At 40.8% G+C, this 72,089-nt stretch overlaps 2 protein-coding genes across 2 annotated transcripts in view; both read left to right on the forward strand.

Moving 5' to 3' along the window:
* Nucleotides 1-35,937: 35,937 nt before the first annotated feature.
* On the forward strand, nucleotides 35,938-55,016 carry FETUB (fetuin B). Its single transcript, XM_036851502.1, has 7 exons — nucleotides 35,938-36,277; nucleotides 36,611-36,721; nucleotides 38,043-38,130; nucleotides 40,213-40,382; nucleotides 41,098-41,196; nucleotides 53,410-53,493; nucleotides 54,521-55,016. Exons 1-7 carry the CDS (start codon nucleotides 36,050-36,052, stop codon nucleotides 54,893-54,895), a joined length of 1,155 nt encoding a protein of 384 aa, XP_036707397.1. The 5' UTR covers nucleotides 35,938-36,049; the 3' UTR covers nucleotides 54,896-55,016.
* Nucleotides 55,017-65,127: 10,111 nt separating this feature from the next.
* The window catches only part of HRG (histidine rich glycoprotein), a 9,539-nt gene continuing 2,577 nt past the window's right edge, over nucleotides 65,128-72,089 (forward strand). The window contains 6 exon segments of the mRNA XM_036850714.1: nucleotides 65,128-65,316; nucleotides 67,183-67,298; nucleotides 68,062-68,153; nucleotides 69,317-69,420; nucleotides 69,422-69,484; nucleotides 70,483-70,563. Coding sequence (XP_036706609.1) covers nucleotides 65,128-65,316; nucleotides 67,183-67,298; nucleotides 68,062-68,153; nucleotides 69,317-69,420; nucleotides 69,422-69,484; nucleotides 70,483-70,563 — 645 coding nt within the window.

Below are 72,089 nucleotides of genomic sequence, written 5' to 3' on the forward strand. Positions count from 1 at the left end.
GTGGTTAAGAATCCGCCTGCCAATGCAGGAGACGCCGGTTCGAGCCCTGGTCTGGGAAGATCCCACATGCTGCAGAGCAACTAAGCCCGTGTGCCACAACTACTGAGCCTGCGCTCTAGAGCCTGCAAGCCACAACTACTGAGCCCAAGTGCCACAGCTACTGAAGCCCACGTGCCTAGAGCCTGCGCACTGCAAGGAAGAGTAGCCTCTGCTCACCGCAGCTAGAGAAAGCCCACGCGCAGCAACGAAGACCCAACACAGCCAAAAATAAATTAAATTAAATTAAAAAAAGGATGGAGCTTGTATGTTTAAAACAAGAAAAAAAAGCTAGGGTCAAATATAAGATTGTATTTTATTTTTGAAATGTATTTTATTGAAGTATAGTTGATTTACAGTGTTCTGTTAATTTCTGCTGTACAGCAAAGTGATTCAGTTATATATATATATATATATATATATATATATATACACACATTATTTTTCATATTCTTTTCCATTATGGTTTGTGACAGGATATTGAATAGAGTTCCCTGTGCTATACAGTAGGACCTTGTTGTTTATCAATTCTATATATAATAGTTTGCATCTGCTAATCCCAAACTCCCAATCCACTCCCCCTTGGCAACCACAAGTCTGTTTTCTATGTCTGTGAGTCTGCTTCTGTTTCGTAGATAAGTTCATTTGTGTCATATTTTAGATTCCACTTATAAGTGATATAAGATTGTATTTTAATTTACTGTACTACTTGAAATCATGAAACCATAATCAACTATGAGTCTGATGCCTGTTGAAATTAAGATTAAAAAGATGCTTATAAAAATGTCATTTAATTTTCATTTCTCTCACTAATCATTGCCTAACATATTTTTAAAGATGGAGGAAGGTATTTGATCTCATGAAGTAACTAAAAATTAAGTCTGTTCTTAAATAAGACACCATGGCAATATATTTGGATAAGGGCGATTCTATAAATAAGATCATTAAAATACCTTTTGTTAATAGTAATCTTCTTTAGCATTTGCAAAATATGCTTCCTTCAAGAGGCTTGAAGTGCTTTTTTAATATCTTTGTACTGCTTCACAGTAACTTGAAAACTGCAACAGATCTACTCTCTAAAAATATCATTGCAAAAAGAATTTTCTCAATGGAAATGAAGGACTTAACATTGAATAAATAGCCCCCCAAAATCTATTGCTTCCTTTGTCTCAAAGTGTACAGTGAGATCAATGTCCCATTGAACTTTGCACTGGTGTGAAATCATCTGATGCATTTGGTCAATTTGGGGTGTAACATTTTAAAAATAAGTAGTCAGTCATGTCTAATTTATCAGTTCATGTATCCCCAGTACTTCTTATACGTTCACAATATATAATAGTTGTTCAATAAATATTTAATACCCGAATTTTTTAAAATGTACTTGCTTTAAAAATACTCAGTCTTGGGCTTCCCTGGTGGCGCAGTGGTTGAGAGTCTGCCTGCTGATGCAGGGGACACGAGTTCGAGCCCTGGTCTGGGAGGATCCCACATGCCGCGGAGCGGCTGGGCCCGTGATCCATGATTGCTGAGCCTGCGCGTCTGGAGCCTGTGCTCCGCAACAAGAGAGGCCGCGATGGTGAGAGGCCCGCGCACCGCGATGAGGAGTGGCCCCCACTTGCCACAGCTAGAGAAAGCCCTCGCGCAGAAACGAAGACCCAACACAGCCATAAATAAATAAATAAATAAAATAAATAAACCCAAAGTTTAAAAAAAAAAAAAAAAACTCAGTCTTTGGCTAATTTTTAAAAGTTTGGGAAATTGTTTCAAATTTTGTTTTCAAAATTTTTAAAAAATTGTTTCAAGTTTTGTGTATAAAGTGAGACTTGATTGCAGTTTTAATATCTCGCTATTTAACATTTGCATGATTCAAAATCATATTGTTGAACTGGGCCCCGCTGCTCGCCGCTTACAAAATCAAATTCACAGATGTTGATAGAAAGGAAAGTTGTCTTTAATCACAGTGCCAGCAATCTGGGGAGATGATAGACTCAGTGTCCCCCAAAAAACTACCTCCAAAGATTCTGCTTGGCCATGAAAGCTTTAAAGGGAAGGAGGGAAGTAATCTCAGTTAATCATTGAGATAGGGGGTCAGAGTCATCGCCATCACCCCAGTGCATGCAGACTTGTTGACTTCTGTGATCTTCCTCTAAACGTTATCTTGTTCACACAGTTTGGTCACACAGTTTGAGAGATTACTGAAGGGGACGCTAGGGAAGAGATCTGGTCATCTGTTAATTATTCTTCATTTCTGTTTATTTGATCTACGGAAAGAACCGGCAAGTTAGGCAAGGTATTGCCTGATTAAACGATTTGAAAGGTGTGCTTGGGCTGGACATGAGTAGAGCACGGGGGTGCCTGGTTTAAAAGTTAGTTACAGGAGATTAACCAAGATGGCGGAGTAGAAGGACGTGCTCTCACTCCCTCTTGCGAGAGCACCAGAATCACAACTGGCTGCTGGACAATCATTGACAGGAAGACCCTGGACTTCACCAAGGAGGATCCCCACGTCCAAGGACAGAGGAGAAGCCACAGTGAGACGGTAGGAGGGGCGCAATCAGAGTAAAATCAAATCCCATAACTGCTGGGTGGGTGACTCACAGACTGGAGAACACTTATACCACAGAAGTCCACCCACTGGAGTGAAGGTTCTGAGCCCCACGTCAGGCTTCCCAACCTGGGGGTCCTGCAACGGGAGGAGGAATTCCTAGAGAATCAGACTTTGAAGCCTAGTGGGAATTGATTGCAGGACTTTTACAGGACTGGGGGAAACAGAGACCCCACTCTTGGAGGGCACACACAAAGTAGTGTGCGCATCGGGACCCAGGGGAAGGAGCAGTGACCCTGGGGGAGACTGAACCAGACCTACCTGCTGGTGTTGGGGGGTCTCCTGCAGAGGCGGGGGGTGGCTCTGTTTCACCGTGGGGACAAGGACACTGGCAGCGGAGGTTCTGGGAAGTGCTCCTTGGCTTGAGCCCTCCCAGAGTCTGCCATTAACCCCACCAAAGAGCCCAGGTAGGCTCCAGTGTTGGGTTGCCTCAGGCAAAACAACCAACAGGGAGGGAACCCAGCCCCACCCATCAACAGTCAAGTGGATTAAAGTTTTACTGAGCTCTGACCACCACAGCAACAGTCAGCTCTACCCACCACCAGAGCCTCCCATCAAGCCTCTTAGATAGCCTCAACCACCAGAGGGCAGACAGCAGAAGCAAGAAAAACTACAATCCTGCAGCCTGTGGAACAAAAACCACAGTTACAGAAAGATAGACAAGATGAAAAGGCAGAGGGCTATGTACCAGATGAAGGAACAAGAAAAAACCCCAGAAAAACAACTAAATGAAGTGGAGATAGGCAACCTTCCAGAAAAAGAATTCAGAATAATGATAGTGAAGATGATCCAGGACCTCGGAATAAGAATGGAGGCAAAGATTGAGAAGATGCAAGAAATGATTAACAAAGACCTAGAAGAATTAAAGAACAAACAAACAGAGATGACCAATACAATAACTGAAATGAAAACTACACTAGAAGGAATCAATAGCAGAATAACTGAGGCAGAAGAACGGATAAGTGACCTGGAAGACAGAAAGGTGGAATTCACTGCTGCGGAACAGAATAAAGAAAAAAGAATGAAAAGAAATGAAGACAGCCTAAGAGACCTCTGGGACAACATTAAACGCAACAACATTCGCATTATAGGGGTCCCAGAAGGAGAAGAGAGAGAGAAAGGACCAGAGAAAATATTTGAAGAGATTATAGTCGAAAACTTCCCTAACATGGGAAAGGAAAGAGCCACCCAAGTCCAGGAAGCGCAGAGAGTCCCATACAGGATAAACCCAAGGAGAAACACGCCGAGACACATAGTAATCAAAGTGGCAAAAATTAAAGACAAAGAAAAATTATTGAAAGCAGCAAGGGAAAAACGACAAATAACATACAAGGGAACTCCCATAAGGTTAACAGCTGATTTCTCAGCAGAAACTCTACAAGCCAGAAGGGAGTGGCATGATATACTTAAAGTGATGAAAGGGAAGAACCTACAACCAAGATTACTCTACCCGGCAAGGATCTCATTTAGATTTGATGGAGAAATCAAAAGCTTTACAGACAAGCAAAAGCTAAGAGAATTCAGCACCACCAAACCAGCTCTACAACAAATGCTAAAGGAACTTCTCTAAGTGGGAAACACAAGAGAAGAAAAGGACCTACAAAAACAAACCCAAAACAATTAAGAAAATGGTCATAGGAACATACATATCGATAATTACCTTAAACGTGAATGGATTAAATGCCCCAACCAAAAGACATAGACTGGCTGAATGGATACAAAAACAAGACCCATATAGATGCTGTCTACAAGAGACCCACTTTAGACCTAGGGACACATACAGACTGAACGTGAGGGGATGGAAAAAGATATTCCATGCAAATGGAAATCAAAAGAAAGCTGGAGTAGCTATACTCATATCAGATAAAATAGACTTTAAAATAAAGAATGTGGGCTTCCCTGGTGGCGCAGTGGTTGAGAGTCTGCCTGCTAATGCAGGGGACACGGGTTCGAGCCCTGGTCTGGGAGGATCCCACATGCCGCGGAGCGACTAGGCCCGTGAGCCACAGCTACTGAGCCTGCGCGTCTGGAGCCTGTGCCCCGCAGCGGGAGGGGCGGCGATGGTGAAAGGCCCGCGCACCGCGATGAAGAGCGGTCCCTGCACCGCGATGAAGAGTGGCCCCCACTTGCCGCAACTAGAGAAAGCCCTCGCACGAACCAAAGACCCAACACAGTCAAAAAAAATAAAATAAATAAATAAATAAAGTAGCTATAAAATAAAGAATGTTACAAGAGACAAGGAAGGACACTACATAATGATCAAGGGATCACTCCAAGAAGAAGATAAAACAATTATAAATATATATGCACCCAACATAGGAGCACCTCAATACATAAGGCAACTGCTAACAGCTATAAAAGAGGAAATCGACAGTAACACAATAATAGTGGGGGACTTTAACACCTCACTTACACCAATGGACAGATCATCCAAAATGAAAATAAATAAGGAAACAGAAGCTTTAAATGACACAATAGACCAGTTAGATTTAATTGATATATATAGGACATTCCATCCAAAAACAGCAGATTACACGTTCTTCTCAAGTGCGCACGGAACATTCTCCAGGATAGATCACATCGTGGGTCACAAATCAAGCCTCAGTAAATTTAAGAAAATTGAAATCATACCAAGCATCTTTTCGGACCACAACGCTATGAGGTTAGAAATGAATTACAGGGAAAAAACGTAAAAAAGACAAACACATGGAGGCTAAACAATACGTTACTAAATAACCAAGAGATCACTGAAGAAATCAGAGAGGAAATCAAAAAATACCTGGAGACAAATGACAATGAAAACACGACGACCCAAAACCTATGGGATGCAGCAAAAGCAGTTCTAAGAGGGAAGTTTATAGCTATACAAGCCTATCTCAAGAAACAAGAGAAATCTCAAGTAAACAATCTAACCTTACACCTAAAGAAACTAGAGAAAGAAGAACAAACAAAACCCAAAGTTAGCAGAAGGAAAGAAATCATAAAGATCAGAGCAGAAATAAATGAAATAGAAACAAAGAAAACAATTGCAAAGATCAATAACACTAAAAGTTTGTTCTTTGAGAAGATAAACAAAATTGATAAGCCATTAGCCAGACTCATCAAGAAAAAGAGGGAGAGGACTCAAATCAATAAAATCAGAAATGAAAAAGGAGAAGTTACAACAGACACCGCAGAAATACAAAGCATCCTAAGAGACTACTACAAGCAACTTTATGCCAATAAAATGGACAACCTGGAAGAAATGGACAAATTTTTAGAAAGGTATAACCTTCCAAGACTGAACCAGGAAGAAACAGAAAATATGAACAGACCAATCACAAGTAATGAAATTGAAACTGTGATTAAAAATCTTCCAACAAACAAAAGTCCAGGACCAGATGGCTTCACAGGTGAATTCTATCAAACATTTAGAGAAGAGCTAACACCCATCCTTCTCAAACTCTTCCAAAAAATTGCAGAGGAAGGAACACTCCCAAACTCATTCTATGAGGCCACCATCACCCTGATACCAAAACCAGACAAAGACACTACAAAAAAGGAAAATTACAGACCAATATCACTGATGAATATAGATGCAAAAATCCTCAACAAAATACTAGCAAACAGAATCCAACAACACATTAAAAGGATCATACACCACGATCAAGTGGGATTTATCCTAGGGATGCAAGGATTCTTCAATATACGCAAATCAAGCAATGTGATACACCATATTAACAAATTGAAGAAAAAAAAACCATATGATCATCTCAATAGATGCAGAAAAAGCTTTTGACAAAATTCAACACCCATTTATGATAAAAACTCTCCAGAAAGTGGGCATAGAGGGAACCTACCTCAACATAATAAAGGCCATATATGACAAACCCACAGCAAACATCATTCTCAATGGTGAAAAACTGAAAGCATTTCCTCTAAGATCAGGAACGAGACAAGGATGTCCACTCTCACCACTATTATTCAACATAGTTCTGGAAGTCCTAGCCACGGCAATCAGAGAAGAAAAAGAAATAAAAGGAATACAAATTGGAAAAGAAGAAGTAAAACTGTCACCGTTTGCGGATGACATGATACTATACATAGAGAATCCTAAAACTGCCACCAGAAAACTGCTAGAGCTAATTAATGAATATGGTAAAGTTGCAGGATACAAAATGAATGCACAGAAATCTCTTGCTTTCCTATACACTAATGATGAAAAATCTGAAAGAGGAATTATGGAAACACTCCCATTTACCATTGCAACAAAAAGAATAAAATACTTAGGAATAAACCTACCTAGGGAGACAAAAGACCTGTATGCAGAAAACTATAAGACACTGATGAAAGAAATTAAAGATGATACCAACAGATGAAGAGATATACCATGTTCTTGGATTGGAAGAATCAACATTGTGAAAATGAGTATACTACCCAAAGCAATCTACAGATTCAATGCAATCCCTATCAAATTACCAATGGCATTTTTTACGGAGCTAGAACAAATCATCTTAAAATTTGTATGGAGTCACAAAAGACCCCGAATAGCCAAAGCAGTCTTGAGGCAAAAAAATGGAGCTGGAGGAATCAGACTCCCTGACTTCAGACTATATTACAAAGCTACAGTAATCAAGACAATATGGTACTGGCACAAAAACAGAAACATAGATCAATGGAACAAGATAGAAAGCCCAGAGATTAACCCACGCACCTATGGTCAACTAATCTATGACAAAGGAGGCAAAGATATACAATGGAGAAAAGACAGTCTCTTCAATAAGTGGTGCTGGGAAAACTGGACAGCTACATGGAAAAGAATGAAATTAGAATACTCCCTAACACCATACACAAAAATAAACTCAAAATGGATTAGAGACCTAAATATAAGACTGGACACTATAAAATTCTTAGAGGAAAACATAGGAAGAACACTCTTTGACATAAATCACAGCAGGATCTTTTTTGATCCACCTCCTAAAGTAATGGAAATAAAAACAAAAATAAACAAATGGGACCTAATGAAACTTCAAAGCTTTTGCACAGCAAAGGAAACCATAAACAAGACGAAAAGACAACCCTCAGAATGGGAGAAAATATTTGCAAACGAATCAGTGGACAAAGGATTAATCTCCAAAATATATAAACAGCTCATTCAGCTCAATATTAAAGAAACAAACACCCCAATCCAAAAATGGGCAGAAGACCTAAATAAACATTTCTCCAAAGAAGACATACAGACAGCCACGAAGCACATGAAAAGCTGCTCAACATCACTAATTATTAGAGAAATGCAAATTAAAACTACAATGAGGTATCACCTCACTCCTGTTAGAATGGGCATCATCAGAAAATCTACAAACAACAAATGCTGGAGAGGGTGTGGAGAAAAGGGAACCCTCTTGCACTGTTGGTGGGAATGTAAATTGATACAACCACTATGGAGAACAATATGGAGGTTCCTTAAAAAACTAAAAATAGAATTACCATATGACCCAGCAATCCCACTACTGGGCATATACCCAGAGAAAACCGTAATTCAAAAAGACACATGCACCCGAATGTTCATTGCAGCACTATTTACAATAGCCAGGTCATGGAAGCAACCTAAATGCCCATCAACAGAGGAATGGATAAAGAAGGTGTGGTACATATATACAATGGAATATTACTCAGCCATAAAAAGGAACGAAATTGAGTCATTTGTTGAGAAGTGGATGGATCTAGAGACTGTCATACAGAGTGAAGTAAGTCAGAAAGAGAAAAACAAATATCGTATATTAACGCATGTATGTGGAACCTAGAAAAATGGTACAGATGAGCCGGTTTGCAGGGCAGAAGTTGAGACACAGATGTAGAGAATGGACATATGGACACCAAGGGGGGAAAACTGCGGTGGGGTGGGGATGGTGGTGTGCTGAATTGGGCGATTGGGATTGACATGTATACACTGATGTGTATAAAATTGATGCCTAATAAGAACCTGCAGTATAAAAAAACAAACTAACAAAACAACTAATACTAAACTTTCATTGGGTTATTTGTGTGGAAATATGTTAATATAAATGTTTCAGACATTACGTGAAATTTCTAAAAATCTTATATTTGTATTTGTATGGAAATATGTATGGAAATATGTTAATATAAATGTTTCAGACATTACATGAAATTTCTAAAAATCTTATATGTTCTGGTATAATGTTATAAGTAATAATCCTAGTTATTACTTTAAAATGTATATCTCAGAAATAACTAATTTTCTTGTCAACTGCATTATTATGAACTTTCATCAAATTTTTAACTGTGGTCATTTTTAAGTCTTTTGTCATTTACAGACAGTTCTGGGTGTACTCTGATGCTTTTGCAAATATGTTCCTATAAAAGGGTTTCATCTTCAAGAAATTCATGGAAAAGACTCTGACAAGTACAGGTTTCTGGTAACTGACTGTACTGCTGAACTGAATGAATAAGCATTTTCAGAACTCTAATGAAAAACTGATGAACTCAAAAAAGTGCTAACAAAAGATCAAGATGAAAAAAAAAATTTAATTACATGGGACTGAGTGAACTGATGAGGATGAGTATAATTTTTGTGACTTTCTGTCTGAATTAAAAAAAAAAAATCCCACAAAATTGGGAGGGGGTTTCCAAGTGTTCATTGCTATTATATAAAAATATGCTTGGGTTTTTTTGTATATTGACTTTGTATTCTGTGACCATGCTAAAGTAACTAATTAGTTCTAGAAAATTTTTATACATTCCTTGAGATTTTTCTGTATAGACAATCATGTCATCTGAAAATAGTACCAATCCTCTTTCTTCTTTTCCAGTCTATATGCATTTTATTTCTTTTTCTTGCCTTGTTGCACTGGCTAAAAATTCCAGTACCATATTGCAGAAGGAGGACTGGTGAGAGTGAATATCACTGCCTTGTTCTTGATCTTAGTGGGAAACCCTTCAGTCTTCCATCATTAATTATGATGTTAGCTCTAGTTTTTTGGGGGTTTTTGTTTATGTTTTTTTGTAAACACTCCTTTTTGGGTGAAAGATGTTCCCTTCTATCACCAGTTTGCTGAAAGGTTTTATCATGAAGGAATGTTGAAGTTTGTGAAATGCTTCTTCTGCATCTGTTGATATGATCTGCAGTTTTTCCTATTTAGTCTGTTTGTATTATGCATTACTTTGTTTTTCTAATGTTAAACCAGCCTTGCATTCCCTGAATAAACCCCACCTGTTTATGATGTAAAAAAAAAAAAAAAAAGAAAGTTAGTTACAATATAGCTTTGCTAAAGTGACAAGGAAAGGGGCTTCCTGCTGAGGGCGGTTTCCTGCAAAGAGCCGCTTACAATCCTGCAATGTAACTATCATAAAATATAACTATCTTGGGACTTCCCTGGTGGTCCAATGGTTAAGACTCTGCACTCCCAATGCAGGGGGCTCGGGTTCGATCCCTGGTTGGTGAACTAGATCCCGCATGCCGCAACAAAGATCCTGAGTGCCACAACTAAGACCCGGTGCAGCCAAATAAATAAATAAATAAATATCAAAAAATAAATAAATAAAACGTAACTATCTTGTATGTTCAACTGGTGCATTTCTCTTCCAAATTGACTCTCATCCTTGCATCTTTCCAATTTTGGTTCATAACACCCAGCCAGTCACCCAGCAATTAGAATTTCATTCATCACAAGGTAAATCCAATTTTTTTAAGTCTTTAAGATTTAAAGCAAGAATGTATAACCTACACGATAAGTACTCTTAACATTAGTTTCCCAAATAATCATTTTCATAAAATATTACTGGTGCTCGCATATATTACTCATTCCAACTCTAGCCCTTCCCCACCTCTCCACCCAAACCCCAAAACAACCAAGGACCATTAGGAATATATGAAGTACAATGCTGACTTACTAGCATTTATATATGTGTGTGTATATATACATATGTATATAACAATATAAGTATATGTACTATCCATTCAGTAGGTGGTGACTCCAACCCTTTTCTCATTATAGCCAGTAAAGAGTTAAAAATGTTCATAATTCATTATTTGAAAGAGCAAAAGTTATAAACAATGCAAATTTTCTATAATGACGCCTGGCTAACTAAATTATGTTATATTCATTCCGTGGGCTACTATACAGAAAGTAAATATTCTAAATTAAGTCTCACTTCTGAGTCACATGGCTTCTGTCTTGGCAGCTTTACCTTTAGAAGCTGGCTCGAGACAGGAGCCCTGAGACTTTAGGCAAAAGGAAGATGGGGGGAATGTAATATATGGGTCTCGTCACCTCTAACCATCCGTGTAGGGTTTTTTCTTTCCTTGATGGCAGTAGAAAGACCTCACTTCCATAACATACTACTCTTGATACTTTCTTTAAAGCTACTTTTCATTAAAGAGTCTCTCATGAGGTATTTATCTGGGAGTTGGGAGGCTAAGGCGCTCAGGTCCTGGCTCTTCAGTGAATTTAACTGTGTGACCTTGGGCAAGTCACTTAACTTCTCTGTGCTTCAGTCTCCCTATCTTGTAAAATGGGAGTAATACCTACCTCACAGGGTTGTTGTGGGGATTAATTAGATATAATGTCTGTAAAGCATCTAAGGTTCTTGAAGAAGGTGCTATATAAATACAAAATAGTATCTATTAAAGTTGGTTTATTTGTGAAAAAATAAAATAAAATCATATTACAAGAAAGTAGCAATTCATATAGGAAAATATTCAAAATATATTTTGAAATCAAAAGGCAGGTTTTAAAATGATATGGTCCTAAATTTGTATAAATAATTTATATATATAGGTATATTCATTCATATGTACATTCACACAGACATGAAAACTGCAAAATAATAGGAAGGAAAACACCAAAAGATTATTGATAATAGTGATTTTATCTGAGTTACAGAATACTGGGAGCTGTTTTTCTTTTTCTTTCTTTTTTTGACCAGCGATCGAGCCTGTGCCCCCTGCATTGGGAGTGCGGAATCTTAACCACTGGACTGCCAGGGAAGTCCCTGGGAGTTGTTTTCCTTTATTGTATCAATACTTTTCTATATTTCCTGAATGTTCTGATAATGCTCATGTATTACTTTTGTAGAAAAAGACTTTTTATTTTATTTTGTTTGCTTAGAACAGAGGTCCGCAAACTTCTATAAAGAGCCAGAGAACAAATACTTTTGGCTTTGTGGGCCTTATGGTCTCTGTCTCAACTACTCAACTCTGCTGTTGTAACAAGAATCAACCATATAGACAATACATAATTGCATGGGCATGGCTGTGTCCCAATTAAATTTTATTTACAGAATTAACAGTGAGCTGCATCTGGCCCTCAGGAGGTCGTTTGCCAAAGCGCCCTAGAACAGCAGAAGTAAGGAGAAATAGAATTGGGAGAAAACATGGTGGTCAAAGAGTGGGGCAGTTCCGCGTGGAGTTAGGTGCTGGTCTCTGGAGTCAGAGTGGTCAAACAAGAAGGAAGCTAGAGTGTTGTCCCTGGGGATGACGAATTTGTCTGGATAATAGCAGGGTGAGGGTGGAGGGCAGGAATGTAAACCAGGAGCTAAGACTTTCCAGCTCAGAGGGAGTGACGGGTCAGAAGATGGCAGGGACAGGAGAGGGAGGCTGATGCAGCTGTGTGACATGACCCTCAAAGAAGCAAGTTTTTATGCAAGCACAGAGGACTGAGGCCCTGGAAATCGCACTGGGAAATGGGGAGGGTGCCAATGTTACTAAACGTTAAGTATCCACTTCAAAGTTCTTATGGAGAAGTTGTGTCTTGGAGAAAAGCCAGGCTTGAGTTGAGTCAAGGAAATGCCTAGGTTAATAAGATAAGTGGGTAAGCTTATTTACTAAGGAATGGGAATTTCAGAAGACACAATGGAAAGAAAGATTTGGGTGTAAGAGGGATCCTTGATGGTTTGAGGGAGAAGAGGCAGAGAGTGCGAAGAGGACGATACTGCCAGGAGAGGACAGACATGTTTGGGGCATGTTGGGTTTACAGGGATTAGTGTCCGGAATGAGCAGGCAGTAGCTTGCATTAATTATAGTTTGCTGAGTCAAGAGTAGGCAACGGGATTAATTAATTCCCAGGCCCTCAGTACAGTAAAAAATAGCAGGCTCTGGAGGATGGGAGGTCTTTTCCTAACCAGGTAGCTGCTATCCCCTGTTTCTCCCATAACATCTCACCCAAGGCCCATACTTGGCTAAGTTACCTTAGGTCCCCACTGAGACAAGCCATGGATATGACTTGATTGGGCAATAATGTTTTTATCATCTTTATTGCATTCTCCACTGCATTCCTTTTTATTCACTTCACCTCTTGGTGCATTGCCTGAAGGAAAAACTCAAGACGTAAGGAAGGAAAGAATGACCTCCTAACCAATCTTGCCAGCTCCAGCCCTTCCTTCTTCCAACTGTCCCATACTGGGCTGCCAGATGTACGTACACAAAGTCCAGATTGTGGCACTCTCCAAATCAAGAAAGATTCATATGATCACAGATCTCCAAAGTAGGGGGTGCAAACCCCAGGGAATGCACAAGATAAATCACTGGCTTATGGGGGAAAAGTATTGGAAATCTATTTTTCTAGTTTTTAATATTTTACTATATTTATTAGCTGCATATATTTTGATCACATGATAATGATTTTTCCTTTTAAAAGACTATTTTTTGAAGTTGCAGCAAAATTAAACAGAAAGGACAGAGATTTCTCATATACCCCTGTGCCCACACACGCACAGCCTCCCCCATTATCAGCATCCCCCACCAGAGGGGTACGTTTATCGGTGAACCTACATTGACGCATTATTATCACCCAAAGTCCATAGTTCATATTAGAGTTCATTCGTGGTGTTTTACATTCTAGGGCTTGGACAGATGTATAATAACATGTATCTACCATTATAGTATCATACAGAATAGTTTCACTGCCTTAAAAATCCTCTGTTCTCCATCTATTCATTCCTCTCTCCCCATCCCATTCCTTGGCAACCATTAATCTTTTTACTGTCTCCACAGTTTTGCTTTTTCCAAAATGTCATATAGTTGGAATCATACAATATGCTGCCTTTTCAGATTGACTTCTTTCACTTAGTAATATGTATTTAAGTTTACTCCATGTCTTTTTATGGCTTGATAGCTCATTTGTTTTTAGAGCTGCATAATATTGCATAGCCTGGATGTACCACGGTTTATTTATCCGTTTACTTACCAAAGGACATCTTGGTTGCTTCCAAGTTTGGACAGTTATGACTAAAGCTGCTATAAACATCCAAGTGCAGGAGTTTTTCATGTGCAGGTTTTTGTGTGGACATAAATTTTCAGTTCATTTGGGTACATACCAAGGAGCATGACTGCTGGATCATGTGGTTAAGACTATGTTTAGTTTTGTAAGAAACTGCCAAACCATCTTGCAAAGCGGCTGTAGCATTTTGCATTCCCACCAGCAGTGGATGAGCATTCCTGTTGCTCCACATCCTCGCCAGGATTTCATGCATCAGTATTTTGGATTTTGGCCATTCCAAAAGGTGTGTGGTGGTATCCCATTGTTGTTTTAATTTGCATTTCCCTGATGACATATTATGTGAAACATCTTTTTATATGCTTATTTGCTATCTGTATATCTTCTTCGGTGAGATTCAGGTCTTTTGCCCATTTTTTAACTGGGTTGTTCATTTCCTTATTGTTGAGTTTTAAGAGTTCATTAACTATTTTGGATTAAAGTCCTTCATCAGATATGTCTTTTGCAAATAATTTTTCCCAGTCTGTGACTTGCCTTCTCATTCTCTGAAAGGGCTCTATTTTTATTTTTACCTGCAAAGAAAGAAATTAGGCTTTGCTAATATTTAGCATATCAGTTATTGATATAAACATATATAATAACTAGTCATACATATATTGGGGATGCATATTCAAATATTTTGTTACTAGCAGGGTGCATGATCAAAAAATTTAGAAACCCCTAATGCAGGGAATAAAGTCTAGATTCCTTATCTTGGCGTTTAAGTCCTTACAAAACCTGCTACACCCCTTCTCTATCTATATTCATACGTCAGATTGTCTGATCCATTTTAATCTATCCCTTTGTTTTTCAGCCTACGCAGGACATCGCCTTATGCTTAGAAAGCCTCAAATAAAGTCTCTGTTGAGATGAGACATGGTACAATGACACTACGTCCTTCTGTGCCCTCTCCAGTGGAAGTGTGGAATGCAGTCGAGGGCTCCCTGTCTCTAAGGGCCAGCAGTCGGTGTTGCCATATTCCTGTCTCTGCATTGGCTTTTAGGGTATTTTACCACTCTCCCTGAAATGTTCATTCTCCTCTGCCATTGGGCTGCCCGTTCCCATCTTTGTCATTATTACTCTGCCACCCTCCGGGACTCCCCCACATTCACGAGTGGCTTTAGTGTCTCTCCTTTCCTGCCCTATCTGACTTCAACACCCCTGCTGATGGGCCCACCACCCGACATCCGAATCTCTCCCCATCTTGCCTCCTCTACCGCTCCTCTGTTTCTGTCACCCTCCTGTTCCTACAGTCACACCCTCGTGGAGCAGTTGTCTTCATCCCAGACGGCAAACCTTGCTCTGCCCTTAGCTGCCTTTTCTTCCACCTCTCACACACCCTTGGTTAGGTTAAACTGGCTTTTCAGCTTCGCTGAGAGCTTCAGTCCCTCTGTCTCTATTAGCCCAATCTACCGGACTCCTCCTGGTTTCACTACCTTGTCTGTGAGCCCCAATCCCGCAGTCAGTCATTTCAGTGATACCCACACAGTACCCTCTGCAAGTCTTGACCTTCTTCCTCTGGACCATATGTCTTTCCAGGACCCAACTCCAGCTGGACTTGCCCGTTCCTGTTCACAGCCTGCTGAGTCCAGCTGAAGGGCCTCCCATCGCTTGGCTCTTGGTGCCCTGACAAGTGTTCCTCTCCATCCTCGGGTGGGACCACAAGGCGCCCCAGACTCATGCTCCTCATTTTTCCTTTATTTCCCACTCCACCCAATGGTGAATCCAAATATTTGCCTCCTCAAGTCCCTGATCACGCTCCCATATCTCAACCCTCAACAGATTGAAACTCCCAGTTTCCAAATAAAAGAAATGATCCCAGGTCAAAATTCCCTCCACTTCCCTCCAGTTCATTTCCAAAGTCGCCCATTCTTACCTCCTTCTCTCTTGTTCAGAGTAGGTGTCCTTCTCTTCTCTCAGCTATCCTCCCACCTCATCCCACTCCCTCACTTTCCCTAATTACATTGCCCGCCCCCAGCAGCCGTTCTACCCTAAATCAGCCTCACTCTCTCCACTGACCGTAAACACATTCAGATAAGCCCCATCCTAAAAATTCACTCTTCCCTTGATCCTGCATCCCTCTCAAGCCACTTTCTATCCCTCCCCTTCCCCTTACCATCAAACCTCCTTTTAAAAAATGTTTACTTAAATTTTTTTTCAATGTTAACATTCTCACTAAAGAAAATTTGGAAAATACTGAGAAACTGAAAGAATTAAAAACAAGTGCCTCCTTTAATCCTATATCTCAGATACAAACACTCTTAACATTTTTTTCTGTATTGTATTCATCTTCCTCTGCTCCATAGAGGTGCTTTGTAAAACAGAGTTAAATTACCCTGTAGTTTCAGTGGTCTATCCGGCTCTTAAGCTTGTAACTTAACATTGTAACATAAACAGTTTCTGTTACTACACAGGCCTCACAAACATAATTTGTAATGACTGGTCAGTATTCCAGCAAATGGTCACACCATAGTTTACTTAACCTCTTCTATTATTGGATATTTAGCTGGTTCCTGCCTTCTCATAGTTGTAGGTGGCATGACAATTGTTAAAAACAAGACAACAGGCCCCAAATGGAGTTGCTACCCCACATCACCAAACCAAGACTTGACTTAAATACAGTTTTGGCTCTCCCAGAAACAGAATCTTAAACCAGTCAACCAGGAACTGTCTGGTCAGCACTAGTTAGGTAACCTGCCACCATCCCCTAAAAGAAAGTAGCTTTGCAATAACCAACCCACTTTTTTGCCTAGTATAACTTCCTTGTTCCCACCCCTTTCTACCTGTAAGTCTTTCATTTTGTACAGCTCCTTGGAGCTCCTTTCTATCTGCTCGATTGGATGCTGCAATTTGAATCAGTTTTTGCTCAAACATACTAAAAATTTTTAGTATATGCCTCAGTTTATCTTTTTACACAATATTATTATACATAACATTTTCCAATATTTATGAATACTTTCTAAGGGTAGAGTCTCAGAAATAGAACTAATATTCCAAAGTAATAGGAATATGTAAAGATTTTTGGCATTTATTGTCAAATTGCTCTCCAAACAAATTTTACTAATCTACACCGCCAAAATACGAGACTACCCATTTTACTGAACTTTTGCCATCACTCCACATTATCATTATTTCCCCCCCAAAGTGTTAACTTATAACTGCTTTAGTAATTAAGAGATAATTTAGTATACCCCTATCACATCTCAATCCATTATACTTTGACTCATATTCACACCAATATAAGGAAATTACTCTGGAGAAAGGTCACCATTGACTTCCTCATCTACCTAAGCCATTGATCCACTGATTAGTTTTTTCTTCTATTAACTATTTAATCCCTCTGCAGTGTTGTTGTTTACCCCCTTTTCAAGCTCTTTGTCTCCATCTCCTCCAGCCACCTCTAAAATGTTAAGAGTCCCTGGGATTTTCATCTGGACTCTTCTCACTTTATATGCTCTGCCTGGCAATCTTATCCATTGCACAACTTGAATTTATTGAGTGGTCTTATTCCATAAAATTTCCTCCTTCTGGTGTATTTTAACCCCTCCCCCTGCATAATGGCCCTACACCCTCAGCATAGAAATGTACTCAAATCTCTTCCATTTGTTTTAAAGGCCCTTCCTCAATGCTGTATTCCTCTTTATCATGTGTTGCTTTCTTCTATTTACAACCAAGCTTTTGAGAACAGTGGTCTCAACTTCCTGAACTCCCATCTCTTTTTTTAATGTTTTTGCTGGTTTTTTTTTTTTTCTTATATTGTTCACAGCTAGGATTACGGAGGTTGGGATGAGGTTAGCAACAAACTACATCAATGGGCTTAAAACAAATTTTTTTGTAATGGAATGGGCTCATTGGCAGCCCTAATCATGTTCATAAATGAGGACAGAAAATGCTAGTAGGCTTATTTCATACTAGGATTTCATACCAGGATTCAGTACATCATGTCATCTCGTGAAGCATTATGTCTGTTTCCCTGTCATTTCATAGTTATGAAATTTGCACTCTTTCAACCTGGGCTTAACAGAAACTCATATTTTTACTGCAGTTTGGCTCCCCCACACAACCCCACCATTCCACTGAAACTGCTCTCAAGAAAGATCACCAGAAACCTCCTGGTGCTGATCCAGTGGATATCTGTTTAGCTCTTTTTTTGTTCAAACTCTCAGTGGCATCTGACCCTCTGACAACCTATTTCCTTTCTGAATTCAATCCCTTGTCTGTGGAGCCTGGCTTTCTCCTTTGCAGACTTTTTTTTTTTTTTAGCTCATCTTCCTCCGCTTGTCCCTTAAATATTAGTTTTCCCAGAGTTCCACCCCGATTCTCATCTTATGACCTTACCTCCTCCTCCCTCCATCCTTACCTGGATGAGAGGGAGCTCATCTACTCCCACAGTTTTGCCTCCTGTGGAACTGACGATGATCCTACTCATCCTCTCTCAGCTTCGGGTCCCTGTATCAAACATCGATTATAAATCTCGACTTAGAGCGCTTCCCTGGTGGCACAGTGGTTGAGAATCTGCCTGCCGATGCAGGGGACACGGGTTCGAGCCCTGGTCTGGGAAGATCCCACATGCCGTGGAGCAACTAGGCCCGTGAGCCACAACTACTGAGCCTGCGCATCTGGAGCCTGTGCTCCGCAGCAAGAGAGGCCGCGATAGTGAGAGGCCCGCGCACCGCGATGAAGAGTGGCCCCCGCTTGCAGCAACTGGAGAAAGCCCTCGCACAGAAACGAAGACCCAACACAGCCAAAAATAAAAATAAATTAATTTTAAAAACCTGCTTAAAAAGAAGAAAAAAAAAAATCTCCACTTAGAGATCCATCAGGCTCTTCAGATTGAATAGTCCCAACTCAGTTCTCCATCTCCTTCTCTCCCAAACCTGCTCCACTTCCCTGATGGCTGTACAACTCCTCAGCCCAGTCACCCGACCTGAAACCTCTGGCGTCATCCTTGACCCCTCCCCACTCCTCACTGCCATATTTGATGGGTCATCAGGTCTTGATTTTCTACATCCTTAGTATATCTCAGACTCATCCCGTTCTCTCTGTTTGCACTGTCACTTCTGTCTCTGCAGCAGCATCACCTCTGACTGGTCTCCCTGGTTCATGACTGTATCAGTCAGGGTTCAACCAGAGGATCAGAACCCTTGGGACTTATTACAAGGAACTGGCTTATGCAGTTGTGCACCCCTCCCTGTTGTGGAGGCTGAATAAACAGTCCCTCTAAGGCTCTGTATCTGATGCTAGAGCCTGAAGTCCACAGGGCAGGTGTTCTGGAAGAAAAGATTGATGTGAAGCGGAGGGATGGAGAGCAGGCTGGAACCCACAAGCATGAGTTGAACCCCATGTCCATTCTTTTGCCTCTGACCTCATTGAGGAGGGTGTCCTGCAGAAGCTGGGTCTTTTATCATTGTTACCTGGAATGATCTTTATGAGAACCAAGCCTTTAAAACCCTACCATGACTCCAATGCTTTGAGAAGGCTGTGCAAATCATACGGCACAGGAGGCCCTCAGGTCCCTGCCTGCCTACCTCTCTGGCTTGGTAGCTTGTGCTTCCCCAGTCATCCCACTTCTCCCCTCCTACCCTTCCCCTTTTAATTCACACACTCACACATGCACATGCACACGCACACACGTGTGCATGCGCACACATGTGCATGTGCACATACTCAAGTCATATAAAACTGCAGCAGAAAAGAAATTACCCATAATCTTTGGGGCCCAGTTTGTTCAAAATTAATGGTATTTTTGAAGTTTAGCTATCTTAACTCCAAAAAAAAAAGGTGAATACTTGAAAAACTATGTTGTTACCTGTTAAAACACAGAAGAGGCTGGGAACTGTCACAAACTATGCATCACAAGCCAGGTATCCTCCATCACATGGGGATTTCATTATAAAGAACATGACCTAATCCACAAACAATAAATGCTGGAGAGGTATGGAGAAGAGGGAACCCTTCTACACTGTTGGTGGGAACGTAAATTGGTACAGCCACTGTGGAGAACAGTACGGAGGTTCCTTAAAAAACTAAAAATAGAACTACCATATGATCCAGCAATCCCACTCCTGGGCATATATCTGGAGAAAACCATGATTCAAAAAGATACATGCACCCCAATGTTCATTGCAGCACTATTTACAATAACCAAGACATGTAAGCAACTTAATGCTCATCAACAGAGGAATGGATAAAGACGATGTGGTACATGTATACAATGGAATATTACTCAGCCATAAAAAAGAATGAAATAATGCCATTTGCAGCAACATGGATGGACCTAGAGATTGTCAGACTGAGTGAAGTAAGTCAGACAGAGAAAGACAAATATCATATGATACTGCTTATATGTGGAATCTAAAAACAGGGTATAAATGAATTTATCTACAAAACAGAAATAGAGTTACAGATGTAGAAAACAAACTTATGGTTACCAGGGGGTAAGGGGGGGCAGGGATAAATTGGGAGATTGGGATTGACATAAACACACTACTATATATAAGATAGATAAGGACCTACTGTATAGTACAGGGAACTCTACTCTCAATAGTCTGTAATGGCCTATATGGGAAAAGAATCTAAAAAAGAGTGGGTATATGTATATGTATAACTGATTCACTTTGCTATGCACCTGAAACTAACACAACATTGTAAATCAACTATACTCCAATAAAAATTTTTTAAAAATTAATGAACCAAAAAGAAAAAGAGCATGACCCTGTACTCCTAAGTTAGGCCGTCCTCCCTGTCATCACTGACTGTCATTTGCAGCCCCGTGATGCCTGTTATCTGCCACATGCCACTGGAGCAAATGATTTTCAAGTTACAATGGAATGGATCAAAAAATAGGTACCTATTTAAAAAGCCTTTTTAGAACATTTCTGGATTTGGATTTGTTGGTGCTTAGACTCCCCTGAATCTGCTCCTACTTCGAGGTCTTGATCATGTGATCCCTCTGCCCTTCCTTCCCCTTCATCATGGAACTAACTCTTGTTTACTTCAAAGCTTGTGTAGGATGTCACGTCCTCCAGGAAATCTTTGCTAGTTCCCTTTGGCCCCTCCATCTGCCCAGGACTGGGTTAGGGGCTAATCCCTAGGCTTAACCTTTGTGGTTAGACTTACCACGCGGTATTTCATCTGCTTCTCAGGCAGGGAATATGCTGTTTTTAGAGGATTTAGTTCCTAATCCCCAGCATGTAGCATAGTGCCTACCACAGCTTCATTCACTGGAGAAGAATTTAGGACATTATACTTGAATGAAGGAACTTGCTTCTTACCTGCACCGCCGTCCTGCCACAATCCTGATGCATCTGTCTGTCCACTGACGAGCCCAAAAACGCAAGCTTGGGACATTCAAATGAAGATCATTTCCCAGTGTTTTATACAATGCTGGTGTGAATACTATTTTTTATAATTTTGTGGAGGGCAATGTGATAAATTATATCAAAAACTTTAGCATTAGGAATTGCCTTTAACTCTGTAATTCCATTTCTAGGCATTTGTACTAAGAAAATAATTAAGGGTGTGAACAAAGGTTTACCCACAATAATGTTAATTGTAGCATTGTTTATAACAGCAGAGAACTGAAAATAATCTATGCATCTAAAAAGAGAATTAATTTGAATAATCGAATAAATTGTCAATGAACTACTATACAGTAATTGAAAATTAAATTCTACATGTAGGTTTATTTATATGTTAAGATGTACATGATCTATTGTTGGATTTTAAAAGCAACTTATAATACAGTAAGCACAGTATTTTATTATTTTTATATAAAAATATGTGTAACATATGCATAGAAGAAAGTATAGTGGAATATTCTTATCTTTTTTATTGTCTGTTTCTTAAATTTTTCTAAAATGCATATAAATTGCTTCTAAAATATTATTTTAGCAAGAAAAACATTTAAGTTACTTGTAGTGAGTTCTCCAATCCCTCTACCTAAGCTCTATTAATAGGCATAAATGCTTTGGGACCGAAAGAAAAAAGAAAAAAATTACCAAACAAACATTAAGACTTGGGACTGGCTGGGCATACATCACATACATGATTGCATTTGGTCCTGTAAAATACATATGTTGTCTCCATTTATATTGATGAGAACACTGAGTGCCAGAGAAAATAATTGCTCTTGTGCCTGAAATCACACAGCTAGTGACAGATTCCATCCAACAGGTTCACCCAACCGTAAGCTCCAGCCTTTCCTCCACACCACACAGCAGCGGCCCCACTGGGGAACACCCACCCCTGAGGCCAGTGCCGGCACTGTGAAGGGTGAAAACAAATTCATTCCCAAGGTCGGTGTCCTCTAATGTAAGCCCGCCAGGGTTCAGTGACCCTTGCATTAGCAGAGGGTGGATCGAAGCTGTGGGGTTGTCTATTGGTTTTGCCCTGTAGTTAATGATAGTCTATCTATCTGAGCATTGACCCAACAAGTTCCACAATGAAGGAGAACAGCAAACACCACGCACTCGCCCGGAAGAGAGCCAGGTTGGGGTGTCTTGCATTCAACCCCTGCTGGATGTGTGGTTTCAGGAGGATCATCTAATTTCTCCGAACTTCGATTATCCCATTTACAGAATGTGAGGGTTGGCAGCCCAAACTCCAAGGACACTTCCATCTCTGATGCTCTACCATCCTGTGATAAAACACATATCACACATGCAGGAAGGGCATCTTCACAGGAAAGGGAGCAGGAACAAACATTTCCAGTGTCTCAAAGACCCCATTTTTCACCAACCCTCAGAGAGAGGTTTACCTATTCTTGTTTTCAAGATGAGGAAACTGGTTCTTAGAAAATTTACAGGGGCGATTTCTCAAACTTCTGAGCAGCTTACTATGTGGAACTTCACACTCTTTCCCCCTCTCCTCACCCCTTTCTTATTCTTTTTAAGAATCTGTGATTAGGATAACTTCCAAGTTTTCTAGAAAACTAGTGAAGGACAAGTTAATGCTTTCTCTAACAGAGTGGCAAAAGGCTGGCACATCTGTTTTCCTCTGATAGAAACACACATATCGTTGCCCAGCTCAGCTGCAAGTCCTTTAGCTTGGCTCAGGGGATGCAAGACCAATCTTTCTTAAAGGGACATTCCTCGAAGCTTACTTATTCTTCATTTATTTCCCAGAAATATGATACACTCTGAGTGCTGTAGAACACACGGCCTCCATGTTCTTTGTGTGCTTTGAGGACCTGGATCCTGAGCATTTGCACTCAGTACTGTCGAAGACACTGCTTCGAGTACCCCAGGACTCAACTGTGTTTTGAAAGTGAAGGAAATTTAATAAATTTTTTGAACACTGAAAAGCAAGGTAATGGCAAGGTAATGCTTGTAATTTAGAAACAAAGAAGACAACTTCAGAAATGTTGTTCTCTGTTCATTTCCTACTAACTGGAAGATACTGGTGCAATGCGGAAGGGACAGAAAATGGAAAAAGTTCACCCACTCCCTCCAGATTCAGGGCAGGAGTTTTCAGTCTTCCCTCCTTCTCTGCTACCCACCCTTGTATCATTATCCCTCTTCTTCTCTTCTCCCCTCTCTCTCGCCGTCCATCGTTCCCCTTAGAGCTTAAACAGGAGCTGCTCAGTTCAGCTGGCAATTAGGTGGTAATTATTAGCAAAGGGCATAATTGAGATGTTACCTCCTGGAGGACATAATCTTCATCCTTGCCTCCAGTGAAATGCGGACAGGGCTAGTTCCCTCCCCTCTGTGCTCCTATAGCATCCAGAAGTGTGCGTGTGTGTGTGTGTGTGTGTGTGTGTGAGTGTTAGTTAATCTTCATTATTTGCAGATTCTGTATTTGCAAGTTCACCTACTTGCTGCAACTTACTTGTAATCCCAGAATCCCTGTCCACACTCCTATTACTTTGGCACATATGCACAGAGTGGTGGGAAAGTTGAGTCCCCGGATGGAGTAGTTTGAGTTTTGAGCTGAAGTCAAATGCGTTGGTGCCCTGCTTCTTGTTTCCACTCTGATGCTATAAACAAGTGTAATTTTTGCAGTCTATTTAGTGCCACATTTTTCACAATTTTGTGCTTTTTGTTGATGACTTCATTGTTTAAAATATCCCCCAAGCATAGAGCGAAAGTGAACAAGAAGACTGAAAATGCACGTGTGTGGTAAGCTTCATTCAGGTATGAGTTACAGTGCCTGGTAAATTCAATGTTAATGAACTAACAGTAAGTACTAAATAAGATGTCTTTGAACAGAAACACATATAAAACAGGGTTATGTATTAGTATTGATCAATTGATGAAAATGTTGTGACCAGAGGATCAGTGGACACACACACACACACACACACACACACACACACACACCATATTGTATTTTCTCCTTACAAATATCCCTTCTCCTCTAGGCTATGTTCCTTATGTTCCTTATGAGTTGGAACTCTGTCTAATTCATATCTCAATCTCCCCCTCTATTTAGTGCCTGGTACATAAAGGTGCCCACCAGGAGTCTGCTGAATGAAGAATGAACGACCATCTTCTAAAGTTGTTTGAACTACACTGTAAAACCCCCAGTCCATTGGACACCCCCTGCACAGGCCTGAATCCCCAAATGGGTTGTTTCCTTGGTTTCCCCAAAGTGATCAGTGTGGAGGTGTCAAGATAAAGTCATTTGTATTAGTACGTGTTTGAATAAAGCAAATGCCAGCTTCATAGCTATAATTTTATTCCCTGTACACTGCCATAATACATATTAATTATAACATGAGAAAGCCTTGGATCTCTTGGGCTCCCTGGCCCCAAGAGTAAACATTGAGTAAACTTATGTAAAAAAAGGTGAGATGGGGGCTTCCCTGGTGTCGCAGTGGTTGAGAATCTGCCTGCCAATGCAGGGGACACGGGTTCGAGCCCTGGTCTGGGAAGATCCCACATGCCGTGGAGCAACTGGGCCCGTGAGCCACAACTACTGAGCCTGAGCGTCTGGAGCCTCTGCTCCGTAGCAAGAGAGGCCGCGATAGTGAGAGGCCCACGCACCGCGATGAAGAGTGGCCCCCACTCGCCGCAACTGGAGAAAGCCCTCACACAGAAACGAAGACCCAACACAGCCAAAAATAAAAATAATAAATAAATAATAAATAAAAAATTTTTTAAAAAAAAAGGTGAGATGGCATTTTATAAAGGACGGGGTCCATCTTTTGAAGAAAAGAGTCTTTCTCTTTAGAAAATTTACAGAACTATAGTAGAACTCTGACAGTCAGTCTCTAAAATTCCAATAGAGTTAGTATATAAATTCTGTCCTTGACTCTTTCCCTAAGCTCAGCCCTGGTGGCCTTATCAATCCTTGGGGCTTCTACTATCAAGGCCAAGAGGCTGTCTTCCAGCCCTAGCCTCTCTCACTTGATTGGCAAACAATTATTGAGCAGGTACTGTCTGGTAAACATCACATGGATATCCTGCAGGTATGTTGAATCCAGTACTTATTCCAAAATTTAGCTCCTCATCTCTTTCCTATCTTTCCCTCAAACCTACTCCTCTTCCTGGCATATCTCTTTCATGATACTCCTCCCTAACATTCTCCCCAAATCACATCTCTGCAGCCATTTCTGGCCCTTCTTCACCCATGTCCCCCATCAGCTGCTTGCCAAGGCCCTTGCATGTTGAGTGAATGAACAAACTAAGCAGATCAATCAGTGATTCTGTCCTGGCTTCAAACTGTTGAAGCATTTCCTCCTCAAAGGTATCAGGATCTAGAGAGTATGAGGTAGAAATTATCAAAAGTAATGGAAAGGAGGAAAGCTCAGGGATGAAGCCTGGGCCAGCACAAGCACAGCATCAGGCCTCATTGACTCAGGGTTCCAGAAGTGGTACAGGGATCATCCGTGTGGTCAGTCATTTCATAGAAAAATGAACATATGCACTCAGTCTAGTGGGAGTGTGATGTGGTACTTCTGAAATCCATGTATAATGCTGTTGTTGGGAATGTCTCAAACTATAAGCATTTGGCCCCAAAACTTAAATCTTCTCACTGGGAGATCACTTTACATTTAGGGTTTCCTGTTATATGGAGCATAGTCAGCTTGGACTGCTATAACGAATACCATAGACTGAGTGGCTTAAACAACAGAAATTTATTTCTCATAATTCTGGAAGCCAGACGTCCTTGGCTAGAAGTTCAAGATCAGGGTGCCATCCTGGTTGGGTTCTTGATGAGGACTCTTCTGGCTTGTAGACAGCCGCCTTCTTGCTGTATCCTTACATGATGGAGAGGAAGAGCTCTGGTCTTTTCCCTCTCATAAGGGCACCAATTCCATCACAAAGGGTCCACCCCATGATGTCATCTAAACCCAATTACCTCCCAAAGACCTTACCTCCAATACAATACCATCACACTGTGGATGGGGTCTTCAACATACAGATTTTGGGGGGACACATTCAGTGTGTCCACTGAATGAATTCCATAGCATTTGGGCATTTATGGTAAATAATGCCACTAATAATTTCCTGCTTCTTAATCATTATCTGGTATTTATATAACTAGCAACTTTATAGTATTTCTAACTTTTTATTTTGATTATCTTCAAAATTACAGAATTGTAGTAGTTCAAAGATCTCTCAGATACTCTGCCCTTATGAACCAATTGTTGATATTTTGTCAGATTCTCTGTCTCTGTCTCTTTCTCTCTCTCTCTACACACACACACACACACACACACACACACACACACACAGATTAACGTTATTTTTTTTGTAACCATTTGAGAATAAGTTACAGATATCATCACTTTTCTCTTTATTCCTAAATACTTCAGGTCTATTTTCTAAGAACAAGCACATTTTCTTACTTGATCACAGTATCGTTATCAAATTCAGAAAATTTAACATGCATATACAATTATATAATTCACATTCCATTTGCAAAATTTGTTAACTGTTCCAAGGTATTTTTTAAAGCAATCTTTCCTCCTTATCTCAAGATTCAATCCAGGATCAAACTGGAATCACATATTGCCTTTAGTTACAAAGTCTTTTTAATCTCCTTTAATCTAGAATAGTTCTTAGGCTTTTCTTTGTCTTTCATGAGTTGCCATTTTGGAAGAGTACAAACTCGTTGTTCTGTAGAACACCCTTCAATTTGGTGTGTCTAATCTTTCCTCGTGATTCGATTTAGGTTATGCTTTCCCCCTCCCCACAGGAATACCGTGGAAGTGCTGCTGTGTCCTCAGTGCATCACATCAGGAAACACGTGGTATGTTTGTTCCATTATTGGTGATGTTAATTTTGATCGTTTGGTTAAGGTGGTGTTGTCTACGTTTCTCTGCTAGTGTAATTATAATTTCTTATTTTATAATTAATAAGTAATTAATAATTAATAAGTAGTTTATAGGGAGATACTTTGAGACTATATAGATAACCTATTCCATATAAAATTTTCACTCAATCGTTTTAATATACATTGATGATTCTTGCCTTAATTAATTATTACAATGATGGTTACCATGTTGATTTTCTAACTCTGTCATTTCGTCTATATTTAGTAATTGGCATTTTATTGTAAGCAAAAGTTTTTCCTTCTTTCTTATTTAGTTACTACCAGTACAGACTCATGGATCACTATTTTATTCAATAAGTTTAATTCACGACTATCATTATTTGTTTCGATGCTCAGGCTGTCCTAGATTTGGCAATTGATTTCCTTCAAGTGGTTCTTTTTACGTGAACTAATCATTCTTTCAGTACTTGCTTACTTTCTGGCACAAGGCCATCTTGTACCTTTTCTTTTCCTGGAATTAGTCACTTCTTCAAGGAGCTTTGCTTGCTTTTCATGGGGACCAGTGCGTAGAAACCAAGATCTGAGCACTCGATGGGCTCACTGCTACTGAGTGCCTTTGCTTCTAGGTCTGCACAGTGGACAAAACTGGAAAGAATAGTAATTTCATATGGTTCAACAGTCACTCGTGCTACCTATGTAAAATTATGAGTTTATACTGCCTTCTCTAGTACCTATTCAAACACAGTGTTTTCCTTGTCTTCCCCCTTTCTCACTCTCTTCCCCAGTGAGAACCAAACAGTAGAACAATGTTATTTGCTCAGTATTACAACACAGAAAATAGTTGCAGGAATTGCTACATTTATTCCACTATGGAAGAACAAACCTACTAAGGAGAGTTCAAGATTTGTTTGCATTTCTTTTTTCTTAAGATTGATAATATACAATCAAAGAATTGTATTCAAAAGTTACTTGGATTAATTCTTTTTTTTCCCTTTCACTGTTTGGTATGCATCTGAAATACAGGCTCATTTGTTTCTGTTTGCATTCAATTTTACCTCCCCTCCCCCAGTTTTATTGACTTAATTTTATTGTTTTGACTCTGTATAATAAAACATTAGCATGATTCCAAAAGTCAAAACTGTACGAAAATGATACTCCAAAAATAGTACTAGCAATTTTGAGTAATATATTTTTGTCTCATTTATATTTAGAATTCTCTTTTAATCAGTTAGATATGCCTCCTTCCAATGGGATTTGGTGAGATCTCCCATTGAATACACCTCCTCCTTGCCCCACTCAACTTTGGCTGTCCCGTATCCCTTTTTTCTTTCCAGCTTTACTGTGATGTAATTAATATCGAACATTGTATAAATTTTAAGGTATACAACATGATGATTTGATATATGTATATATTGCAAAATAATTACCATAATACAGTTAGTTAACACATCCATCACCTAATGTACCTGCCATTTTTCTCTTTTTTGTGTGTGGTGAGAACATTTAAGATCTACTCTCTTAGCAACTTTCAAGTATACAACACAGCATTGTTAACTAGTCTAGCTAATGTCACCATGCTGTACGTTATATCCTCAGAACTTACTCATATTATAACTGGAAGTTTGTACCCTTTGACCGCCATCACCCATTTCCCCCACCTTCTAACCTATATCCTTTTACTTCAGCAGAATCTCCTTAACCCCCAACATGCAGACCAAATCCAGAAAAGAAGCTACTGAATCATAGCAGAGCTTCCACTGAAAGAAAATGTGTCACAGCTGCAGCCCCTCCATGACAATGTGTCCTGAAACCAAGTTCTGGTTCTGTTAATTTGGCAGATCTTACACGTGGGGTATTAGAAAGGACATATGTTTTGGGGTGACACAGTCATCAAATGGGCATGAAGATAACTTCCAACAAGGCTTTATGAGGGTTGAAGGAGCAGCTCCTCAGAGAGAGTCTGTCCCTAATTAAATCTTAGCCTCTGTCTGGACCATGCCTCTAATTCAGGAACCAGGGTGTATGCCTGGCACTGGATGCCAGCTATTGAAGGCCAACTGTATTGTTGCCTGGCATTCTGAAGTGACAAGGCAGTCTATTTGCAGGATATAAAAGGGTGATCAGAGAGGAAGAACTTGGTGGTGTTTGTCCAGCCTGCTGGGGAGATACCAGAGAGACATCCATCTCCAGTGTAAATTAACCATCAGGCGTCTGGTTTATGCATCAGTTGCTTGTGCATAGGGTTAGTGTGAGTTGGCCCCCAGGCCTGAGTGACCCTGGGTACCCTGCAAAGCTGAGACATCCTTGATATCTCTTCAGAAACCAGCACTGCTGCCTCCAACCTCCTTCATTAAAGTGAGTGTGAGATGTGGTTTGGAGATCCTACCCGCCTTCCCTTAGGGTCCCTTGTTATCTTTTAGAATCTCTTTGGTGACATGCTGAGGGCCAGCTGTGTCCCAAGCACTTTATTTGTGTGCAGGACCCCGCCTGACCCTCACATCCTTCCTATGGGTTAAATGTGGCCTCAATCTATGTATTAACGCTCACAGGGCTGACGAGTGGTAGAGCTGGGATCACACCCAGACTTCTTTGAGCCCAGAGTCTGTGCTCTTGGCCGCAACACCATAGGGATTCTTGGAGAAAATCCCACTTTTGATACTGCAAAGCAGATTTGCCCCAAGAATATTTTGATACTGAAAGATGAGCTCTAAACCTTCTGAATTTTTTCATACATTGCCTACATATGATTGATAAAAGAGAGAGAGAGGTTCCAGAGTCCAGGAACTTTAGGAGACAGACTGTCAATGGGTGGCCTGAGGCTACTGGGTGGGTTGGGAGCAACAAATACCTTTCAGTTTATAGAGGAGGCAGCTGGAAGGGTTGGAAGGGCATAGAAGGTAAACTACATAATTCACATGTTTTGTTTTTACTGCTGCTCCAGCTCCCGCTTCCTTGGACACCCTCCCTGCCTTGCCCATCAGGCATACTCCTATTCCTCCTTCAAGCCCCAGCCAGAATGTCACTTCCTCTGGGAAGCCTTTCTTGACTTCTCCAGCAGAGCTAGTTCCTCCCCCGTTGCTTTCCTAGAATCCACTCACTGAGGACAAGCACTCTGCCTTCTTCTCTGAAGCCATATGGACTAGATGTACACCCTGCTGTGAGACCTTGGGCAAGCTGCTTAACCTCTCTGTTCCTCAGTTTTCCTCATTTGAACAATGGGAATTATAGTGGTACCTACAGTGCTGGGTTGGTTGAGGACCTTAAATGAGAGGAGGAACACAGAATGTTTAGCACAGGGCTGGCACACACTGAGAACTCAGCAGCGGTACTTATTACGTGTAATGCTGAGCCTGGGCAGCATATGGAATAAATGTTCATTCAGTATTTATGGAAGGAAGAGAAGATACAAGGAGGAAAGGAGAAGAGAGAGAGAAACACAGCAACCAGCTGCAGAGATCGTCTTTAACGAGGGCAGTGCCAGCCTGACATTCTGGAGCTGTGGCTGCTGAACATTCTTCCTGAGTACACAACCCACCCTCTCAGGTCAAGACTTGATACCATTTTTTTCTACCTCCCCAGGGACCTAATCCCATGGGCTGCGCCTCTCCCAGCTGCAGCAAACAATGCCTCACCTGGCCGACCTCACCCTGTTGTAAAATCAACAATCCTCTCTCTCTGCCCTGAATCACACCATTGTCAGGAGGCTGGAGGGCGGAGGAGCCCAGGTACCCCGCCCCTTCCTGGCTCAAGGATAATCAGCCCGGTTTCTCCTAACCTGGCTCCCTTAGCTGTGACTCCGTTCGGGTGGGCTGGGAAAAGTCGCCAGCAGAGTCGCCTGGGGTCTGTGCTATGTTAGACAAGGTGAGGACCACAAGGACAGTCGCGGCTGTGACAGCAGATGTTGTCCCACGTGTCCTATGCACCAGGGCTGTACCATGCACCTTGCACTTACCTCCCCTGTGGCCGGTCCTCACTGAGGCCTCAGAACGTGGCGGTTCCCGTACCTTCCTTGGACCGGGGGAGCCTGTGCCATCGACTCAGTGGCCACACCTGATTGTTAGCGTCTTAAATGAGGCCACCTGTGCCGTAGTGTAAAACGAGTGGAAACGATCTCATTCATAAATCTTTCTATTAATGACACATTGAAATGATGATAGTTTGAATCTATTGGATTAAGTCAAATGTTAAAATTAATTTCACCTGCTTTTTTCTTTCTTTACTTTTTAAATGTGGCTACTAGGAAATTTTAAAATAAAACATGTGACTTGCGGTGTGTGTTTATGGAAACACTGGATTAGATGATCACCCTAAGCCAGAGCCAAGATTTAAACCCGGGGTTGGTGGCTCCACAGCCTTGCTCTCACGTTCCTATGCCCGAACTAAACTTCTCTGCTGATACTAAAAATCCTCCACATACGTGATGGGGACAAAACAGAAGTGTACCTGGGGTGGGGCTCCTGGGGAAAGACCAAATGTGTTCCCCTCTTTCTACCACTAGGTGCAGGTATGTGTGTGTGTAAGCCTGTGCGTGCTGGTGTTTTATGGGCAAGGAAGCTGAATGTTAGGGCACCCACAGTGTCTCAGGCCGTCTACAAAGCAAATGGCAGAGGCAGAATTTAAACCCAGGTCTATCTGACTCCAAAGACCGGCCTCCTCCCCCGGCTGCCTGTCACAGGGCTCCACACTCCACAACCTAGCAGGAGGCTGGGCCCAGGTTGTGTGAAACTGGCTTGAAACGCAGATTCCCTGGGCCCTGGTGAACAAGTTCCATCTTACCAGATCCTAGGAGGGATCTCTCCTGGAAAATGGAACCATGTCAGGTAAAGAGAAGGGCAGGCATGCCTTCAAGGCAGGGCTGAGGGCTCTCAGCGGTCGCCTGATCTACACCCGATTCACAGTTGAGGAAACTGATGTCCCTCACCCTTGGTCACACAGCTAAGGGCTGAACCAGGACATCCGAGTCAAAGTCCAGTTTCCTCTCTGGTCAGTCAGAGTTTAATCCCCCTTTAATCTATTTGCCTTTCTTCTTAGTTGCGGTGAAGGCCTTTACCCCTGCATGTCCGGTGCATTTCCTCAGGCCCCAAACTCTCTCCTCCTCTTTTGGCTTCTCTCCAGTCCTGTCTCCTCCATCCTTCCCAACCTCTTTCTGTACATCATCTGAGCCCTGTGAATGTTTGTTCCCTCGCTGGCTGTAAATCTTTGTCATACTCCAATAATTGAACGTCTGACGTCATAACCCATTTCGGTTTCATACCCATTTTCCTAGTGCTGCTCCTGGTTGAAAACAATGCCTCATGCCCATCTCTAAGGAGCTGGGATCATTAGATTTGAGTTTACAAATCAAGCCTTGAAAACTGATTGTTTGCTTGCAGAAATTAGTTAGGGGCTATATCATATTAAGCTAATTAGTCTTATTAACCCTTGATTCCAGAGAGCCTAACACAGTCCCTGTACCAAGCTTGTGGTACAAGCTTGTGGGGTTTCAAGTAGTGCTTGTGGGGTTTCAAGTAACTAACCCTCAGTCAGTGCTTGTGGGGTTTCAAGTAACTAACCCTCAGTCAGTGCTTGTGGGGTTTCAAGTAACTACCATGATTATACCTATAGCACTAGCTATCCTGGGTACCAAGTGTGGGTCTAGCCCTCCTCGTATAGAATCTCCTATGAGGCAGGCTCTGTGATTAGCCCATTTTACAGATCTGGCTATTGAGGTTTATGGTGGTTACCTGACTTTCCATGTTCATTCAGTTGGTAATTAAAAGAGTTACAATTAGGCTATTGCTGTAATATTTGCTCTGATGAAAAAGATTCTAAACTAGAAGTTTTCTATAACTGGTTCTGCCACTAATTCATTTATGATTTTTGTTAGGCACCTCCCTTCCTAAACCTCAGTTTTCTCACCTCAGAATCTGCTGGTTAGAGTCATTAAATTACCATTAAGCGTACAGTACTTTTCTGTGAGTCTGTATGCTACCACCAAGTGATCTTACAGTGACCCCCAAGAACATGGTGATTGATGAAGAAAAAACTATTTTCCCACTCAACCTTTTAATAAAAAATTTAAATTTTATCACAGTAGCTAATTACAGTAATCCTTATTAGCAACACAAATCATTATATTTAAGTTTAGTGTGAAATTAAAGTTTTAAAATAAACAGATAATATTAAATGACTTGCTTAGGTTTAGTTCACTGTTATCAGCCGTGACAACCAGACTGCGCCTTCAGTTCATGGCGGGACATTTCTTTCAAACCACTTCGGAATATCTCCACTTTCAGTAAAAAATCTTCAGACCTCGGAGCAGTTTCCTATCAAAAAACCTCACAGAGAGCTATCCTTATTTACCAGTACAGCAATTCCAAAACTGGATTTTGCAGGTTAATAATAAGTATCACAAAAATCTCTCTTATAGTCAAGTTAGTATAAGAAATTGTGATATAAATAGATTTCTTCACCTCAAAGCTTCAGAGAGCCTTTAACATGCTCACGTGTGTTCAGATTCTATGACTGTGCATCTATGGATGCAGCAGTTCCTAAACTTCTTTGAGCACAGAACACTGAGGGCGGGGGGTGGGAAGGGTGGAGAGATGGGTGAGTAATGTGCATATCTCACGGAATAGGGTTCTATAGAATACCTTCTATGGTAGCCTAGTCTAGAAGCTTCCCTTCTCTTGTGACAAGCTATTTCTGATGTGTGTATGTGTTTTCAACAGAAAGTTTTAAAAGATGTTTGTGCTTTGTACAGTTCCAGTCAGTAGTAACTTCCCAAGTGGAACCCCGAGCAGAAGCTAAAGAGAAAAGCCAGGGTCCGAACCAGTGTATTCCTGTATTTCAGCCCACCCTCCAATCATTATCTATCTCCTAACAATAGTATTAGGTTTTAGGCCTCTGAACAAGTTTGCTTCCACACAGATCCATAGAAAAAAGTGTAGAATTGGAGTATGATGCGAGAACTATTGACATGTCATTCACTTTTCTTTTTAAATTAATTAATTAATTTATTTTTGGCTGCACTGGGTCTTTGTTGCCGCTCACTGGCTTTCTCTAGTTGCGTAGAGTGGAGGCTACTCTTCGCTGCAGTGCGTGGGCTTCTCATCGAGGTGGCTTCTCTTGTTGCGGGGCACGGGCGGGCTTCAGTAGTTGCGGCACACGGGCTCAGTAGCTGTGGCTCGCGGGTTCTAGAGCACAGGCTCAGTAGTTGTGGTGCACGGGCTTAGTTGCTCCACGGCATGTGGGATCTCCCCGGACCAGGGATAGAACCCGCGTCCCCTGCATTGGCAGGCGGACTCTTAACCTCTGCTCCACCAGGGAAGTCCCTCACTCTTTTTTAATGTAAATGAAGTCCTTGTTTTAAAAAAACTAAATGAGGCTAAATAGAACACTTTTTTCAAAAGTTTTAAAAATTTATTTTTTATTGAAGTATAGTTGATTTAAAACTATATTAGTTGTGTTGGTTTCTGGATGTACAGCCAAGTGATTCAGTTATACATATGTATGCATATTCTTTTCATATCTTTTCCATTATGGTTATTACAGGATACTGAATATAGTTCCCTGTGCTCTACAGTAGGACCTTGTTGTTTTATCTATTTTATATATAGTAGTTTGTATCTGCTAATCCAAACTCCTAATTTATCCCTCCCCTCACTCCTTTCCCCTTTGGTAACCATAAGCTTGTTCTCTACGGTCGTGAGGTCTGTTTCTGTTTTTGTAAATAAGTCATTTGTGTCATATTTTAGATTTCACATATAAGCAATATCATATGATATTTGCCTTTGTCCTACTTCACTTAGTATGATAATCTCTAGGTCCATCCATGTTGCCGCAAATGGCATTATTTCATTCTTTTTTATGGCTGAGTAACATTCTATGAGATATATATATATATGTATCTCACATCTTCTTTATCCATTCATCTGTCAATGGACACTTAGATTTCTTCCATGACTTGGCTACTGTAAATAGTGCTGTTATGAACATTGGGGTACATGTATCTTTTTGAATTAAGAGTTTCCTCTGGATATATGCCCAGGAGTGAGATTGCTGGATCATATGACAACTCTATTTTTAGTTTTTTAAGGAACCTCCATACTGTTCTCCATAGTGGCTGCCCCAATTTACATTCCCACCAACAGTGTAGGAGGGTTCCCTTTTCTCCACACCCTCTCCAGCATTTATTGTTTGTAAACTTTTTAATGATGGCCATTCTGACTGGCGTGAGGTGGTATCTCATTGTGGTTTTGATTTGTATTTCTCTAATAATTAGCAACGTTGAGCATTTTTTCATGTGCCTATCAGCCATCTGTATGTATGCTAAACAAAACTGTTTCTAGCCAGATCCCAAAGTGCTTTAGGAATCTCACCCGGCCTTTATGTAGATGATAGGGGGTTAAAGCCCTTTTTCAGATATAACAAGAATGGTGATCCTGGGAGGTGGAGCATGAAGTCACTGAGCACCATTAGCACCGTGATTCTGGGCTCCAAGCTGGAGATGGAGTAAGTGTGGCCAGGACATCAGCTAGAGGCAAGGTGCTAGGGGCGATGAGAGAACGTGATAGTCTGCATATTCTGACTCAGCTGGAGCCCTGGACACAAACCAGAACTCAATCATGACCTCCGGGGAGCCTTGACCCAAGGGTTTATTTTGATTTCATGGGAAAAGGTTAGGAAACTTAAATCTGTTTACATGTACACATGAATGTGAGATTACTCAGGGATCTAAGGTTACAGATAGTGGCAAATCCCATCCAAAGTACTGACTCAGGGAAATCCACATTTAGAATTCAAGGAGATAAAATAGGACATTGTGTTTCAAACCCTGACCACTGGTTTAGATTGCAATCACAAAGCTGATCAAGTTGGCCTCAGAGCCCTATAAACAGCCCGGTCCCTGCAGCTCCGCGCATACTGACCCCTCCTGGGCCTTGCTCCCCACAGGATGAGTTTGCTCCTACCCCTGGCACTCTGCACCCTGGCCGTGTGCTGCGGGGCTGCACCTCCACCCCAGCCAGCCCCCAGCCCCTCGCCTCTCCTCTCCCTTGCCTGCAACAGCTCATATGTGCTGGATATCGCGAACCTCGTCCTGCAGGACATCAACGGGGACCGAGAGGACGGCTACGTGCTGAGCCTCAACCGAGTGAGCGATGCCCGTGAACACGAACAAGAGGTAAGTGGCAGTCCCCTCTGGGGCAGGTGTTTGCACAATCTGGGGAGGCTGGCCAGGGGACGGGAACCCAGAGACACCTGTTGGCAGGTGCTTTCCAAATCAGAAACCCTGCTGAGTACACGTTGCTCCCCTCTGCCAGGGTGCTACAGGCTCTTATTGTTATTAGAAACAAGTGCTAACGGTATCTGCTTAGAAACGTGTGTCCCGCTGTTTATAAGAAATCTTCACAAACGTCATAGCCTTTGGCTTTGCCATAAAACAGGGACCTTTTTTGCTGGTCTTTAGGGGTTTCTGCTTCATGTGGGTTGTGCATTTCTCCTCCCCTTCCCACAGGCTGGTCTGGGGTCTCTATTCTATTTCACACTGGATGTGTTAGAGACTGGCTGCCATGTGCTCAGCAGGAGGTCGTGGAAGAATTGTGGGGTGAGGCCCTTGCATAAATCGGTAAGTACTTGTGTCCAGGAGCTCGAAGGGGAAAACTAGGCGTCCTCTGTCTACAGGATGAAGATTGTTCAATGTGTGCCATCTTTAAATGTCCCTCTTTAAAATCTCTTTGGCGGGGTGCCTATGTGGTTATTCCAGTTCTACAGACAAAATAGAGTTTAATCAGAGGGGTGTCTGAGGCTCCCACTGGGGTCATGACACCAGAATTGAAAAGTTGCCCCCAAATTATTTCCTACCTCCAAGACCTTTCTGTAGGCTCTGAGCTAGTGTTTAAATTGAGAAAAAAAGATCTGAGGTGTAGTGCTCTGGAAGTGTGTCGAAGGAAAACTGTAGAGGTAATGGAGGGGGAACTTTTTAATTTGTTTTATTTTGCTTTAGTTTGTTTCACTGAACACTGATATGAGATTTGAGTCTGGGGACAAGGAGGGCTATGGTATGGGAGCTCTCAGAGGTGCCATGGAAGGATTTCCTGGAATCATAGAACCTTTAGGGAGTCAGAATTGATCCTATTAAAGATGACCATAGAAGAGGCTTGAAAATAACATAGTCAGTTTTCATTTGATTCTCAATTATCCTGAGATTATTTTCATTAATTTATATGAAATTTTATGAGTACAGGAGTGTGATATAAGTGTTTAGAAGTGAACTATTTGACCAAGATATCTTTTTCTAATCATTTAACCAAATTCGTCAAACTGCACCTACCTGGTTTTGAAAAGCAAATAGTCTATTTACCATACTGTGAATTACATTTGTTAAGGTGACACTAGCTGCTATAACACATACACTAAAAAGTGTATACTGATTGCAAAATGATAGAAGTTGATTCCCATTCACATAAAGTTCAAAATAGAAATTCTTGATCAGGAAGGGGCTTTCCTCCAGGAGTGATTTGGAGACCCAGGTACCTTCCATGTTGTGGCCCTAGACTCTGCTGCCTTCAGCTCATGGCTTCTGTGGTCACCATGCTCATCTGCATCAAGCTATGGAAAGGGAAAGAGCACGGAGGACAGATAGCACATGGGAGAGCTTTATGGGCTAGACCTGGAAGTGGTTACACATCACTTCTGCTCACCTCGCTGTGGTTAGAACTCAGTTACACACAGTCTCACCTAAGCAGGAAGGAGGCTGGGAAGAAGTCAAGCTGTGTCTCAGGAGGTTAAACTGTTTAATGATCAGTTGGCAGTTTCCCCACCCAAAACTACTAAAGTTGACCTTAAGTTTCTTGTTCTTTAAAAATGAAATGTCCAGTTTCATTCTGGGGGTATTTAAAAGTCTTAGTTCATTCCACTGCGTCATAAAATGTATTTGTTGGTTCCAGGTTTATGGTCAATGCAAAGCAATATTTTACATTAATAAGGCAAGAAGAATTTTGTATTTACCTGCTTATAATTGTACTCTTCGCCCAGGTAAGAGGTCACTTTGATTTTGTTCATTTTAATAATAGATGGAAAAAGAGCATTTAACTATACTATGGCTATAGTGTATAGGGTTTCTCCCATCCTTACTTCCTACTCATTCCAAAGCCAAGTTCTTCATATATCCAACACTTGCACCACTCTTCTTCCCACAATTAATCCTCCTAAATAACTTGCAATAGCTCTACATTGTGTCCTACATCAAATCCTAAATTTTCAGTCTGACATAAATGGCATAATCTCTTTGACTGGTCCCCAGGCTTCCTTTCTAGCTATTTCTGCCTTATTTCCTTGACTATACCAACTCTGCCCTCCATTCAACTGGATCGCTCACTATTTTCTGAACACACATCACACTTTCCAATCTCTGCATCTTGTTTGTTCTTCTCCCTCTGCTGAGAATGCCCTCCACTGATAACCTCTGCCCTTGGAACTCATAAGCATTCTTTAAAGATCATTGTCAATGCTGCTTCCTCCACCGCGTTCTCTATTCAAGAAACTCCCCCTCCCCTCAAAAAACAAACAAAAAATGATGCTTTCCTATTCTACATCCCTATACAACTTTAACCTAACCATTCATGGAGTACTGACCATGCACTGCCTTGATTTGGGGTCGTCTATCTTATATTGTGTAGAACGTTTTATCCCTTCTTCCCCTCTGCTACAACTCTCCCCCAGTTCCTGTCAAGTGTAAGGAGTCTACAATATCATTGAATAAATTAATAAATACATACATTCATTCTGGGTCTCTCTTTGAAAAGCAAGCATCCATGGCATGGGAAAATAGGATATGGCTACTCATCAAACTATTATGCACGTTTGACTCCCCTGGGAGATCTTGTTCAAGTGCAGATTCTGATTCCATAGGTCTGGGGCAGGGCCTGAGGTTCTGCATTTCTAACAAGCTCTAGGTGATAATAATGCTGTTGGTTCCTTTGAGAGACAAGGCAACAGATCTAAACCTTCCTGGTTGTGAAGATGAGACTCGCCTAAATTAGAGGACAACAATCAATAAAACGGATCAGGTCTTAAATGGAAGTCCTAGGTACCTGAGGTATGGGAGGTCAGGAAATGACATGTGGGGATGGTGCCGGGAGTGACAGCTGTGGGTGTAACATCCCCACAAAATGCCCGAATACATCCAAACAAACACACAGTTGATCAAAGCAATGTGTTTGCTTTGTCAAAACAACTTCTAGACAAGTTTCCTAGCCTGACTTTTATACAGGTTTTGCCACCCCCAGCTCCTCCCAGTCAGACATTCTAGCTGTACCATTAGTGTGATTATCCTATCCAGTCATACAGTGATTTGATCAACTTTTATTTTCCAGCTCACTTGCATTTTCTAACCAAAAAGGGTGTGCTTCCACCTTCCATATGTCATTCACTCACTCATTCATTCAGCAGGTATTTACTAAGCACCGACCATGCATTAGACCTTATGTTAGGTGTTGGCGACCAAAAGGTAAATAAAACATGACAGTGATGAAATCCCAACTCAGTCTGCTTTACAGAGGCAATAATGGTGGAAGATACTGAGCTAATTAGGAAAATGTTTTTATACCAATATACAGTTGACCCTTGAACAACATGGGTTTGAACTAACTATCATGGTCCACTCATACATGGATTTTTTTTTTGACTAAATGCATACTGTAATATTGCACTATATCCGTGGATGCAGAACTGTGGATACGGAGGGCTGAATGTAAAGTTAAACTGGAATTTTTGGCTGTGTGGAGGATCAGCACCCCTAACCGCCATGTTGTTCAAGGGTCAACTGTACTATATTATGTGTTTTTTAACTAAATCCCTAGGGTAAAAAAATTTGTGTAAGGTGAAAAAGTATTGCTTTGTTTCTTTTTAAATTATGAAAGTAATACACGCTCATTGTAGAAAACTCTGCAGAAAGCTAACTTTCTTTCTAAATAATGCTTTGCCACTCCATCCTTGACAAAGCTGAGCATTATCTTTTTTCTTTCAATCTCTGCTTCTGTTGTGATCATATGATTTATAGGATTATGTATCATTAAGGAGTTTTATTTTTAAACTTGCTCCCTTTGGCATCAACAGTTTCTCGAAGCGAGATTACCATGATGTGCCCTGACTGCCCCAGCTCCAGCCCCTATGATTTGTCACACCCCAGGTTCCTGGAAACTGCTACTGAGTCTCTTGCAAAATACAACAATAAGAGCCCCTCGAAGCAGTATTCTCTCGTCAAAATCACCAAGACTTCTAGTCAGGTGAGGCTGAAAGGCCAGTTACAACAATATGTCTCATAACTGTTGCTATCGCTATCGAGGCACTCTTTTTGATTAGAACCCCAAGAGCCTTTTCTTCATTCCCTACCTTTGGTAACCCTGATGCACACTCAATCATGTTTTAGTTTCTGAGTCATTCCATGGGATTTCCGATAGAGTTGTGTGATATGATTTTACTTCATTGCCCTGAAGGCAAGAAGGGAAATGGTCTCATAGTCTCCATGGGTTATTCTACTTAGGTTCACTATTTACTACCACATTCCCGTATCTGGTTGACCTTGGACCACTTAGCAAGTCAACTTCTATTCTGTGTTTTAAGTACAGGAGTGGATGTGGAGTTTTATGGGTTAGGGGAAATGTTCATTTGTACCTGAATTATGTTGATATCTATCATATGGAGAAAAGCTAATTTAAAAACAAATTTACATGAGGAAAAATAAGCTCACCCAGGGGAAGGTTTTTAGAGCCCATTTAAATCCTTAAGAAAGGAAGAAAGGTATGGTGATTATGTTTTCTAAATAACAAAATCATAATACATGGTTTGATCATGGTGGGGATTACAGAGACAAAAAAGAGACCTGTGTTGACAACGACTCTGGGAATGTATGGTCTCTGTAAATATAATGTTGCTAAACCTGAGTCATTTCTCCAATTGAGAAGGTTTGATTTTTATTTCTCACCTCTTGTCTCCTGCCAGTGGGTGTTTGGCCCTGCCTACTTTGTGGAATATTTAATCAAAGAGTCATGTACCAAGTCCCAGGCTAGCAGCTGTGCACTTCAGCCCCCTAGCTCTGTGGTGAGTATTGTTGAATGTCTTCATAATTTAAGCTTTGTGCTCACAGATCATCTATATATATTTATTGAGCATAAATTATACATGAAGTGTTGTAATGCATGAGACATTTTTCTTCCCCTTAAGGAGCAACTGACTAGTTAGAGATGGCCCAGATGCAATAATATTTAATTGTAAATGCAGTTTTCATCAGCAATGTGATGCCTTTGCAAAAAATGATCATAGGAGGCTATAAAAATATAGACAAATCTCCTCAGTGGTTGGTGGTAGTCCTGCTTTTATTCAAACAGACCCAGTTACATTTGGAATACAGCATGGTGTTCCATTCCTTGGACCACTCTTTAAGAAGGACAAAGTGAAACAAGGCTTCTTTCAAAGAATGCAGCCAAGATGGGGAGGGTGCCCTGAAACCATCTGAAGCACACCTAGTAGGAATGTCAATTGGCAAAATGTATTGTAGCACAATTAGGCAAAATGCAAGCTTTTTTTTACCCCCTATTCACTTAGTTATAATAAAACTTTATTAAGATATAATTCACACACCATAAAATTCACCCTTTTAAGGTGTACAAGTCAGTGTTTTTTAGTCTATTCATAGAGTTGTGCTGTCATCACCACTATCTAATTTTAGAATATTTTCATCAGTCCAAAAAGAAACTCCACATCCATTAGCAGTCATTCCCCTTGCCCTCTCACCCACACCCCTGGAAGCCACTAATCTACTTACTGACTCTATGACTACATTTTTTGAATATTTTATATAATGGAATCACACTGTATGTGGCCTTTTGTGTCTGGCTTCTTTCACTTAGCAAAATGTTTTCAAGGGTTATCCTTGTTCAGCATTGATGTATCAGTGCTTCATTCCTTTTAATGGCCAAATAATATTTCATTGCATGGATATACCATGTATTGTTTATCCATTCAACAGTTGATTGATATTTGAGTTGTTTCCTCATTTGAGATGTTATGAATAGTACTACTATGAACATCTGTGTATAAGTTTTTTCCTTTTGGCTTGCGGGATCTTAGTTCCCCAACCAAGGGTTGAACCTAGGCCCATGGCAGTGAAAGCACCGAGTCCTAACCACTGGACAGCCAAAGAATTCCCTGTGTATAAGTTTTTATGTATACATATGTTTTCATTTCTTTTGAGTATATACCTTGGAGTGGGACTGCTGGGTCATATGAGAATTCTATGTTTAACCTTTTAACTAACTGCAAACTGTTTTCCAAAGTGATGGCACCAGTTTCATAATCCCATCAGCAACATGTGAGGGTTTCAATTTCTTCATGTTTTTGCCAATGTTTATTATTATTGTCTGTCTTTTTTATTATAGCTATCTTACTGAGTATGAAGTAGTCTCTCATTCTGGTTATATTTGAATTTTCCTAATGGTTAATGATTGAGTATCTTTTAATGTGCTTTTGGCCATTTGTATGTATTTTTTGGAGGAATGTCTATTCAAATCCTTTGTCATTTAAAACTTAGATTATTTATCTTTTTATTGTTGAATTGTAAGAATTATTTACGTATTCTGGACATAATCCCCTTATCAGATATATGATTTTCAAATATTTTCTCCCTTCTCTGTTTTGTCTATTCATTTTCTTGATGATGTTCTTTGAAGTACAAAAGTTTTTAATTTTAATGAAATCTTCTTTATATTTTTTCTTTTGTTGAATGTGCTTTTTGTGTCATATCTAAGAATCCATTGCCTAATCCAAGATCACTAAGATTTACTCCACTGTATTCCTCTAAGGGTTTTATAGTTTTAGCTTTAGGTCTCTGACCCTTTTTTTTTGGCCATGCTGCATGGCACGTGGGATCTTAGTTGCATATGGGATCTTAGTTCCCCGAACAGGGATTGAATCCGTGTTCCTGCATTGGAAGCACAGAGTCTTATCCACTGGACAGCCAGAGAAGTCCCCTCTGACCCATTTTTGAGTTAATTTTTGTATATGATATGAGGTAGGAGGTTCAACTTCATTCTTCTGCTTGTGGATCTCCAGTTGTCCCAGCACCATTTGTTGAAAAAACTATTATTTTCCCTATTTAATTGTATTGACATACTTTTTGAAGATCAACTGACTATAAATGTAAGGGCTTTTTTTTAATTTTTGAATTTTATTTCATTTTATTTTTTTATACAGCAGGTTCTTATTAGTCATCAGTTTTATACATATCAGTGTATACATGTCAATCCCAATCGCCCAATTCATCACACCCCCAACCCCACCCCCCACGGCTTTCCCCCCTTGGTGTCCATATGTTTGTTCTCTACATCTGTGTCTCAATTTCTGCCCTGCAAACCAGTTCATCTGTACCATTTTTCTAGGTTCCACATATATGCGTTAATATACGATATTTGTTTTTCTCTTTCTGACTTACTTCATTCTGTATGACAATCTCTAGATCCATCCACGTCTCAATAAATGACCCAATTTCATTCCTTTTTATGGCTGAGTAATATTCCATTGTATATATGTACCACAACTTCTTTATCCATTCGCCTGTCGATGGGCATTTAGGTTGCTTCCGTGACCTGGCTATTGTAAATGGTGCTGAAATGAACATTGGGGTGCATGTGTCTTTTTGAATTATGGTTTTCTCTGGGTATATGCCCAGTAGTGGGATTGATGGATCATATGGTAATTCTATTTTTAGTTTTTTACGGAACCTCCATACTGTTCTCCATAGTGGCTGTATCAATTTACATTCCCACCAATAGTGCAAGAGGGTTCCCTTTTCTCCACACCCTCTCCAGCATTTGTTGTTTGTAGATTTTTTGATGATGGCCATTCTGACCCATGTGAGGTGATACCTCATTGTAGTTTTGATTTGCATTTCTCTAATAATTAGTGATGTTGAGCAGCTTTTCACATGCTTCTTGGCCATCTGTATGTCTTCTTTGGAGACATGTCTTTTTAGGTCTTCTGCCCGTTTTTGGATTGGGTTGTTTGTTTTTTTAATATTGAGCTGCATGAGCTGTTTATATATTTTGGAGATTAATCCTTTGTCCATTGATTCGTTTGCAAATATTTTCTCCCATTCTGAGGGTTGTCTTTTCGTCCTGTTTATAGTTTCCTTTGCTGTGCAAAAGCTTTTAAGTTTCATTAGGTTCCATTTGATTATTTTTGTTTTTATTTCCATTACTCTAGGAGGTGGATCAAAAAAGATCTTGCTGTGATTTATGTCAAAGAGTGTTCTTCCTATGTTTTCCTCTAAGAGTTTTATAGTGTCCGGTCTTACATTTAGGTCTCTAAACCATTTTGAGTTTACTTTTGTGTATGGTGTTAGGGAGTGTTCTAATTTCATTCTTTTACATGTAGCTGTCCAGTTTTCCCAGCACCACTTATTGAAGAGACTGTCTTTTCTCCATTGTATATCCTTGCCTCCTTTGTCATAGATTAGCTGACCATAGGTGCATGGGTTTATCTCTGGGCTTTCTATCTTGTTCCATTGATCTATGTTTCTGTTTTTGTGCCAGTACCATATTGTCTTGATTACTGTAGCTTTGTAGTATAGTCTGAAGTCAGGGAGTCTGATTCCTCCAGTTCCGTTTTTTTCTCTCAAGACTGCTTTGGCTATTCGGGGTCTTTTGTGTCTCCATACAAATTCTAAGATTTTTTGTTCTAGTTCTGTAAAAAATGTCATTGGTAATTTGATAGGGATTGCATTGAATCTGTAGATTGCTTTGGGTAGTATAGTCATTTTCACAATATTGATTCTTCCAATCCAAGAACATGGTATATCTCTCCATATGTTTGTATCATCTTTAATTTCTTTCATCAGTGTCTTATAGTTTTCTGCCTAGGTAGGAAACTTTTGTCTTTTGTCTCCCTAGGTAGGTTTATCCCGAGGTATTTTATTCTTTTTGTTGCAATGGTAAATGGGAGTGTTTCCTTAATTTCTCTTTCAGATTTTTCGTCATTAATATATAGGAATGCAAGAGATTTCTGTGCATTAGTTTTGTATCCTGCAACTTTACCAAATTCATTGATTAGCTCTAGTAGTTTTCTGGTGGCATCCTTAGGCTTCTCTATGTATAGTATCATGTCATCTGCAAACAGTGACAGTTTTACTTCTTCTTTTTAATTTGTATTCCTTTTATTTCGCTTTATTCTCTTATTGCCATGGCTAGGACTTCCAAAACTATGTTGAATAATAGTGGTGAGAGTGGACATCCTTGTCTTGTTCCTGATTTTAGAGGAAATGCTTTCAGTTTTTCACCATTGAGAATGATGTTTGCTGTGGGTTTGTCGTATATGGCCTTTATTATGTTGAGTTAGGTTCCCTCTATGCCCACTTTCTGGAGAGTTTTTATCATAAATGGGTGTTGAATTTTGTCAAAAGCTTTTCCTGCATCTATTGAGATGATCATATGGTTTTTATTCATCAATTTGTTAATATGGTGTATCACATTGATTGATTTGCGTATATTGAAGGGTTCTTGCATCCCTGGGATAAATCCCACTTGATCATGGTGTATGATCCTTTTACTGTGTTGTTGGATTCTGTTTGCTAGTATTTTGTTGAAGATTTTTGCATCTATATTTATCAGTGATATTGGTCTGTAATTTTCTTTTTTTGTATTATCTTTGTCTGGTTTTGGTATCAGGGTGATGGAGGCCTCATAGAATGAGTTTGGGAGTGTTCCTTCCTCTGAGATTCTTTGGAAGAGTTTGAGAAGGATGGGTCTTAGCTCTTCTCTAAATGTTTGATAGAATTCACCTGTGAGGCCATCTGGTCCTGGACTTTTGTTTGTTGGAAGATTTTTAATCACAGTTTCAATTTCATTACTTGTGATTGGTCTGTTCATATTTTCTATTTCTTCCTGGTTCAGTCTTGGAAGGTTATACCTTTCTAAGAATGTGTCTATTTCTTCCAGGTTGTCCATTTTATTGGCATAGAGTTGCTTGTAGTAGTCTCTTAGGATGCTTTGTATTTCTGTGGTGTCTGTTGTAACTTCTCTTTTTTCATTTTTAATTTTATTGATTTGAGTCCTCTCCCTCTTTTTCTTGATGAGTCTGGCTAATGGTTTATCAATTTTGTTTATCTTCTCAAAGAACCAGCTTTTAGTGTTATTGATCTTTGCAATTGTTTTCTTTGTTTCTATTTCATTTATTTCCGCTCTGATCTTTATGATTTCTTTCCTTCTGCTAACTTTGGGATTTGTTTGTTCTTCTTTCTCTAGTTCCTTTAGGTGTAAGGTTAGATTGTTTATTTGAGATTTTTCTTGTTTCTTGAGGTAGGCTTGTAGAGCTATAAACTTCCCTCTTAGAACTGCTTTTGCTGCATCTCATAGGTTTTGGATTCTCGTGTTTTCATTGTCATTTGTCTCTAGGTATTTTTTGATTTCCTCTTTGATTTCTTCAGTGATCTCTTAGTTATTTAGTAATGTATTGTTTATCCTCCATGTGTTTGTGTTTTTTACATTTTTTCCCCTGTAATTCATTTCTAATCTCATAGTGTTGAGGTCAGAAGAGATGCTTGATATGATTTCAATTTTCTTAAATTTACTGAGGCTTGATTTGTGACCCACGATGTGATCTATCCTGGAGAATGTTCCATGCGCAATTGAGAAGAAAGTGTAATCTGCTGTTTTTGGATGGAATGTCCTATAAATATCAATTAAATCTATCTCGTCTATTGTGTCATTTAAAGCTTCTGATCCCTTATTTATTTTCATTTTGGATGATCTGTCCATTGGTGTAAGTGAGGTGTTAAAGTCCCCCACTATTATTGTGTTACTGTCGATTTTCTCTTTTATAGCTGTTAGCAGTTGCCTTATGTATTGAGGTGCTCCTATGTTGGGTGCATATATGTTTATAATTGTTATATCATCTTCTTGGATTGATCCCTTGATCGTTATGTAGTGTCCTTCCTTGTCTCTTGTAACATTCTTTATTTTAAGGTCTATTTTATCTGATATGAGTATTGCTACTCCAGCTTTCTTTTGATTTCCATTTGCATGGAATATCTTTTTCCATCCCCTCACTTTCAGTCTGTATGTGTCCCTAGGTCTGAAGTGGGTCTCTTGTAGACAGTATATATATGGGTCTTATTTTTGATTCCATTCAGCAAGCTTGTGTCTTTTGGTTGGAGCATTCAATCCATTCACGTTTAAGGTAATTATCAATATGTATGTTCCTATGACCATTTTCTTAATTGTTTTGGGTTTGTTTTTGTAGGTCCTTTTCTTCTCTTGTTTTTCCCACTTAGAGAAGTTCCTTTAGCATTTGTTGTAGAGCTGGTTTGGTGGTGCTGAATTCTCTTAGCTTTTGCTTGTCTGGAAAGCTTTTGATTTCTCCATCGAATCTGAATGAGATCCTTGCTGAGTAGAGTAATCTTGGTTATAGGTTCTTCCCTTTCATCACTTTAAGTATATCATGCCACTCCCTTCTGGCTTGTAGAGTTTCTGCTGAGAAATCAGCTGTTAACCTTATGGGAGTTCCCTTGTATGTTATTTGTCGTTTTTCCCTTGCTGCTTTCAATAATTTTTCTTTGTCTTTATTTTTTGCCAATTTGATTATTATGTGTCTTGGTGTGTTTCTCCTTGGGTTTATCCTGTATGGGACTCTCTGCGCTTCCTGGACTTGGGTGGCTCTTTCCTTTCCCATATTAGGGAAATTTTTGACTATAATGTCTTCAAATATTTTCTCAGGTCCTTTCTCTCTCTCTTCTCCTTCTGGGACCCCTATAATGTGAATGTTGTTACGTTTAATGTTGTCCCAAAGGTCTCTTAGTCTGTTTTCATTTCTTTTCATTCTTTTTTCTTTATTCTGTTCCGCAGCAGTGAATTCCACCATTGTGTCTTCCAGGTCACTCATCTGTTCTTCTGCCTCAGTTATTCTGCTATTGATTCCTTCTAGTGTAGTTTTCATTTCAGTTATTGTATTTTTCATGTCTGTTTGTTTGTTCTTTAATTCTTCTAGGTCTTTGTTAAACACTTCTTGCATCTTCTCCATCTTTGCCTCCATTCTTCTTCCGAGGTCCTGGGTCATCTTCACTATCATTATTCTGATTTCTTTTTCTGGAAGGTTGCCTATCTCCACTTCATTTAGTTGCTTTTCTGGGGTTTTATCTTGTTCCTTCATCTGGTACATAGTCCTCTGCCTTTTCATCTTGTCTATCTTTCTGTGAATGTGGTTTTTGTTCCACAGGCTGCAGGATTGTAGTTCTTCTTGCTTCTGCTGTCTGCTCTGTCTGTGAGGGTTTATTTTTGTACCTTCAATTTTATTCCATTGATCTGCATATCTATTCTTATACCAGTACCACACTATCTCCAATATTATAGTTTTGTAGTAAATTTTGAGTTGAGAAGTCTGAGCTCTCCTATTTTGTTTTTCCTATTTAAGATTGTTTTGGGTATCTTGGATTCTTTGCATTTTCATAATAAATCAACTTTAGAATCAGCCTGTCAGTTTCTATCTTTAAAAAGCAGGAAATCTTGTCCCCGCTGGCAGGCCGCCACCCGCGTCCCCCGGGGTGTGGCGTGGCGCGCCCCGCTGTGCGTCGGGACTGGGGTCCGGTGTGGAGAGCCCTTTGTCCTGGGACACGGGGTGCGGCCGGAAAGGCGGCCGCCCCCTCGCCTGTCACGCACCGCACGTTCGTGGGGAACCTGGTGTTAAACCATTCGTAGACGACCTGCTTCTGGGTCGGGGTTTCGTACATAGCAGAGCAGCTCCCTCGCTGCGATCTATTGAAAATCAGCCCTCGACACAAGGGTTTGTATAATAAAAAAAAGAAAAGAAAAGAAAAGAAAAAAATAAAAAAAAAGAGAACAAGAAAGAAACAATAATAAAAAAAAAAAAAGAAAAAAAAAAGCAGGAAATCTGATAGGGATTTCATTGAATCTGTAGACCAATATATATAGTAAGTACTGTCATCTTAAAAATAGTAATTCTTCCAGCCTATGGATATGTGATCTCTTTCCATTTGTTTAGGACTCATTTAATTTTTTTCAACAATGTTTTGTAGTCTTCAGTGTCCAAAACTTTCACTTTTTTGTATAGCTAAGTATTTTATTCTCTTTGATGCTGATATAATGTATTTGTCTTATCAATCTTATTTTTGGATTGTTCATTGCAAATATATAGAAGTATAATTGATTTTGTTATTTTGATCTTGTATCCTGTAACCTTGCTGAACTCGTTTTTATAGTTCTAATCGTTTTCTGGTAGAGTCCTTAGGATTTTTTGTATACAAGATCATGTCTTCTACAAATAATTTTACTTCTTCCTTTCCAATCTAAATGACTTTTAATTCTTACCTAATTTTCTTGACTAGAACTTCCAGTACAATGCTGAATAGTGATGGGGAGAGCAGACATCCTTATCTTATTCCTGATTTTAGGAGGAAATCATTCAGTATTTCATCATTTAATATCATGGTAACTGTAGGCTTTTTATAGCTGCTTTTTTAATCAAGTTGAGAAAGTTCTCATCTAGTCCTACTAGTTTGTTGAACGCTTTTGTCAAAAAACAGTGTTCGAGTTTGTCTCATGCCTTTTCTGTGTTAATGAGATAATCGTTTGGTTTTCTTTTTCTCCTTTAATCTATTAGTATTGTACATAACAATGATTTTTGTATATTAAAACAGACTTGTGCTTTGGGGATGAATCACAGTTGATCATGGTGTATAAACCCTTTTATATGTTTCTGAATTCAGGGTTTTTAAAATTTTTATTTATTTATTTTTGGCTGTGTTGGGTCTTTGTTGCTGCGTGCGGGCTTTCTCCAGCTGCAGTGAGTGGGGGATACTCTTTGTTGCGTTGCACGGGCTTCTCATTGCGGTGGCTTCTCTTCTTGTGAAGCATGGGCTCTAGGCACGTGGGCTTCAGTAGTTGTGGCTTGTGGGCTCTAGAGAGCAGGCTCAGTAGTTGTGGTGCACGGGCTTAGTTGCTTCGCAGCATGTGGGATCTTCCCAGACCAGGGCTTGAACCCATGTCCCCTGCATTGGCAGGTGGATTCTTAACCACTCTGCCACCAGGGAATTCCTGAATTCAGTTCACCAGTGGTTGTTTTTTTCTTTTAAAGATTTTTAATCTCTTATTTATAAGAGACATTGGTCTGTGGTTTTTCTGTGTCGTATCTGCCTGATTTTCATATGAGTTTAATATTGGCTTCATAGAATGAATTGGGAAATTTTCCCTCCTCTTCTATTTTATTTTGGAAGAATCTGTGAAAGATTCATGTTCATTCTTCTTTAAATATTTGGTAGAATTCCCCAGTGAAGCCATCTGGGCCTGAGCTTTTCTTTGTGGGAAGAGTATTTGATTAATAATTCAATCTCTTTACTTGTTGTAAGTCTATTCAGGTTTTATATTTCTTATTGAGTAAGGTTTGGTAGTTCATATCTTCCTAGGAATTTGTCCATTTCATCTAAGTTATCCAGTTTTCCAGCGTACAATTGTTCATAGTATTCCATTTTTATTTCTGAAAGATTAGAAGTGATGTACCCTATTTAATTCCAATTTTAGTAGCTTGAGTCATTTTTTTCTTAGTCTATCTAAAGCTTTGCCAATTTTATTAAGTTTTTCAAAAAGAATCAACTTTCAGTTTCATTTATTTTCTTTGTTCTTTTTTTATTATCTAGTTCATTTATTTCCTATCTACTCTTTATTGTAACCTTCTTTTTGCTTGCTTTTGGCTTAGTTTACTTTTCTTTTTCTAGCTTTTTAAGGTAGAAGTTTAGGTTACTGATTTACAATCTTTATTCTCTTTTAACATAAGCATTTACATCTACAGATTTCCTTCTAAGCAACGATTGAGCTGCATCTCACAAGTTATACATGTTGTTTTTGTTTCCATTCATCTCCAAATATTTTCTAATTTTCCTTGTGATTTCTTCTTTGGCCAATTGGTTATTTAATAGTGTTATTTAATATCCACATATTTGTGAAAATTCCAATTTCCTTCTGTTATTCATGTCTAATTTTATCCCATTGTGGTTGGGGAATGTACTCTGTGTGATCTCAATTCTTTTAAATGTATTGAAGCTTGTTTAACACAAGGTATATCCTAGAGAAAGTTCCATGTACACTTGAGAAGAATGTGTATTCTGCTGTTGTTAGGTAAAGCATTCTGTAATTGTCTGTTAGGTTTAATTTGTTTATAGTGTTGTTCAAGACTTCTGTTTCTTTGTTGATGTTCTGCATACTTGTTTTATCCATTATTGAAAATGAGGTTTCCAACTATTATTGTTGAATTATCTATGTCTTGCTTGAATTCTGTCAGGTTTTGCTTATGTACCTTGGGGCTCTATTATTAGGAGCATTATATTTATAGTGTTGTGTCTTTCTAATAAATTGAGACTTTTATCATTATAAAGTGTTTTTCCTTGTCTCTAATAACAATTTTTGTCTTAAAGTAAATTTTGTCTGATATTTGTATAGCCATTCCCAGCTCTTTTTTGTTACTGTTTGCATTGTAAATTTTTTTTCATCTTTTAATTTTCAACCCATGTGTGTCTTTGAATCTGAACTATGTCTCTCAAAAGTCTTTCATAACCAGTCAATTGAATATTAAGGAATAATTGGGAAAATGTCTTCATCATCTTCTGTGGAATCTCCCTTTCTCACTTCTCAAGGCCATCTTGGGCAGATCACATAGCTTTCTGGTCATATTCAGTAATAAGAACAATTTCACTTAGATTATTAAGATTCACTTTCAGGTATTAAAAATTCCTTTTAGTCAATTCTGAATCAAAACTTCTATCTCATATCCAATTCAAAGCTTTTTCCTCCCTGTAGCTCAAGCCTGACCTAGAGCTTAGGACTTGCTGTGAGGAAGGAGTCAAGTTCTGTCCTTTCACTCTTTCTCCCCCTCCTGCAATCATTTATTTAACTGTGGCTCTTCCAAGTTCTGAGAAGAATGAGAGAGGATTAGAGAAAAGAGTTTAAAGTCTTTTACATAACTGGACCTACAGTTGTAATTTTCTCTTGGTCTACACTGGCCCTCTGTTTACACTTGAAAAAAATGCATACTCTATGACTCTAAAATTTCTCTTCTAGGAATTTACCCTAAGGATATGTGAAAAGGTATAGCTTCAATGTTTAAACATAAAACAATTAGATTCAATCCAGCTTCTAACAAAAGAGAACTTGTTAAATAACACAGAGGAATATTAGGTAGCCATTATAAAGAAAATCATAGAAAACTATTCAGTGTCATAGACGGATTTTCACTATATATTGTTAAATGACAAAAGAGAGTTATAAAATATTATGAAGAGTATAATTCTATTTTTCTAGAAGAAAAGTTATGTATGCATAGGAAGAAATGTTAGAAGAAAAGAAATCAAATCACTGCAGGAAACGGGTACCTTTCATGTAGTTACAGGTCTTTTTATTTTCTATTTGTTTATCCATATTCTAAATAACTGTTTATTACATTTCTAATAAGAAAACAAACTTATTTTATTTTTAAATAAAGAAAAGTTTAAGGAGATGAGAGTAGTCTTGTCTGAGAAGCAAAAACTCAGGTGGGGGCTTCCCTGGTGGCGCAGTGGTTGAGAATCCGCCTGCCAATGCAGGGGACACGGGTTCGAGCCCTGGTCTGGGAGGATCCCACATGCCGCGGAGCAACTGGGCCCGTGAGCCACAACTACTGAGCCTGCGCGTCTGGAGCCTGTGCTCCACAACAAGAGAGGCCGTGATAGTGAGAGGCCCGCGCACCGCGATGAAGAGTGGCCCCCGCTTGCCTCAACTAGAGAAAGCCCTCGCACAGAAACGAAGACCCAACACAGCCAAAAATAAATAAATAAATAAATAAATAAATAAATAAATAATTATTTAAAAAAAAAAAAAAAAAAAAAAAAAACTCAGGTGGAACATACATAAAGAGCTGCTATATGAGAGATGAAAACAAGTTTTCTAGTTGACCCAAGGGTAGAAGTGTGGCCAAGAGATAGACCCAGATTTCTGTGTCTGTTCTATAGACACAGATTTCTGCTCAATACAAAGAATTTTCTAATAGAGTTTGTTCCTCAAGAAATCCTGAGTTTCTCTCATCGGAGGCAATTTAGCCTAGTTTGGGTGATTATTTGGTAGGGATGAGCTAAAGAATTGTCTCAGAGCCTACCTATTACATGGTAGGAGCATGAAAGTGTTGATTGGCTGTGTGTCTATGTAATCAGAAAACAAGTTGATTTCCATTTATGATCATTGATAATCTTAATACACATGTGACATTGTATTTTCCTTTTTTTAGCCTGTTGGTATTTGCCACGGTTCTCTTAGTGAACAAGACTCAGAAAAGTCAGTCTCTGTGACTTGTGACTTCTTTAAATCACAGGTATTTTTTAGTCTAATTGTTTGTCTTTCTGTAAATAAAAGAGCAGATTATTTTAGTTGCCCCTACCCTACCCTCTCCTTTTATTTTCCTAAAATCCATGATCACCACTTTATTCAGGGTGTCCTAAGGCCACATCCACAGGGTAGCTAAAAGAAAGACCTGTCACCCTTTCTTTTAGTTACAACATGGTCCCTATAGCATAAGTAAGACCCCTTTAGCTTGAGTGGCTCAGGCCTCTGAGATATTAAATTCAGTGTCCCAAAGACTCTTACCCTGAACCATAGGTAGAAGTTGTTTCCATGGAAATACTGAATCCTTTTTCAGAAGTATTTATTGAGCACTTACCATAAGGCAGCCTGGTGTAGTTGAGAGGGTGGTTGAGACAGGCCACCCGGGTTCCAGTCCTGTTCTGCCACCTACAAGTTGTGTGAACATGGACAATTTCCTACCTCTCTGAGTCTTGGTTGCCTCATCTATGGAATTGGATTGCAATACCTACCTCCTTCAGATCCCCATGAGAAACAGGTCAGAGGATCTGGTTGAAGGGCACTGCCCTGGGCCTGGCACAGAATAAACAATCAATAAAGGTGGTTTCTGCTGCCACTACTAGGAGTGGGGAGACACCTTACTAGGGACTTTGAACAAGCCATCTTACCTCTCTGGATCATTGTTCAGCTCTGAAATTTGTGAAGCCTACAGTCAAGCTTCTAAAGGTTTGGTTCCCCCTGACCCTTATCTGTTTTGCTTTTTAACCATTTATTTATTTAAAATTTTTTTTTGGTCATGCGGCTTGTGGGATCTTAGGACCCCACCTAGGGGTTGAACCCCAGCCCATGACAGTGAAAGCCTGGAGTCTTAACTACTAGATGCCAGGGAATTTCCCTTAAGCCCTTTAATCAGAGGCCCATATAGCTAGTCTCCCTTTGAAAATTCCATCAGAAAGGCACAGAACAGCATAACCTAGTACCAGGCATGGCAGGGATTTTCTTGGAGGACATTCTCTTATTTGAAAGCATTCTTATTTCAGGATCCCACCCCTAGAGGTGAAAACTCTACTGTTGACCAGAGACCTGTGAACCTCTCCAAGGTGGAAGAGCCCCAGCAGAAAAACACAGCTCCCACCAACCCATCCGTCAAAGCTGTGCCCAAAGGATCTGTCCAGTACCTTCCTGACTTGGATAACAAGCCTAAAGGTTCCCAGGGAACAGGCCCTGTTGAGGCCTTCCCTGTGCAGCTGGATCTAGCCACAGATCCCCAAGGAGAACCACTGGATGTCTCCTTCCTCTTCCTGGAGCCTATGGAGGAGAAGCTGGTTGTCCTGCCTTTTCCCTCAAAAGAACAACGTTCTGCTGAGTGCCCAGGACCAGCTCAAGAGGACAACCCTCTTATTCTCCCACCTTGAGAACCACGTAGAGGATTCTGGGGGACATACTGCCCTGCAGGAGATAAGAGGTGTTGGGAAAAGGGGGACAGAGAAACAGTTCAAACATAGAGAAGGCTAATAAAATATGTCTTTTTGACTCCTCTTGGTCTCATCATGTTGCCCGGAAATGGACATAAGATTTAACTGTTCACGTGCACACTGGGCTGCATCCCTCCTAAACCATCCAAGGCCCCATGCCATGGATAGATGCCTCTCATATCTTCTGCCTCTCTCTTTGTAATGACTTCTTACTTTTAGCTAATTGTTTCTGATGTAGGGCCTTACTTAAGAATGTCCTCATCTGTCTGAGGTTAACCTAAAACAAATAGACTGAAGATATTTCTCCAGCAAACATGGGTTTATTCAGGATCAGCAGAGGATTGTGATTTGGGGTCTGCAACTGTGGAGAGCCACATGCAAGTCCCCAAACAGCAAGCGAACGAGAAGGCCTTCATGGAGAGGAAAAGGAAGTTGGAAGGGCCATACTAAACAAAAAGTCCGTGGCTTTTCATTGGCTGAGTCCTTGCCAGGAAAGAAACGTCTTTCTTCTTCCTATAGGACTGTACTATGGTCACAGGTGAGAGCTCTCCCTTCTGGTCTCCCAACTCTATGAATTGAGGTTTCTGTTTATTAATTTTTTACATTTCTCCCCTTTTAATCAAGATCTTTCTCTGAAAGCATCACTGATCAAGAGTTGGGTATTCTTGTTTCAATGGCTTTTTGTCATTCAGTGTCAGGAAGGACCTTCCCTGGGTGTAGTGTCTCAAATCAAAGGGAAAGTACGAAGATTAGAAACCTATTAAGGTCACATTTAAATGACAAGAGGGGTAGGAGGGAGAACTCTCAGGCCATTTTTATCTAAAGTTCATATGTTATCAAGATCCTAGACATTGGAGATCATCTGGAGCATTATATAATCAAAATTTTGGCAACAAGCTTCCAACAGGCCTGTTCTGGATGTCCTGAGAAAGCTGTCTCATCAGCTGTCATCTGCTTCATTTCTGGGAAATCTTTACTTTCAGGTCACCAGATGATGGGCAGGTCCAGTTAGGGTTTGGCACTTTCTTTATGTGTGTCACGTGAATCCAAGAGTCTATTCCTTGGAGTTTGGTGGCACAAGAGCTGGCTAGCAGTACCTGATAGAGGCCTTTCCATGAGGTTGAAGGAGAGTTCTTCTGGAGAAGTCTTTTCAAAATAGATAAAATCTCCAGGTTGCAAGGTGTGATGCTTAAGGTCTTTTTCTCCCGAGGGCACACCGTGAAAAGATTACTTTACCAAAACATGGTTATTTTTAATAGAAACAATTAGGGCCTTTGCAACATTGGAATAGTTCTCCTTTATCAGTCGTGGGTCAAAAGAAGCAGGAGCCAAGTTCATTGGGTGCCCCGTGACCATCACAAAGGGTGAGAGTTTATGAGTTCCAAAATAGGCAGATCTGAGATTTAGAGGGACCAATAGAAATGATCTTGGTCACGGTAGTTGGAGGGCCTCTACAGATTTTTCCCATTGAGTCTTCATGATGTTGTCAAACCAGAGGATTGAGGGTGGTGAGCCCAATGAAAGTGTTGTAAAAGCGACCAAACAGCACATATTTGTCGAAATACCTGGCAAATAAAATGTGTTCCTTGATCATTATGAAGTTTGAGAGGAGTTCCCCAGACAGGGAGAATCTTTTCCAGGAGGACTTTAGCTACAGAAGAGGCAGTAGTCTGTCTGCAAAGGAAGGCTTCAGTTTGGTGTGAAAACATACAGACCATGACTGAAATATATTTATATCCATTAGATGGAGAAGTTGCATGAAATCCATTTGCCAGGCCTTGAACTGTCCATCTGGCAGTTTAAAATGTCTGGGAACGATACAAACAGGCTTCCCTGGGTTGCACTTTGGACAAGTGGGACAAGTGAGGTAGGCACTTTTTTCGACCTTATTAATGTTTTCCCACCAATATTGGTTCATGAAGTCTCTCATTTTGTCAGGAGACCAATGGTTTAATGCACATACAGTGGTAAGGAGTGGGAATTTTAGAATCTCTGGTAGGACTGTGTTGTTATTTGGTCCAAACCAGAGCTTTCTCTTTTTATAAAATCAACAATTGCCGAAAATCTTGTTTTTCTGAGCGCAGTTTTAGGGCCTCTCCAGCCAGTTTTTCTAAATTAGCATTTGGGGAAATATCCCTTTGGACCATGACAGAGGTTTGGCTACTGTTGGTCCCTTTAAGGGCAGCATTGCTTGCAGAAATCTCAGCAAGGTAAATTTCCCTTACTTTCCAGAGAGTCCAGTTTAGAATGCCCCGGGATCTTAATAATAGCTAAAGCAGCAGGTTAAAGTATTTCATTTAATAATTCCCAAATGTAGGGGCCATTCTTAAATTTTATTTCCATGGAAGTAAGGAAGACACATTTTCCCCACAACTCTCTAAAATCATGAGCTACTCTGAAAGCATATCTACTACCAGTATGAATATTGGCAGTTTTGTCCTTGGCTAAAGGGCAAGCCTGTGTAAGAGCGTATAATTCAGCCTGTTGAGCCAAAGTAGCCATAGGTAAAGATGCTGCCTCAATACCATCAAAAGGAGTTGTAATGGTATACCCAGCCCAATATCTGCCATTGTCGCCTTTAAATACAGCCCATTGTTGAACCATGAGAAATTAGCGTTACCCAATGGAATTTCCTACAGATCGTGAGGTGGTTGGTCAGCGTTAAGCAGTTAAGCAGTTGTGAGGGACTTCATCAGTGACAGAGGGGAGAAGAGTAGCCAGGTTAAGGTTATTACAACGTAAAAGAGTTTTGCAAGTAACAGTTAACAAAAGGACTTCATAAGAGGTGAGGTGACTGGCTGAGAAATGTTGAGTGTGATAAGAGTTCAGGAAGCTTCTGCTGCATGAGGTACAAAAATGGTTAAAGGGGATCCCACGATGATTTTCTCAGTAGTCTTAACCAAAAGGGCAGTAGCCGTAATAGCTCTAAGGCAAGGGGGTATCCCTGTGCCACAGAATCCAGTTGCTGGCTATAATACCCTGCGAGTTTATCATGACCCCTGTGTTTTTGGTGAGTACCCCAAGGCATTCCCTTCCTCTTCGTATATAGAAAGGAAAAAGGGAATCTGATAATTGGGATGCCCAAAGTCAGGTGAGAGTTCATCAAACTCTTCTTTAAGGCCTTGAAGGCTGTGTCATCCAGTTCTTCCCATAAAATTGAATTGGGTTATTGTTGAGTAAAACATAGAGGTTTGGCCTTAAGAGAGAAATTCGGAATCCAATTTCAGTAATAACCAACTAGCCCGAGGAAACCTTGCAGTTGGCACGTAGTTTTAGGTCTGAGGGGACTTAGGACACTATGAAATCTTATCTGGATCTAGGTGTAGTCCTTGTTCTGATATCAGATGCTCTAAATGTCAAACCTGGGTTTGGACAAGCTGCAATTTTTCTTTGGCAACCTTATGTCCCTTTAAGGCTAAAAGCTTTAGCAAGTGGATGATGTCTTCCTGTGAGGAGGCTTGAGGAGGAGAGCAAAGAAGCAAATCATCCACCTGTTGCAACAAAGTAGGACCCCTAGGGAACTTTACATCATCCAGATCAGCCTTCAGGATTTGTAAGAAACAAGAAGGACTCCCAGTATAACCCTGAGGCATTACTGTCCAGGTGAACTGTTTTTCTTCCCAAGTAAAGACAAAAAGGTATTGGCCAGCTTTGTCAACTGGAATTCTAAAGAATGCACTGCATAAATCTATTACAGTAAAAAATTTACTTCTGGTGGGAATGGATGTTAGTAAGGTATGAGCGATAACAATGTTGTTTATTGCTCGGAGGTCCTGGACAAATCTCCACGCTTGGTCCTTAGGTTTTTCCTACTGGTAAAATGGGAGTATGACAGGAGCTAGTACAAGGGACAATGAGACCATGAGTCTTGTAATCTTCTATTATGGGCTTTATGACTTGAAGGGCTTCTTTACAAATAGGGTATTAATTCTGGGAAGAGGTCTTGAGGGATCTTTTTGAATCTTGATGGGAAGTACACTGTGGATTGTGCCCATAAGGAAAATGGTAGCTGATTCAATAGGGACAAATGATCAGTGTTTCCAGAATCTGCTCTACTATTATCAGAGATGGAACAAAAAAAAAGATGTCAAAGGATCATTTAATTCACCTGGTGGATAACTTTGATGACGATTGTCCATTTTCTAGAATTATTTCCCCTTTTTTGGACAAAGACATTCAGGCATGATACTTCTCTAAGAAGTCTCAGCCTAATAAATGAGTAACGGCAGAGGGACTAAGGAGGAAAGTGTGGGTATCTCTCAAAAGGCCTAAACAAAAGGGAATGAGTTCAGAGACAGGAACCTCTTGAGGTTCATTGGAGATCCCCACTATTTGAACTGTTTTAGCACTCCAAGGCATCTATTCTTGCTTTCTTACCTATTAACCAGTCTTTGAACCTTTGTAACTTGTCTGGGATTCTATGTGCCCCGAATGGATATACCCTTACATGTGGGAAGATTTAAAGATTTTGGCTGTCTTCCTTGGAGGTGACTCATCTAGAGTACGAGAGAGCTGGTTTGCCAGATTCTCTAAATCTGGAGTGGACATAGTTTCCCTTCTATCCTGGTCCTTTTTACTAGAAGGGAAAGGTCCCGGTTCAGCCCATTAATAAACATAGAGTTAAAGCCTACCCGGGTGGAATCAACATCTGAAGGAAGACCAGAATCTGAAGCCTACTGTAATATTCATGAACAGGTTCATCAGAGTTTTGTGTGCAAGCCTGAATTTTGTTCCCATCAACAGGCTTTGGAAAAGCGCTAGGAATTGCTTCATAAAGTCGCCTAGCAATTGCCTGAGCTTGATCACATAGTAAATTAGTAGGCTGGATTCCCAGTTGTAATTCTAGAGACCTTTCAGGACTTTCCTAATTAGCGGTTTTCACCCAATGCTGGGCCTGGCCTTCACCAATGAGCATATGAACTAGCTGAGAAAAGTCACAGAAACCAGGTTGATAAGTTTGAACGACTATATTAAATTCCTCAGCAAATCATTGAGATTTTCAGTTTCTTCGGGATGGTCTTTGATTATGGCTTGCATTTCAGCTTTAGCCCAGGTAGTATAAGAAATTAAGGGCTTAGCCTCTGGATCCTCAGAAGACTTCATTTTAAAAAGACAGGTTCTGACAAGTGCAGAGGAAAAGGGAGTGGGGAGAGTTTCAGAGAAAAGGGAAAGTTTGGTAGAAGAATTACTGTGAAGGATTTGAAGGTATAGTGGAGGCATAGGCATGTAGAAAAGAAAGAAGACGGTGCCAGAGGCAGAGCCTGAGACAAAGAAGCCAAGGAAGAAGAGTCTCAGGCTTCAGGAGCCATTTTATCTTTCTTCAATCATTTGCTTGCCTCAGTTAATCTTTTGCAGAGGCAATTTCAGACTCCTGATAATAGTTGGGAAGCCTCAAAATACCAATTGAAATAAGCATTCCACTCAGTTCTGGAAATTTTTGACCTATTGTAGTCCAGTTTTGTTTTTTTTGTTTTTTTATTTTTGGCTGCGTTGTGTCTTTGTTGCTGTGCACGGGCTTTCTCTAGTTGTGGCGAGCGGGGGCTACTCTTCGTTGCGGTGTGCGGGCGTCTCATTGTCGTGGCTTCTCTCGTTGCGAAGCACGGGCTCTAGGCTTGTGGGCTTCAGCAGTTGTGGCACACGGGCTCAGTAGTTGTAGCGCATGGGCTTAGTTGCTCCGTGACATGTGGGATCTTCCCGGACCAGGGCTCGAACCCGTGTTCCCAGCATTGGCAGACGGATTCTTAACCACTGTGCCACCAGGAAAGACCAGTTCAGTTTTAAGGAAATTAAATTTTGTGAATTTCAAAAGTTCCCCACAATGGTCATTGGTATTCTAAATTGTGTTTGGTCAAGTCCGTTTATTTAGTTAGAAATGAACATGAGGAAGGACCCTGGTGTTTAGACATAAAATCATCTGAAGTCCCTGTAGTGGGGGCACCCTCAAAATACTTAGATAACTGGGAGCCCATTTCTTAGAGGTTTTCCTCTAGAGTAAAGAACAATTTTCAAACAGCTCAAATAGCTTACAGAACAAATGGCTCAATTCAAATAGCTTGCAAGCCAATCCCAGCCAGTCTTAAGGAGATAGCTTTGTCCTGAAGGATCTAGACCAAAGGCTTTTTAAAGCCAGTCTCCAGAAGACAGCCATTCCAAAGGAATAGGCCAAAGGCTGAAAAACTCGGCACTGATTCAGAAAAAAATCCCCTGTTCCCGAAGGAATGAGTCAAAGGGTATCCAGCTTCAGGAGAAGCAGCCTTTGTTCCAAAGGGAATAGGCTGAAGGCTAGCCAGTTTCAGTGAAACAGTCTGATCTCAAATCAGACAGAAGTGCCAACTTCACATACAGAACAAGGCCTTAACGAGAAAGAGGAAACCTTCAAATAGATACTGAATAAAGCCTGGAGCTTCAAAAGCAAAGAGGATGTGAGCTCCGATCCAGGAGAAAGCTATACCTTCAAACTCTGGGGTTGGAAAAGCAATGAGCAACAATGGGCTTAATTGTGGATACCACACCTGTTTGCTCACCAACCCTGGAGCTGTTGGGTGTCTTCTCTGGTCCCTGTACAGGCCACCAAAATGTTGACCCGAAACAAATAGACTGCCAGATATTTCTACCGCAAAGATGGGTTAATTTGGGATCAGCAGAGAATTGCAATTTGGGGTCTGCAACCATGGTGAGCCACAGGGAAGTCCCCAAACAACAAGGGAAGGAAAACTCTTATAAAGAGGAAAAGGAAGCTGGGAGGGCTATAGTAAACAGAGCCCATGGCTTTCCATTGGCTGAGCTGTTGCCACGGAAGAAGTCTCTCTTCTTCCTATTGAGCTCTGCTCTTGTCACAGGGCATGAGCGCTCCCCTTCTGGTCTCCCAACTCTATGTAATTGAGGTTTCTGTTAATTATTTACACTGGGCAAAAGCATACTGTGATTCTTTTGATCAAATAAGATGAAAATTGAAGGATATCAAGAGACTGGGATTCATCAGAGTTTCACTCCTCCCTTATTCCATAATTATTTCAACACCAAGTATTGGTCAGATATTGTCTGCACAACCTTCAACTTGAAGGTGGAATTTTTTTTTTTTTTTAGCCTGTCTGAATAGTCTCCAAGTCCCAAGTGAGTTGATAGACTCACTTAACAATGGGGTAGATGGAAGTGACATTTACCTGTGGCCTGTGGTTAATCCTGGAGAGAACCAAACATTGGTCCAAGTTGGGGAACTTTCTGATTCCTTTAAAAGTTGTTTCCCAGAGGAGAAATTAAGGGCCCAGATTATATTTATTCCCAATTTTTTCACTTAAAAATTACATAATATAAAAAAATATATATTATATGTGTGTATATGTATAATATATAGACACATACACATATATGTCTGCAGACATTTACATATACACATATCTTTTGAAGTTGGACAGGTGTTGTGGGCTGCATTGTGTCCCCTCAAAATTCATATACTGAAGTCCTAAACCCCAGTACCTCAGAATGTGACTGTATTTGGAGATAGGGTCTTTAAAGAGGTAATTAGGTTAAAATGAAGTCATTAGGCTGGGCCCTAGTTCACTATGACAGGTGTCCTTATAAGAAGAGGAGATTAGGATACAGATGAGCACAGAGGGAAGACCGCGTGGGGACAGAGATGATGGCCATCTACAAGCCAAGGAGAGAGGCCTCAGTAGAAACCACTCCTCTGACACCTTGATCTTGGACTTCCAGCCTCTAGAATTGTGAGAGATTAACTTCTGTTGTTTAAGCCACCCAGTTTGTGGTACTGTGTTCTGGAAGCCCTAGCAAACTCATACAACAGGGAATGTGCAGATGTAACTATTGTCCTCTCTCCTGGCAGCTGTTTCTCAGAAGAGGCACATATGGCTTGGCATAATTTGTTTAAGAGCAATAGACAATATTCACACCCTATTACTCTTATCTGCCTCCTTTAAGAAGGAAAAATGACGAAGTAGGGGTATTATGTGGTGGCTCTGACCCTATTTCAATCAGGGTCTAGCAAGAAACCCAACACATCACTAGCACTGTATTTGTCTTTCAGGTTCAATAAAGCGAGCGGAAGGGAATTCATGGCTCTGGTGACTACCCCTAGGTCTCAGCACAACAGTAGGTAGGAAAAGCTGATTCTCACCCTCGGTGCCCTTTCCCATCCGCTCAGCGTTCCCATCTCTTTCCCTCCACCAGCATTTAGCTCGCCCAGGGCACTCCATACTGGGTGTGACCAGTGTAGCAATAATAGACAGGCCTCATTAAGGAGCTCAACTTATTGAAACATAAAACGGTTTTGTTCTAATTAATGGCTTTCTCCCCCCTCCAACCTTGGGTTGGAGCTGCTTAGTAACACCTTGGCCAGATTCCATACTAATCCTGTCATTCTAAACTACACTGAAGCTGTCCTGTTTGGATATTTAAAAGCTAGTGTTACTAATATTAAAAGTTCAGTCTCAAATATAATCCGAAACGGGTTTCTTCCCCTTTTAACACTTGGTAAACCAACCTGTGACTCTGGGAAGTGAGGTCTGCTTTCCATACGCCTGTCCCCATTGCTTCTCTCTTCAAACTCTTCCCCTCCGTTCAGGTTCTGTCTAGAGCCTCACCAGTTCCCAGCCTTGGCTGCACATTGGAAAAACTCCCAACACCTGGACCCATCTCCAGAGATCCTGATTTAATTGCTCTGGGGGAGGCCTGGAAGTAAGGATTCTGAAAAGCATCTCGGGTGACTCACCGCAGAGAAGAGAGTGGGGAGGAAGGCAGATGCCGTGTAAGTCACTAGTAGCGGGGATGCAAGCTGGGCTGACTCCCTCTGGTCCTTTCTGATGCCGCTGGGCTCTGCTGGCGTGAGGGATCCCTGCAGGTATGTTGGCTTTTTAGGAGGAGTGAGGGTGGGGGAAGCAGCTTAATCCCAGCCCTGTCCCCCAGTGCTGAGCCCCTCCCCCAATGGTCTAGCCCCTCTAACCCCTTCTCTGGGATGGGCATAGAATGGCTTGACTTCTACCCTCACCACCATCCTCTTCCACATGAACTAATTCTCTTTAGCATACTTTAAGGGTCACAAAGAACTGGAATGACATGAGTGTGCCCCCAACTTCTTCCCAGTCACACTAATTATAATAATAAAATAGCATTATTTATTTAGCACCTGGATCTGTGCTAAGAATCGTATTGGTGACTTTTTATGCATGTTTTCTTACTTAATCATCACACAAGCCTGCCAAGAGATTTTTAAACCCTATTTTATAAACGAGGAAACTAAGGATCAGAGAAGTTTTATAGCTTACCCAGCATCACACAGAAAGAGAGTAACAGACCCAGGGTTGAAATTCAGATCTGACTTCAAAGCGACAGCCTCTCAATCCTTCTCTTCTACCTGAACTCTCTTCCTTTTATGGTGTTAACCATTTAACATGTCTCCTCCCTTCAATAATGCAGCTACATTCTACTGAGGACTTTCAGTGCCACAATCTAAAGAAGGGACTGATGGCGGAGATTTCTGGCTGTCAGATGGAGGAAAACTATTTCTGACTCCACCTCGTATACCAATGCAGGCAGTGCTTACGGTCAAAAACACACTTTGGGGGCTTCCCTGGTGGCTCAGTGGTTGAGAATCTGCCTGCCAATGCAGGGGACACGGGTTTGAGCCCTGGTCTGGGAAGATCCCACATGCCGCGGAGCAACTAGGCCCGTGAGCCACAACTACTGAGCCTGCGTGTCTGGAGCCTGTGCTCCGCAACAAGAGAGGCCGCGACAGTGAAAGGCCCGTGCACCGCGATGAAGAGTGGCCCCTGCTCGCCGCAACTAGAGAAAGCCCTCGCACAGAAACGAAGACCCAACACAGCCACAAATAAATAAATAAATTAATTAATTAAAAAAAAAAACACACTTTGGATCTGCTACCTACTAGAAATATCCAGATTTGTGCAGATCACAGTTTCACCCACTCACTGGTGGCATGTTTCAACTTTCTGTCCCCAGGACCCACTAATCATTTACAGCGTGTTGACCGATATTTGAACCAGGGGTCAAGGTGAACATACCCAGTTACATAACAAAAATGTATAAAGACTTTGTTTAATCAATTGTGTGTTTATGTGTGTGTGTTTTAGAAAATCTGTATAACCTTCTCTGCTGTGGTATCCCAGAGTAAGGAATGGTTTTCACATTTTAACAAAATGAAGTTACTCACTGCAGCACTGTTTTTCATCCTTTTGATCCCACGGCAGCGTTCCTGTGCTGTGAGTCCCACAGGCTGCGATGCTGCTGAGCCCGTGGCTGGGAAAGCTCTAGACCTGATCAGTAAAGGACGGGGGGATGGCTACCTTTTCCAGTTGCTGCGGGTCGCTGATGTGCACTTGGACAAAGTGCTGTGGAGCTGCCCATGGCAGAGCTGAGTGGGGAGATGGTGTACCAGGGGCAACTGAGACTCTAGCCCCTAAGCCTGCTGCTTTGCACAGTGGATTGGCTTTGGGCAGGGTTGTCTGTTTCATTTGTGGGCTGCTCTGACTGTTCTTTTTTCCTTCAGATGAATGTTTGTTACTAGTATGTCCTTCACTATGAATCAGCCTGTAAGTACTTGTAAACACTTATGCAGAGCCCAGTCAAAGGCTCAGTACTATAAGAGAAAGATTAGAATAAACTGTGGGACTTTCTCTCAAGGAAATAATAATCAGCTCACATGCACATATATGTGAACTGCATAAGATGGGATATATTCAAGTGACCAAGTGAGTGGTATAGATGCTGGAGTGATCTCATAAAAGAACTATTACGATGGGATGGGAAGAGGCTTCCTTTGCGTCCTGAAGGATGAGCAGGATTTGAATAGGACGGTGGCCTGTGTAATGGCCTTCCAGGAGAATGCCAGGCATACCGCCTCTATGTGGGTAGGGGATCAGGAAGGAAGGTGTTAGGGAGAAGCGGAACAAAAGCAGTGGGGTTCCAGTAGTTCTCTGTGGGCTTTGGAGCAGCTATCACCTTGGAAGAGAGACTGTAGGCTTGAAGAAAGCAAGCCTACTGTTTTCACTTAAGTTATATGCTTATTCGGAGTGCATTTGAGGGCTTGGTAGAGATTATGGAGGGAGTTCTGCTTCTCCACCACCACGCCAGAAATAACCTACCCTTTGGTGGAACCACTGAAATCAGGGAGGCGAGACCATGGGGCACCAAAGAGGACAAGCAGAGATATTTATACTTGTTACAGTGTTAGAAACCAAGGCCTTAAAGGTTACACAGAACGAGAGTGGAGGGATTTAGGATTCCACTAGCAATCTGATTACCAGTAGTCCCCTTCCAGGCTCTCTGCCACGCGTGTAGGACGCAGGATGCCTCAGCACAGTGCGACCTCTGAGTGGCAGTGGGGAAGGTGTGGGGGTGGGGGGGGCGGATTTCCCTGCGCCTGGGAAGATAGGGGCCGGAGCAGGGACACAACTAGGAGCTACTTCACACGTTCAGGAATGAGGACATGAGGAGCAGCCCCAGGCAATGGGAATTAGGGCAATGAGAGTAAAGAAAAGACATGAGACGTTTCAAAGAAAGACCATTAAAGGCTTGGGGACAGCACATTCTTTAAGACAAAGACTAAGGCAATAAATAATTAATGGTGCCACTGACCAGACAAAAGAAGTTGAGAGAGGGAGCTGGTTTGTAAGAGAAGAGACTGAATTTAGCTTTGGGCAAGTTGACACCAAGACAAGAAATCTGAGACTTCCTTGGCGGTCCAGTGGTTAAGACTCTGCGCTTCCACTGCAGGGGCACGGGTTTGATCCCTGGTCAGGGAACTAGGATCCTGCAAGCCACGCGGTGCAGCCAAAGGGGAAAAAAGTCAATCTGTATTTTTTAAAAAAGACAAGAAATCCAAGTTCAGGAGTAGAGCTGGATGAGAGGACACGACTGCATATACAGATTGGAGGCCGTGATGTGACTGTCAGCACTTATATTCTAGGCTTGTACCGTCAACACCTCCGCCCAAATCAACACTGCTTTTTAGTGATTGCTTTTTAAAGTTCAAGGGCAGAAGCAACATTGTGACCAGTTAAAAAGAGCATTCGGAAGTAACTCCCTGAAGCGTTTTATTAAATAAATAGATCAAATGACACAAAGGTAGGACATCTGCAATGACTTGGAGAGGAGCAGGAATTCTATTTAACAAATAAAAAGATTGTTTTTTTTTTGAAAAAGCTCTGGGCTCCCACATGCTACCCACCCATTGCTTTCTTGGTATTCCCCAGGGATCCACAGCTGTCTATTATTTAGTCTTGGATGTGAAAGAATCTGACTGTTCAGTCCTATCCAGGAAACACTGGGATGACTGTGAGCCAGCTGTTTCTATACGTCCATCTGATACCATAAGTAAACAGGGTACCATTCCTCTCCTCTTAGCGTTCTTGACTTCTGTCTATTGTGCTTGCCCAGAGTGGCTGCACACCCGGGCTAACACTGTGAAAGAATAAGAGCAGCTTCTGCCTCTTGGCTCATGAAGACTATGTTGACCTCGAGTAATATTTTCTTGAGAGCTATACCTCGGAACCCAGTTCAAGAAAAGTCAGTGGGCCCTGTAGTCCCATGTGATAGCATGACCAGCTGTGAGACCTTGAGCAAATCACCTAACGTCTAAGAACCTATGAACTTGTAGCCGTGTCCTATGAATACTGGTCCCACTAACAGAAATGGCCAAAGGGATTAGTTGCAGTCACCATGAGGAATAGGGTCTTGTTCTGCACGTTGCACGTGCGTACTCAGAGCCCAGGCTCCCTGCCACAGGAGGAGGACACAAAGATGAAAGAGCACAGATATAAGATTTCAAATCCAGAAAATAAGATGTTTACATACCCAGGGGTTTTAGCATTTTTTTCCCTTGCAAATATGTGGGATATGGCCATGATCTGTTTCAACAGTTTCTCCATGGTTCTCATGAGGGTTTTGGATGCTTATAGCATCCAGATCACAGAAATATGCTAAGAAAATACAGGTTTTTGAGAGGGGGTTTGGTGAGAGAAAGCACAGACAAATTTCAAATGGTTAGTAGGAATATGGTGCCTCACTTTTTTGTTCCCTCGTGTCAACCTGAGGAAAGCAGTAGGCAATAACATAAACCCCTCTTTCTTGCAGGTGATTGGACAATGTAAGGTAATAGCTATAACACGTTTGGATGGGTCTCAGAATCTTAGAGTGAATGACTTTAACTGCACCACAAGTTCTGGTATGATCATCTGTTAAAATGCTAATTAATTCTAATTAATACAAAATTCAGTCTTACAGTGGTATCATCATATAAGACTATGAAGTACATATCAGAAATGGTTCCTGCCCTTGTGGACGTATTATTACTTGCTCTCCTGAGAAGAGAAGAGAGAGGGTTTTTCCTATTATTGGCACACCTTCTTTTAAATAAATTCAACATATAAAAATAGAAATTTACAAGAGGCTGTATGGCATCATCGTAGAGAACATAAGCTCTGGGGTCAGATTTGTTTGAGTTTAAATCCCAACCTTATCACTTACCAGTTGTGTGGTCTTGAGGGCAAGTTACTTAACCTCTTCAAGCTTTCCTCCTTTGTAAAATGAGGATAACAATAACATTATCCCTCTGGTTCCTTCTCAGAATTAAATAAAATTGCCTGTGTAGTACACTTTGCAAAGTACTTAGCACTCAAGTATTGCCATCAACATCTGAAAGTTATGTATGTTCACAAAGCAGTTATACAAAGGATGTATTATCTCCTTTAATCTCACAACAAGACTATGAAGTAAAGATTATGATACTTTCTATCTTAGAGATAAAATAACTGAGCCTCAAAGAGATTCAATGACCTGGCCCAGTGAACACAGCCAAAGTGTGGCAAAGTCATGACCTTATACCACCGGTGTTGACTCTAAATTCCATGCTCTTTTAATTCACTTTTTCAAAAAGAATTATCACAGAACTTCTTTTAAAATAATTAATCTTAACATGTTTCAACATACAAAAATTTAATAGTCAGCAGCTCCCTCAGGAGGTTGCCTTAAAGAAAGATTGAGCTGTACCTTCTCCTCTCTCTGTTAACAATGCCTCTCTCTCGTTGGCAGAGACAGGTAGAGGTCATCAAAATATTAGCGCGTTATGAGTGATGGGGGTGGGGGCCTCGTGAATAAGGGTCACAACAGAGACTTGAGCATCGGAAGGATCTGGGTTTAAGCGGCTTGGCTGCTGATTGGCTGATTTGATCTTGGACAAGTTACTTAGCCTCCCCAACCCTCAATTTGTCCATCTATAAATTGGAAGCTATTGTTATTCTTGCTGCCATGCTTATATGTGTTAAGTCCTGGCATTGACATTGCTGTTTCCAACCCAGTAACCGCAAAGCTGCCAACTACTTTCTCCAGTCTCTTCGGCACTGGTCGATACTGAAGACCGCCCAGTACTCTCAAATTTCTTTGAGGATACTGAGCTCTACAGAAAACAAGCTGACAAAGCCCTGGAGAAGTACAAAAAGGGAGAATGGTGACTTTGCTTCTTTCAGAGTGGACAAAGTGAAGAGGGTTGCAAGAGTTGTGAATCACCACTAACGTTTAGCTAGAGTCTGAGGGCCCAGGCTCCAACCTGGCAGGTGCAAACTCAGCGGCACTGTCCCTCTCCGCTGGCCTCACTCGGCCAGCTGCCTTTTAAATTGAGACTCCTGTTGCAGCCTCAGCAGAGAGGCAGCAGATACCATAGAACTGCCCTCCTTCAGTTCTTTAGTCTTTGGAGTTGGGGTGTGTGGATCTGAATATCTAACAGAGAAAAGGGAAAACCCAAACAAGGAAGAGGGAAAGACAGAAGAAAGAGCATAATAAGATGATGCGAGTCATTAAAATCATCGGGTCCTAACCTCCTTGTGTTACAATGGAAGACTGAGGCTCAGAGTGCCTATCTCACCACACCCAGTGGTGTAGCTCGAGTGGGGCAGTTATGCCTCCCAGTCCAGGGACCGAAGTGCTTCCCACCCAGAGGGGTCTTGTAGAGCAGCTAGTTGATGTCTGTTGTGCGTTTTGAAAATGCGAAGTTAAATAGATCATGGTGCATCCAAGCAATGGCATGAATACAACGTAATTACTAAAAACAACGTTTTGGATGTATATGCACTGGAAAGTGTTTCAAGATACATTGCTAATGGAAAAAACAGGTTACAGAACAATACTTAGACTATGATCCCATTTATGTTAAATAATTAGATATATGTGTATATGTGCAACATATTTAGGAAAAGGCTTGAAGGAAAAACTCATCAAGTGGATGACAATGGTACCTCTGAGAAGGGGAGGCTGGGGTGCAGGAAGGGTGATTTTTCACACTGTGCTTGATTATGTCTGTGTTATTTGAACGTTTCAATGAAATAGTATTCACCTTATCACTTACGTGATAAATATTTTAAAGGCAGAGACCATCAGAAAAATGGCACATATTGGGGATTTTGAATCCTCATAGTGTTATATTGTATATTGGATCATAGGTATCCACTGTCTTTTTTACTTTTTATGTCCCGAAACTGCTTGGATTCAGTTTGTTCTAGAGAGGAGGGGAAAGAACCAATTACTACCTGGACTTCTCTGTGAGGAACTGCTCCAGTCACCACTTTCCCAGGCACTCTCATGTGAGTATAATCAGCCTCTGTGAAATACTAGGTAACATTTAGAGACCACTTACTATGGGCCAGGCAACTTTCTAAGTGCTTTACATATGTGACCTTATTAACCCACCACCGCCCTATGAAGTAGGTACTATTTTTATTCCCGATTTACAGATGGGGAAACTGAGGCACAGAGAAGTTAAGTGAATCATGAGAGTATCATGTATATTATAGAATTATGTATGCTATATACCTCAACTTAACACCAGGTTCTTTACCCATTAGGATTAAAGACTTAGCTAAAACTAATAACTTGCTTGTATTAAGAACTGACACCCAAGGGTGCTTTCATTCACTTCACCTCGTTTACTCCACTCAGTGACCCCATTTGACAAACGAGGAGGTAACTGAGGCTCAACAGAGGGTCCTGCCTGATGTTCACAACTGAGCTGAGGTTAGAATCCAGTCCTCCAGTTGCTCAGTCAATGGGATTGCTCCCCTAGTCACTTATACTTTGATACTCAGGTACCTGCAGGAAGATCTCCTTAATAACACTCAGCATTTGTATGGTGACTTACAGTTTACAAAGCACACATATTACTGCCTCGTTGGAGCCCTGTGACAACCCCTCTGAGGAGAAGCAAGTGTTTGCCTCCATTTCCCTGGAACAAGATGGCCTAGAAGTTTAAACACTTGCTTGAGGGCACTTAGCTAGGAAGTGTTAGGACACAGGATTTTAATGGTGGCCTTTTGATGTCAAGTCCAGGATTTTTCTGAGGTTTAATAACACATTCTCCAGGATGGAAAGAAAGGAGGCATTCATTCGTTCCTTCTCTCACTGTTCAACTTTTCAACCTCAAGCAGTTCTAGAATCCTGCTTAATAGCTACCAGGAAAGACACCCCGCCTCCTCCACTCCCATCCCCAACAAACCCCTATCTTGGTGTAGGTAATGCAAACCCAGTAGAGAAACATGGCAGCTGGAGAAGAGGAGCTCAGTGCTAAGTGTTTTCCAGCATTATCTCGTTTAATTAAGCCTTCCCACAACCTGTGGATAGTTAGCATGTACTCACTTTACAAAGACAAATCCAGAAATTTTATGTAACTTGCTTAAACTCACAACTAGTAAATGGCAAAGCCAAGATTAACATAGGGCTGTTTGACTCCAAAACTGTACTCAGAACCTCAATGCTTAACAGTCTCTTCTAAAAAACGAGTTTTCTTCTTTTCCTAGTCTAACCTTGACAGCTGGGTATTGGGGCCTCTGGGGCATAGGAGTGCCAGCCAGTTGTAGCCTCAGTACCTAGGGTAGGGCCAGCAGACAGTCACTTTGACAGGGTCTGTGCAAACCCACTTTTATACTGGCTCCCTTCTTCCCAACACTTTCCTCCAAGGGGCCGGTTAAGGTTGTGCAAATCCCTCTTCTACACCACTCTTCACACTCTCTAAACACAGGCAACTCAGGTCTTCATGCAGAAGGTTGGGCTAAAGGCAAGGTATCAATGATGCAGAGTTCCTCCTACAGCCCATGGGGAAGCCCAACGCAGGTGA

The sequence above is a fragment of the Balaenoptera musculus genome, chromosome 4 (genome assembly GCF_009873245.2).
Source record: "Balaenoptera musculus isolate JJ_BM4_2016_0621 chromosome 4, mBalMus1.pri.v3, whole genome shotgun sequence".
NCBI lineage: Eukaryota > Metazoa > Chordata > Mammalia > Artiodactyla > Balaenopteridae > Balaenoptera > Balaenoptera musculus.

Coding starts and splice junctions, on each gene's coding strand:
- FETUB (XM_036851502.1), top strand. CDS start 36,050: ATGAGTTTGCTCCTACCCCTGGCACTCTGCACCCTGGCCGTGTGCTGC. Junction 40,383..41,097: donor TCACCAAGACTTCTAGTCAG/GTGAGGCTGAAA, acceptor GTCTCCTGCCAG/TGGGTGTTTGGCCCTGCCTA. Junction 53,494..54,520: donor GTGACTTCTTTAAATCACAG/GTATTTTTTAGT, acceptor TTCTTATTTCAG/GATCCCACCCCTAGAGGTGA.